Consider the following 72089-nt stretch of genomic DNA (forward strand, 5'->3'; position numbering starts at 1 on the left):
CAAAGGCAAACCGGGCGCTCACAAGAGTTGCAGTGCGTGGTCCTTTTTTGACACAGTTGCAGATGACATTTGCTTTGTCAAATGCAAGCTGTGTCATCAGAGAGTCAAAAGAGGGAGAAATGTCAGCAACCTCAATACCACAAATATGTGGAAACATGTGCGCACCAAGCACGAGTTGGAGTTGCATAGACACCCTCAAGACGTAGGCCAACGTACAGCACCACCTACCACCTCTTCAGTTCGTGTTGGGCCCTCTTCCTCCAGCTCACACACTGCTGGTTCGGCTTCCTCACAGGATCGCCAAGGAAGAACCTCTGCCACTGTTGTCCGGAGACCCTGTCAGATTCCACCCATAACAGCACGTTCCCATCCATCACAGCCATCGGTAGCACAGGCATGGGATAAAAGGCGCCCTTACTCGGCAAACCATCCCCGAGCACAGTCTCTGAATGCTGGCATTGCCAAACTTCTGGCAGTTGAAATGCTGTCATTCAGGCTGGTGGACACTGACACCTTCCGGGACTTAATGGCATTGGCAGTCCCCCAATACAACGTGCCCAGCCGCTTTTATTTCAGCAGGCGAGCCGTCCCTGCCCTGCAGAAACATGTTGAGGGCAAAATAAAACATGCGCTACTAAACGCCGTTAGTAGCAAGGTCCACCTGACCACCGATGCGTGGACCAGTAACCATGGACAGGGACGATACCTTTCCCTCACTGCCCACTGGGTCAATGTTGTGGAGCCGGGTACGGATCTGGAGAGTGGCGCTGTACGTGTTCTTCCAACGCCACGGATTGCAGGACTCCAGTCTGTACACATAGACTCCTCCTCCTACTCAAGTTCCTCAGAAACAGCAGAGCAGGAGCCTGTTACGACCGATATGAGCACAGCCGTGGCCAAACGTCAACAGGCTGTACTCAAATTAATTTCTTTGGGGAATCGAAGCCACACAGCGCAGGAGCTCTGGAATGCTATCAAGCTGGAGAGCGATGTGTGGTTTGGGCCAGCGAATCTCCAGCCGGGCTTGGTAGTGTGTGACAATGGCCGAAATCTGGTGGCAGCTCTTGGCCTAGGCAACCTCACACACATCCCATGTCTGGCACATGTTCTTAACTTGGTCGTGCAGAGCTTTCTGAGGGACTATCCGGATCTTGATGCACTGTTGCACAAGGTCCGCATAGAGTGCGCTCACTTGCGACGTTCCAGCACGGCAAGATCGCGCCTCGCTGCTCTGCAGCGACGATTTGGCCTTCCAGAACATCGCATCATATGTGACCTACCCACCCGGTGGAATTCAACGTTACATATGTTGGAGCGGTTGTGTGAGCAGCAGGCAGCAGTCATGGAGTACCAGCTGCATCAGGCGCAAACAAGTCGCACTGTGCGCCGTTCACACTTCAGCACCATTGAGTGGGCCTCTATGAAGGACATCTGCCTCGTTTTGCGTGCCTTAGATGAATCCACGCGGATGGCGAGTGCAGATGATGCACTAGTCAGCATGACTGTCCCCCTTATCTGCCTGCTTCAACAAACACTGCAAGCACTAAGGGATGAGGTTTCAGAAGAGGTGGAGGATGAGGAGTCCCAAATGCCATCTGCTTCTGGACAGTCTGCGCTACGTGTTTCCTCACAAAGGCCTAGGCAGGGGACACTTTGTGAGGAGGATGAGGAGGAGTTGATGGAGGAGGAAGACATCTCTCCAGAGGAGGGAGGTACACAAACCTCTACTCAGTATGTACAGCGAGGGTGGGGTGATGCAGAGCAGGTCGAGGTCACGCCTCAAACAGGGGACAGCGGTTCTTTGGCAGTTGGGAGTCTGCAGCACATGGTTGATTTCATGCTGCAGTGCCTGAGAAACGACCGCCGCATCGCCCACATTCTCGTCTCGGCTGATTATTGGGTGTACACCCTCCTAGATCCTCGCTACCGGGACAGCGTACAAAGGCTCATACCAACGTTGAACCGGGAGCGTAAAATGCGGGAGTACGAAGAGTCACTGGTGCAGTCCATAATGTTTTCCATTCCACCCGACAGCATTGTTGCAAGTGCTTTACAAAGCAGCTCTGTGCGTCGAGGCAGTGGAGGAAACTCTGCACAAAGAGGGAGCAGAGGCAGTGCCGCAGCACAAGGCAAGACCACTATGGCCCAAATGTGGCAAAGTTTTGTGTGTCCACCACAATTGTCTACACCATCAGCGACGCCTCGAGTCAGCAGGAGGCAACGCTTCCGTCAGATGGTGTCAGACTACATGTCTTGCCCTGTCGCTGTACTCCCAGATGGCTCTTCCCCCTTCAAGTTTTGGGTCTCTAAGCTGGATACATGGCCAGAGCTTAGCCAGTATGCATTGGAGGTGCTGGCTTGCCCTGCTGCCAGTGTATTATCGGAACGTGTCTTTAGTGCCGCAGGTGGTGTACTAACAGACCGTCGCACGCGACTATCTTCCGATAATGTTGACCGGCTGACTTTTCTGAAAATGAACAAGGCCTGGATCTCCAAAGACTTTGCCATTCCTCTTACAGACTAAATTAGTGGTTGGCAACTGTATCCAGGTCTGCTGGTGTGTTCATTTTTCTACCACCTGAACTATAATCCCTGTGCTTCAACACAGCCAGTTGTCGCTCAGATGTGTCGTCTGCACAGAGAAACACACTAGCTCCTGTGTTACTGGGGTTCAGTAATGCCAGCTGATCCCCTGCTGTGTGGACGGCAGAGTCACCAGCTCCATCAACATTCAAACCACTACTGATTTTTAACCGTGCCCAACTTAGGTCTCTGGCTCCACTGTCTCTACTATTTCCCCTGACCTCCAACCCCGCCATCTACATCTCTGAAGTGGCGTCAGCACAATCTACACTTGTTCCTGTGTTCCTGTGGCTCAGTCCCATCAGTTTATCCCCTGATGTGTGTCCGGCAAGGTCTCCTGCTCTGTCCACATTCCCATAACCAGTAGTGGGAATGAGGACAGAGCTGGCGAACTTGCCGGACAAACATCAGGGGATCAACTGATGGGACTGAGCACCAGTAACACAGGAACAAGTGTAGATTGTGCTGACGCCACTTCAGAGATGTAGCTGGCGGGGTTGGAGGCCAGGGTAAATAGTAGAGACAGTGGAGCCAGAGGCCTAAGTGGAGCATGGTTAGAATCAGTAGTAGTCCACAACCTCCATAAAAACCGCTGCCCATTGGCCTCTGCATGCGGCATGCGTAATCCTGGGCACCAACAGCGTCAGTTGGTGTTCAGAAGTGTCGTCTCCACAGAGCCAAACACATTCGTTCAAGTGTTAGTGGGGTTCAGCACTGCCAGCTGTTCCCCTGCTGTGGAGATGGCAAGTCTCCTGCTGCCTTCACCTGCCCAAATCCAGTAGGCCCCAGCCTGCTCCTCGCCTAATCCTGGGCTCCAACAGCGTCAGTTGGTGTTCAGAAGTGTCGTCTCCACAGAGCCAAACACATTCGTTCAAGTGTTAGTGGGGTTCAGCACTGCCAGCTGTTCCCCTGCTGTGGAGATGGCAAGTCTCCTGCTGCATTCACCTGCCAAAATCCAGTAGGCCCCAGCCTGCTCCTCGCCTAATCCTGGGCTCCAACAGCGTCAGTTGGTGTTCAGAAGTGTCGTCTCCACAGAGCCAAACACATTCGTTCAAGTGTTAGTGGGGTTCAGCACTGCCAGCTGTTCCCCTGCTGTGGAGATGGCAAGTCTCCTGCTGCCTTCACCTGCCAAAATCCAGTAGGCCCCAGCCTGCTCCTCGCCTAATCCTGGGCTCCAACAGCGTCAGTTGGTGTTCAGAAGTGTCGTCTCCACAGAACCAAACACATTCGTTCAAGTGTTAGTGGGGTTCAGCACTGCCAGCTGTTCCCCTGCTGTGGAGATGGCAAGTCTCCTGCTGCCTTCACCTGCCAAAATCCAGTAGGCCCCAGCCTGCTCCTCGCCTAATCCTGGGCTCCAACAGCGTCAGTTGGTGTTCAGAAGTGTCGTCTCCACAGAGCCAAACACATTCGTTCAAGTGTTAGTGGGGTTCAGCACTGCCAGCTGTTCCCCTGCTGTGGAGATGGCAGTCTCTCCTGCTGTCTCCGCATTACAAAGACAGTAGGCCTCTGCCTACACCCTCCTATTTCCTGGGCTTCAACACAGCCAGTTGTAGTTCGGAAGTGCCGTCCACACGGAAAGAGATACTTGCTCCCGTGTCTCAGTGGGGTTCAGTAACGTCAGCTGATCCCCTGCTGTGTGGATGGCAGTCTCTCCTGCTGTAAACTCATTCAAAATACAGTAGGCCTCTGCCTACACCCTCCTATTTCCTGGGCTTCAACACAGCCAGTTGTAGTTCGGAAGTGCCGTCCACACGGAAAGAGACACTTGCTCCCGTGTCTCAGTGGGGTTCAGTAACGTCAGCTGATCCCCTGCTGTGTGGATGGCAGTCTCTCCTGCTGTAAACTCATTCAAAATACAGTAGGCCTCTGCCTACACCCTCCTATTTCCTGGGCTTCAACACAGCCAGTTGTAGTTCGGAAGTGCCGTCCACACGGAAAGAGACACTTGCTCCCGTGTCTCAGTGGGGTTCAGTAACGTCAGCTGATCCCCTGCTGTGTGGATGGCAGTCTCTCCTGCTGTAAACTCATTCAAAATACAGTAGGCCTCTGCCTACACCCTCCTATTTCCTGGGCTTCAACACAGCCAGTTGTAGTTCGGAAGTGCCGTCCACACGGAAAGAGACACTTGCTCCCGTGTCTCAGTGGGGTTCAGTAACGTCAGCTGATCCCCTGCTGTGTGGATGGCAGTCTCTCCTGCTGTCACCTCATTCAAAATTCAGTAGGCCTCTGCCTACACCCTCCTATTTCCTGGGCTTCAACACAGCCAGTTGTAGTTCGGAAGTGCCGTCCACACGGAAAGAGATACTTGCTCCCGTGTCTCAGTGGGGTTCAGTAACGTCAGCTGATCCCCTGCTGTGTGGATGGCAGTCTCTCCTGCTGTCACCTCATTCAAAATTCAGTAGGCCTCTGCCTACACCCTCCTATTTCCTGGGCTTCAACACAGCCAGTTGTAGTTCGGAAGTGCCGTCCACACGGAAAGAGACACTTGCTCCCGTGTCTCAGTGGGGTTCAGTAACGTCAGCTGATCCCCTGCTGTGTGGATGGCAGTCTCTCCTGCTGTCACCTCATTCAAAATTCAGTAGGCCTCTGCCTACACCCTCCTATTTCCTGGGCTTCAACACAGCCAGTTGTAGTTCGGAAGTGCCGTCCACACGGAAAGAGATACTTGCTCCCGTGTCTCAGTGGGGTTCAGTAACGTCAGCTGATCCCCTGCTGTGTGGATGGCAGTCTCTCCTGCTGTAAACTCATTCAAAATACAGTAGGCCTCTGCCTACACCCTCCTATTTCCTGGGCTTCAACACAGCCAGTTGTAGTTCGGAAGTGCCGTCCACACGGAAAGAGATACTTGCTCCCGTGTCTCAGTGGGGTTCAGTAACGTCAGCTGATCCCCTGCTGTGTGGATGGCAGTCTCTCCTGCTGTCACCTCATTCAAAATTCAGTAGGCCTCTGCCTACACCCTCCTATTTCCTGGGCTTCAACACAGCCAGTTGTAGTTCGGAAGTGCCGTCCACACGGAAAGAGATACTTGCTCCCGTGTCTCAGTGGGGTTCAGTAACGTCAGCTGATCCCCTGCTGTGTGGATGGCAGTCTCTCCTGCTGTAAACTCATTCAAAATACAGTAGGCCTCTGCCTACACCCTCCTATTTCCTGGGCTTCAACACAGCCAGTTGTAGTTCGGAAGTGCCGTCCACACGGAAAGAGACACTTGCTCCCGTGTCTCAGTGGGGTTCAGTAACGTCAGCTGATCCCCTGCTGTGTGGATGGCAGTCTCTCCTGCTGTAAACTCATTCAAAATACAGTAGGCCTCTGCCTACACCCTCCTATTTCCTGGGCTTCAACACAGCCAGTTGTAGTTCGGAAGTGCCGTCCACACGGAAAGAGATACTTGCTCCCGTGTCTCAGTGGGGTTCAGTAACGTCAGCTGATCCCCTGCTGTGTGGATGGCAGTCTCTCCTGCTGTCACCTCATTCAAAATTCAGTAGGCCTCTGCCTACACCCTCCTATTTCCTGGGCTTCAACACAGCCAGTTGTAGTTCGGAAGTGCCGTCCACACGGAAAGAGATACTTGCTCCCGTGTCTCAGTGGGGTTCAGTAACGTCAGCTGATCCCCTGCTGTGTGGATGGCAGTCTCTCCTGCTGTCACCTCATTCAAAATTCAGTAGGCCTCTGCCTACACCCTCCTATTTCCTGGGCTTCAACACAGCCAGTTGTAGTTCGGAAGTGCCGTCCACACGGAAAGAGACACTTGCTCCCGTGTCTCAGTGGGGTTCAGTAACGTCAGCTGATCCCCTGCTGTGTGGATGGCAGTCTCTCCTGCTGTCACCTCATTCAAAATTCAGTAGGCCTCTGCCTACACCCTCCTATTTCCTGGGCTTCAACACAGCCAGTTGTAGTTCGGAAGTGCCGTCCACACGGAAAGAGATACTTGCTCCCGTGTCTCAGTGGGGTTCAGTAACGTCAGCTGATCCCCTGCTGTGTGGATGGCAGTCTCTCCTGCTGTCACCTCATTCAAAATTCAGTAGGCCTCTGCCTACACCCTCCTATTTCCTGGGCTTCAACACAGCCAGTTGTAGTTCGGAAGTGCCGTCCACACGGAAAGAGACACTTGCTCCCGTGTCTCAGTGGGGTTCAGTAACGTCAGCTGATCCCCTGCTGTGTGGATGGCAGTCTCTCCTGCTGTCACCTCATTCAAAATTCAGTAGGCCTCTGCCTACACCCTCCTATTTCCTGGGCTTCAACACAGCCAGTTGTAGTTCGGAAGTGCCGTCCACACGGAAAGAGATACTTGCTCCCGTGTCTCAGTGGGGTTCAGTAACGTCAGCTGATCCCCTGCTGTGTGGATGGCAGTCTCTCCTGCTGTAAACTCATTCAAAATACAGTAGGCCTCTGCCTACACCCTCCTATTTCCTGGGCTTCAACACAGCCAGTTGTAGTTCGGAAGTGCCGTCCACACGGAAAGAGATACTTGCTCCCGTGTCTCAGTGGGGTTCAGTAACGTCAGCTGATCCCCTGCTTTGTGGATGGCAGTCTCTCCTGCTGTAAACTCATTCAAAATACAGTAGGCCTCTGCCTACACCCTCCTATTTCCTGGGCTTCAACACAGCCAGTTGTAGTTCGGAAGTGCCGTCCACACGGAAAGAGATACTTGCTCCCGTGTCTCAGTGGGGTTCAGTAATGTCAGCTGATCCCCTGCTGTGTGGATGGCAAAGTCTCCTGCTGCCTACACAGTCGTACCACTACTGATTTTTAACCGTGCTCCAATTAGGCCTGTGGCTCCACTGTCTCTCGTATTTCCCCTGTCCTCCAACCCTGCCAGTTACAGCTCCGAAGTGGCGTCTGCACAATCCACACTTGTTCCTGTGTTACAGGTGTTCAGTCCGATCAGTTAATCCCCTGATGTGTGTCCGGCAATGTCGCCTGCTCTGTCCACATTCCCATTATCGGAATGTGGACAGAGCAGGCGACATTGCCGGACACACATCAGGGGATTAACTGACCGGACTGAACACCTGTAACACAGGAACAAGTGTGGATTGTGCAGACGCCACTTCGGAGCTGTAACTGGCGGGGTTGGAGGACAGGGGAAATACGAAAATCAGTGAATCCACAGGCCTAAGTGGAGCTTGGTTCAAATTAGTAGTCTACAACCGATCTTAAAATTTCTTCAATGCAGCCTAAGCCTGCTCCGTGCTTGTCCCTGGGCTTCAACACAGCCAGTTGTTGCTCGGAAGTGCCGTCTTCACAGAGTAAAACACTAGCTCCTGTGTTTGTGGGGTTCAGTAACGTCAGCTGTTCCCCTGCTGTTTTGATGGCAATCTGTCCTGCTGCCTCCCAATTGACAGCACATCAGGCCTCAGCCTGCTAAGTGCTTGTCCTGGGCTCCAACATCGCCAGTTGCTGCTCATAACTGACTTTGGCACGGGTACTCCCTCCTGCCCAGCTTGGTTCCAGCCCTGCCTGCTGTTTCCGGGAAGTGTCAATGTCAGTTTGCCACCCCAAGTTGCCATGTCGTGTTGCGGTTGGGTTAGCCGAGGCTAGGGTGCCAGCAGTTTAGGTGCTTCCTATGTGGACTGCGGGTTCTGGTAAGAAAGGTTTGTTCCATAGTGCCAGTAGGACAAGCACCCCCTGTAGGACTGTGTGATTCGGTAACTGCGGCCAGCTTGCGGCATGCCAACTTTGCTTTTCAGGGGTAACTTCTGATACCCCTCCGGGTTCCAGCACCGTCAGCTGGTTCTCATCAGAGCCTTTGGCCTAGGTGCCTCCATCTCGGTATCCGAGTTCCAGCAACGTCTGCTGGTCCTTGGTAGTGCTTTGTAGCACAGGTACCTCCTGCTTAGTAACCGGGTTCCAGCACCGTCAGCTGGTCCTCGGTTGTGCCATTGGCTCTTATTCCTTCTGCTGCCCCTCCGGGTGCCAGCACTGTCAGCTGGTCCTCGCTATTTCCATTTGCTCTTGCAGCTTATGCTACCCCTCCGGGTTCCAGCACCGTCAGCTGGTTCTCGTCAGAGCGTTTGGCCTAGGTGCCTCCATCTCGGTATCCGAGTTCCGGCAACGTCTGCTGGTCCTTGGTAGTGCTTTGTAGCACAGGTACCTCCTGCTTAGTAACCGGGTTCCAGCACCGTCAGCTGGTCCTCGGTTGTGCCATTGGCTCTTATTCCTTCTGCTGCCCCTCCGGGTGCCAGCACTGTCAGCTGGTCCTCGCTATTTCCATTTGCTCTTGCAGCTTATGCTACCCCTCCGGGTTCCAGCACCGTCAGCTGGTTCTCGTCAGAGCGTTTGGCCTAGGTGCCTCCATCTCGGTATCCGAGTTCCGGCAACGTCTGCTGGTCCTTGGTAGTGCTTTGTAGCACAGGTACCTCCTGCTTAGTAACCGGGTTCCAGCACCGTCAGCTGGTCCTCGGTAGTGCCATTGGCTCTTGTTCCTTCTGCTGCCCCTCCGGGTGCCAGTACCGTCAGCTGGTTCAAGAGGACAAAGAACAGGAAGACAACCACCAAGATGCAGAACAACAAGAGAGAGAAGACAAAGAAGCATAAAAAAAACAAAGCAGAAGAACATTAAGCATAAGACTAATACTCTGAGCAAATGATATTATCTTATTTATAAGCAGAAGAAGACTAAGCAGTGTATGGGGGTGAGTCCGTTCCTCCTCGTGGTGCCCCTGGAAAAGGCCTGCTTCTGCAGGCCAAACTGAACGCGGACAAATCCTGTTGTAAATCTTTTGTGACAGGCAGAACGGAAGGTGTAAACTTCTAACTTTTCTAGATAACAACTACAGGAATGCCTGACACAAACAAGAATATGATGAAGAAGAATAGGAAGAAGATGAAGAAGCTGAATATGTAGAATAATAATTGTTGAATAAGAAGAATATGAAGAATGTAAGAAAAGGAAGAAGAAGAAGAAGAAGAAGAAGAAGAAGAAGAAGAAGAAGAAGAAGAAGAAGAAGAAGAATGTAAAAAAAGGAAGTAGAAGAAGAAGAAGAAGAATGTAAAAAAAGGAATAAGAAGAAGAATGTAAAAAAAGGAAGTAGAAGAAGAAGAAGAAGAATGTAAAAAAAGGAAGTAGAAGAAGAAGAAGAAGAATGTAAAAAAAGGAAGTAGAAGAAGAAGACATACATGTCTGGCAAAATATAAATGAGGCTAACATAGTCAATATCTTTGTAACTCCTAACATCTTTAAAAAAAAAAGTTTAATTCCTGCTATTCCATTTGATTGGGCTAAACCTCTATGGCTTTAATGTCTCCTCCACCTCCCACAATACATTCTACATTATTCTTAGTTGTTTTTCTTCATGTAGAATTAACCTACAAGGAAAGAAAGGTTTTTTTTTAATTCCGATATTTTGGCCCCATTGACTTGCATTGGTTCCCGGTATCGGAATCGGCGATACCGATACTTTTTTTTAAGATCGGCCGATCCATTCCGATCCGATATTTTCAAGTATCGGCTGGTATCGCTCAACTCTAGTGGTGAGCACTTTGAACCCCAAAGTGCTGCACAAAAGTTTATAACGCCTGGGCGTGATAATAAAAAAAATCATTTTTTTCCACAGAAATGATATTTTTGCCCCCAATTTTTTATTTTCCTAAGGGTAACAGGAGAAATTGGAGCCCAAAAGTTGTTTTGCAATTTGTCCTGAGTATGCTGATACCCTATATGTGGGGGTAAAGCACTGTTTGGGCGCATGGCAGAGCTTGGAAGGGAAGGAGCACCATTTGACTTTTTCAACGCAGAATTGGCTGGAATTGAGATCAGTTATTGCCAACACCTGTTAGGTGCCAAAGGTACATTACAGGTGCTGTTAATTACACAAATTAGAGAAGCATCACATGATTTTTCGAACAGTGCCAATACTTTTGTCCACCCTCTTTTTTATGTTTGGTGTGGAATTATATCCAATTTGGCTTTAGGACAATTCTTTTTGTGTTTTTTCATTTAAGACAAATTAAATGAAGATAATAATACCAAAGACTTTGTGTTTGCAATCATTTTCAGGAAGAAACTGAGTATTATCTGACAGAATTGCAGGGGTGTCAATACTTTTGGCCACAACTGTACGTGTAATACCTAAATTCGCCAGTTGGAGGCGGCGTATCCAGCTGCACGTTTTATTATTTAAATTCGCCCCACTGGAGGCGGTGTATCCAGGGTCACGCGTGTCATGGGTTTGCCTTGCGGTAGTCGCTGCGTCCAGACACACACGTGACCGTGACAATTTAGCCATCAAAAAGTAGACATCGCACATATCAATATTACAGGCTGGAAACACAAATATGAAGCACCCTTGTTGAGACACAGCATTGTATCTTAATTAATCAGTCGACTATTTTTAGAAATTCAGAAAAAATAGGCTGTTATCTATATGTTGACTTTTTAATAATAATAATAATTAATAATAATAATAAATAACTTTTGAATGTAAGCATTTCTTTCTAGCTGGTCAAGAATACAGACTTTTGCTTGTGTAAACCTGTAATATTGACTTGTAAGCTAACATTTGATATAACATATTGTGCTCTTATCCTTGATGACTAGTGATGTTTACTGATATGCTAATTATGCATTGGGAAGATAATTTGGTGACTTGGAAAACAGAGGAGGAAAAACTATGCAAATAGATTAAATAATCAAGTAATGCTACTTAATCTCATCTCAATTCTTACCCTTTATGTCAATACTGAATGAAGGACACTTGTTAAGTGTAACAATAGGTTACATGCCTCTATAAAGAGAGACTGATAGTGACAGCCAGAGATTCAGCCAAGATCTCCAAACATCCAGGGAACCCTACAGAACTGCTGCTCATACATCATGGCTCCATCTCAAGGAACACTGATCTATCATTCTACATGAAACAACCTAGGGGACCCCTACCCTGGTTGTAAGAATATATACCATGGATACTTTTGGAGAAAGCCAGGATTGGGACCCGCCAGTCGCCTGGCTCCATGGAGATGTTTGGAGAAGCCAGGGTGGAACCCTCCGGTCAACTGGCCTTGTACCTGAATGGACTGTCATCTTCCTACGCTTGTCGTTACCTCCTCTCTGTGGGATAGTCCACCCTGGGAGCTCTGAAGTAACAGCTGCCATTATCCGGAGAGTCAGCGGAGGGTTGAGACTCTGTAATAGCACGATCGCTTCCAGGTGTCCACCGGGAGGGAAAGAGGGAGTTAATGGCACGGACACCTGGCTTTAACCCCTTTAGGTGTGGCCGTAGGAACCTTTCCCTTTAAGAACCATTGGCCGGCAGGGTAATCTCAATTAGTGCATCACCAAGGGGATTGATGCGAGGGGGGGACTGGGCACTGTCTGTATTTAATTGTTGTTGTTAGATGGGCTCCACAGTCAGAGGCGCAATCCTTATACAGTTCTGCGCCTACCAGACTGTGGAGACCTGTGTGTCGTAACCAGTGCCATCCCCCCTCCCTCCAATCCCGTAATGAAACACAGATAATCCTAGGTGGGTTGAACAGGTCGGTCACAGTTTATTAATTACATAATCAGAGAAAGGCAATTACACTTTGTAACGGGCGGCTCTCGCCGAGATCCTGTCTGCATTCGACAGGCAAGTTGGCCCAACGAGTGGTTACGAACCTTTGCCCTCCTCTGCTTCTACCGCCACGGAGGATCCTGTGTATAGCCTACACGGGACTCCGACCCCCACCCATCAGTGTTAGGGCCTGTTCAACCCCCTCCTGTAAACCAGTCAGAAAAATATCGAGGCCAATGTCTGTCAGGTGAACTCCGTCCGGTCTTAATAGTTTCGTGTTATCCTGTTGCAGGTGGTGGTGACGAATTACGATACCGTCTTTTCCTCTCACAAATTTTCCCATCCGGGCGTTGAATTGCCTCCTTGTGCGCTCTATGGCTTTTTTATCTCTTGCGCCTCGCCAGACGGCCCGTGGTATCATCTCTGACCACACCAGTATCATATTTGTGAATAAACATGGGAGCCGTTCTATATCCGTTGCCAACTTGCCTGTCGAATGCGGACAGGGTCTCGGCGCGAGCCGCCCGTTACGAAGTGTAATTGCCTTTCTCTGATTATGTAATTAATAAACTGTGACCGACCTGTTCAACCCACCTAGGATAGTCTGTGTTTCATTACGGGATTGGAGGGAGGGGGGAAGGCACTGGTTACGACACACAGGTCTCCACAGTCTGGTAGGCACAGAACTGTATAAGGATTGCGCCTCTGACTGTGGAGCCATCTAACAACAACAATAAAATACGGACAGTGCCCAGTCCCCCCCTCGCATCAATCCCCTTGGTGATGCACTAATTGAGATTACCCTGCCAGCCAATGGTTCTTAAAGTGGAAGGGTCCTACGGCAACACCTACAGGGGTTAAAGCCAGGTGTCCGTGCCATTAACTCCCTCTTTCCCTCCTGGCGGACACCTGGAAGCGATCGTGGTGTGTGCGATTGATTAGGTTAGTTGGCAGGACAGCAGGGTCTTATATTGCTAAAGGGGGGCTGCGACCACAGCATTGATAATTCCCTTACTGCGGTAGCCTAATTGTCCGTGCACAACAAGCAGCCCGTCCGGCGACTAAATATCCTAGGTGCAGTTCCCTGACTGACCTGAGGGTAAGGGGGGCGCCGGAGAGCTGCGAGTTCCAAAGTGGAACTGAGAAAGTGGGATATACATAAATCCCCGCAGTTCTTGGAAGGTTGTTAGCAGTGGTGGGGCATCCAAAATACCCCCCTGCAATAAATTGTTAGAGCAAGGTTAGCTTGCTGCATTTTTTGTCACATGGTGCCAGTGGTGGGATAACTAAGATAAGCCCCCACTGTGCCTGTGATAGCCATGTGTCGGCATTGTGTCGCGTCCCTCCGTCCGCTGATACCCCCTTGTCAGTGGTGGGATTGTGACATATCGGTGACACAGGGTCCGCTGTCCGTCGCGTTTTGGTGGCAGCGGGACCCCCGTTCGTCACATATTGGTGGCAGCGGTGGGATAACTAAGATAAGCCCCCACTGTGCCTGTGATAGCCATGTGCCAGCAGTGTGTCGCGTCCCTCTGTCCACTGATACACCCGTGTCAGTGGTGGGATTGTGACATATTGGTAACACAGGGTCCGCTGTCCGTCACGTTTTGGTGGCAGCGGGACCCCCGTTCGGACTTCTATAGCCCCATCCTGGATCTGCCCTCATCCCACTTCCCTATGCCATGGACTTCTATAGCCCCATCCTGGATCTGCCCCATCCACCTTTCCTACAGCCCCTACCCAACATCCCTACAGTCCCTATCCCTATTCCCTTTTGTACACTTGCTTTGGCAAAACTAATGTGTATTTAGTCCTGCCAATAAAGCTTCTTTGAATTTGAATTTTGAATTTGAATTTGTAATGTGCACCATCTTGGGGTATTTTGCTGGGACTGTTCTATATGTTATCAGCCTGTTTTGTGGTTCAATAAAGCATTGCCACACTGTTTTACCCTCACCTTGTGTTGTCTGAGTAGCGTTATGCTCACGTTAAAAGGAGAGAGGGCATTCAGTGGGACGATCAATGGTCCATTCGGTTACTGCTAGTGGACCTGGGCTTCCGCCGACCCCTCCGTGTCTCCACACTCCCTTTGGTAATTAGTAGAGTTGAGCGACTTTTGTTTTTTTATGGTCGAGTTTCGTTTCGTGAAACCCGACTTTCGAGCAAGATCGGCCGATTATAGGGAAAAGTCGGGGTCGTCCCGAAACACGAAACCCAATGTAAGTCAATGGGGAATAAAAGTCGGCAGTGAGAGGAGGACAGGAAACACACCTACAGTGCTCATTTGAATGCCAAAAGCATCAATTCTTCTTACTTAAGCTGGTCAACCTTAATTAACTTCATAATACAAGTTACGCACTGAAAAATGGGGGTTATTTGGCTAAAGTTGTGGGGGGGTAGGGCTGGCTCCAGGTTTTCATGTGCCCTGGGCGAAAGAGCGCCCCTTTAACACATAATACCACAACTCATCATGCTCCGATACGGCAGAGAAATAGCGGTATAGTACAATGAAAAATACTTCACTTTTTACATCTCATGACGAGGCCCATCTATTTCTCCATACAGAATCATTGGTCCCATATAATGTTTGAAACAGTATATGATGAGCTCCACATAATGCTACAGTATATGTTGGTCCCCATGGATGAAGCTCCACTGTCTTATGGGCCAAAATAATGCTCCAAACATAATGGGCCCCATTTCTAATGCTCTAGTGTATAATGGGCCCTGTAAATGCTGCTCCAGTGTCTGATGTCCACCTTTGGAATGTTCCAGTGTATGGTGGGCCCCATGTATCATTCTCCAGAGTATAGTGCTCCCCAAAAATTGCTGTCCCAACATTGAAAACAATCAAATAAGTCTCCTCGCTAGGGAATCCCTGTACTAGTCTGGACTCCTCGTCGTCCCCATCTTCCATCTCACTGCACAGTATTTCAACCTTGCAAGTGCTGTGATCCTGAGCAAGCAGGGGGGGCACACTCGTTGGCGACGGCACTGGCACAGGGCCCCTGATAGTACGGTGGTGTGTCTGATGGCGGGTGGGCCGAACCTGCACTTTCATCTGCAGCTTCCTCTTTGTCACCGTGTAAGATGGAACTGTATATGGGAAGGGTAACCTGAGTTTCATCAGGGTCAGATTCAGGCCGGGTAGCATGCGAGGGGAATGTAGTGGTCTGGGTCAATGTACCAGCAGATTCATCGAGCAGTGGCTGGGCATCAGTGCACTTGTGTCGCCCCCAGGAGTACGGTCGCCACAGTGGCATTACCTTCTTCCTAGGGAGTGTGATGTCATGCTTGGGAGCAACGAACGATCTCTCTAGCAGGTTAACTGATTGGGCGGCGTTATTCTCACGAGTCATGACCCTCCAAACAGCGTTCATGAAGGCAAAGTGTTTGTTTTACGTGGGCAGTATGGTTGCAAAGCTGAACCTTAAAGGAATGTCCAGAAGGGCACCACCAGGAGTGGAGCCTACGGCGTAATTTGACTCAACACGGGCAACCTCAACCATGCCAGCTACAGAACAGATGCACACATTGCAAGCTTAATTCCGTTAACGAACGAGACTCCGTCATGCCCCGCGGTCCGAGTCTGGCTTACTAGAGGGACACGTGAGGCTCTGGCACATGAGATTGGCCAATAACTGGTGTGTCATGCCCTTACATGTCCGTGGCTGCATGTGCGCTACACTGAAAAGGCCAGCGTTTGTCGCTTACAGGTGCAGATAACCCGCTGAACAACGTTAGTGATGGGGATCACTGATTACAATTATTACTCGCGAACGATGATTTCCCAGTAAGTGCAGGTCAACCGCAGTTCCGGAATTAGGCCTAACCGTCATTCCTGAAAAAAATGAAAAACTTACGTGTGCAAACCACAGGTGCTGTAGCTTGCTTAACAGCTCGCCAGCCGTTCTCACGCCCAGTATGGGTTACACGTGATTGCACAAAGGTGAGAAAGGGTACCGTATCCCCGGATAACATGTATGGATAGCATACACATTCAAAAGATATGTCTATACATCAGGAGGCAGGCTCAGATGGTGTTAGGCCCAGTATGGCTTGCACGTGATTGCACAAAGGTGAGAAAGGGTACCGTATCCCCGGATAACATGTATGGATAGCGTACACATTCAAAAGATATGTCTATACATCAGGAGGCAGGCTCAGACGGTGTTAGGCCCAGTATGGCTTGCACGTGATTGCACAAAGGTGAGAAAGGGTACCGTATCCCCGGATAACATGTATGGATAGCGTACACATTCAAAAGATATGTCTATACATCAGGAGGCAGGCTCAGACGGTGTAAGGCCCAGTATGGCTTACAAGTGATTGCACAAAGGTGAGAAAGGGTACCGTATCCCCGGATAACATGTATGGATAGCGTACACATTCAAAAGATATGTCTATACAACAGGAGGCAGGCTCAGACGGTGTTAGGCCCAGTATGGCTTGCACGTGATTGCACAAAGGTGAGAAAGGGTACCGTATCCCCGGATAACATGTATGGATAGCGTACATATTCAAAAGATATGTCTATACATCAGGAGGCAGGCTCAGACGGTGTCAGGCACAGTATGGATTTGACGGCCCAGACTACACAGAGGAGGAGCAGGGAGAGGTAAAGATTGCAAATGCTGGGGCCCTGCCCAAGCAAGGGGAGCCCACTCGTGGGCGTCGGTACTGGCACTGGGCCCCTCATAGTACGGCGGTGTGTCTGACGGCGGGTGTGCACCACCACCGTCAGAGACACTTAATTGCACTATGAGGGACCCTGTGCCAGTGCCCGTGCCCAAGAGTCGGCCTACCCACCTGTCCAGGGCAACGGCACTCGCACGGTGTCGTGCGCTAGGTGGTGACCCCAGCCATGGGGGGGGGAGGCAGCACAGTTAGGGAGTTTTAGAAAGTGGCATATGTTGATGTTGGACATTCAGCTGATGCAAAAGGCGAAATAGGTCAAGTCCCAGGAAGAGGTGGACCAAAGCAAGCCATTTTTCTGTCACCCTATGTGTCATCAGGGGAAGGTGGGACAAAATCCTTGGAAACCCATGCATGGTTCATTTTAATGAAGGTTAGATCATCCACATTTTGGGTTGACAGACGGGTCCTATTTTCTGTCAGGATTGATCCAGCTGCACTGAAGACTCTTTCCGATAGCACACTTGCAGCTGGGCAAGCGAGCTCCTGTAAGGCATATTGTGCCAATTCAGGCCAGGTGTCCAGTTTAACAGCCCAATAGTCAAAGGGGAATGACCTGTGTGGGAGAACATCGATATGGGAGGAAAAGTAGTTTGTAACCATAGTTGACAACTGCTGTCTCCTGTCACTTTCCATCGATGCAGTACTACCAGTTGTGTGAGCGGTACTTGAAAAATCAGTCCACAACATTGTCATGAAACCCCTGTCTCCAACGCCACTTCTGCTGTGTGCACCATGAACACCTCTGCCAAGCTGCCCCCGGCCCGTACGGCTCGTGTGAGAACCATCACCGCTGCTGTGTGCTGGGAATGCCTCAAGCAACCGATTTACCAGAGTTGCTTGTTTATTAGCTAATATTAGGTCAAGGTTCTCCTGTGGCATGATGTTTTGTAATTTGCCTTTATAGCGTGGATCCAGGATGCTGGCCAACCAGTAGTCGTCATCGTTCATCATTTTGGCAATGCGTGGGTCCCTTTTTAGGATCTGCAAGGCATAATCTGACATGTGGGCCAATGTTCCCGGTGTCAATGATGCACTGCGAGTGCTGGTTGGAGGAGCACTTTCTGGCAAATCCACATCCCTCCAGTCACGCACAAACCCTGTACCAGACCTTGCCACGCCAACATTTTCACTTGCCCCACGAGATGCATCCTCCTCCCCTAAGTAATCATCCCCATCATCATCCTCCTCCTCCTCTTCTTCCTCCAACTCGTCCAGGAGAGGTCCCTGAGCAGACAATGGCTGAATGTCATCAAGGATTCCCTCCACCTCTTCCTCCTCGTCAACATTGGCTGCAGACGCCTGCTCCTTAAGGTGCGTCAAAGTTTGCATGAGCAGACGCATAAGTGGGATGCTCATGCTTAGGATGGCGTCGTCTGCGCTTACCAGCCGTGTGCATTCCTCAAACACTGAAGGACTTTACAGAGGTCTTTCAGCTTCGACCACTGCACACCTGTCAACTCCATGTCTGCTCTCAAAGTGCCTGGCCGTGTATCCTCCCACAAATGCATTATGGCCTGCCTCTACTCGCACAGCCGCTCCACCATGTGCAGGGTGGAGTTCCACCTTGTTGCAATGTCGATAATGAGGCGGTGGTTGGGAAGGTGGAGCAATCGCTGCAGCTTCTGCATACGAACGGAGTGTACAGGCGACCGGCGGATGTGCGCGCACAGTCTTCGCACCTTATGGAGCAGGGAAGTTAACTCCGGATAATTTTTGAGGAAGCACTGCACCACCAGGTTCAAGGTGTGAGCCAAGCAAGGTATGTGGCTGAGTTTTGAAAGGGCTATGGCTGCCACAAAATTACGGCCGTTATCACTAACTACCTTGCCTGCCTCAAGATGTACACTGCCCAGCCATGACTCAGTTTGTCGCTTCAAGTACTCGGCCAGCACCTCGGCGGTGTGTCTGTCGCCCAAACACATCATCTGCAACACAGCCTGCTGACGCTTTCCACTAGCTGCTCGATAGGGGGACACCTCGTGTGCAACAGTGGCAGCTGCAGATGGAGTGCTCGTACGACTGCGCTCTGTGGACGAGCTTTCGCTTCTGGAGGAGGAGGGTGGAACGCCTACAGCCAACTGTTTCCTATACCGTGGGCTAGGCAGCACTGTCCCACCACCGCTGTCCCCTGTGGACCCTGCATCCACCACATTAACCCAGTGCGCAGTGATGGACACGTAACGGCCCTGGCCATGCCGACTGGACCATGCATCAGTTGTGAGGTGCACCTTTCCACTCACTGACTGCTTGAGTGCATGGACAATGCGGTCTTTCACATGATGGTGGAGGGCTGGGATGGCTTTGCGAGAGAAGAAGTGGCGACTGGGTAGGTCATAGCGTGGTACTGCATAGGCCATGATTTCGCGGAAAGCTGCGCTTTCCACCAACCGATAGGGCATCATCTCAAACGAGATTAGTTTGGCAATGTGGGCGTTCAAACCCAGTGTACGCGGATGAGAGACTGAGTACTTTCTTGACCTACTCATAGTGTCTGGGAGGGTGAGCTGGACTTGAGAGCTGCATATGGTGGAAGTAGCGGTGGACAGGGCGGACTGAGAGAGGGTTGATGATGGTGATGGAGTTGGTGTTCTTTCTGATGGCCTAGATTCAGTATTTCATTGATATAACAGTGGGATTCCCTGACTGCTGTGGCCTTGCAACGACACCTCAACATTTGCTGCTGTGCTAACCGGTGGGCTTACAGTGGGGGAAACAATGTAGCGTTGCTGACTACCTTCTTTGTGATCAGTTGCACATGTGGCACTTGAGGTTTGGTGTTGTGTCCACGCTTGCAAGTGCATGCTGGTTAAATGTCTAAGCATGCAACTGGTATTCAAATTTTTCAGATTTTTCCCTCGGCTAAAGGTCTTTGCGCACTTCTTACAGATAACCTTGGCCTGATCATGAGGATTTTGTTCAAAAAAGTGCCACACTGCACTCTTCCTACTTTGGCAGACATTTTGCGGCCTAGCACGCTGTGATGTTTTGACCCTCTGGACAAGCTGTCCAGCAACTCTTTTGATGTTTGGAACCTGTCTTTGGAGTGCTCCCGGCCTGCCAGATAACAGCTGTTGCGATGTCGATGTCTGCTGTGGATGCTCCTCATCTGAGCTATTGGAAGCAGCACCCTCTTCCACCAATGGATGCCAATCTGGGTCAACAACTGGGTCATCCATCACCTCCTCTTCAATGTCATGTGCACCTTCCTCTGTGTCACCGTGTATGGTGGTATAGTGTGCGGGAAGGGGCACCTGAGTCTCATCAGGGTCAGAATCTGGCTCTGTACACTGCGAGGACAATGTAGTGCTCTGAGTGAATGTACCAGCAGAATCATCTATCAGCGGCTGTGCATCAGTGCACTCCATGTCAGATTCATCTTGGCCTGGGTAATTCACCATTTCACTTGATAATCCAGGCATGGTATGTGAAAACAGCTCCATGGAGTAATCAGTAGTATGGCCTGCGTCATCCTTCAATCTTGGTTGTGGTGAAGGACACAAGGAAAGGTGTGGTTCATGAACATGAGCCTCCAATGACGACTCAGTGCTTTTACTTTTTACAACTGAAGAAGAGGAGGCGATAGAGCTGGAGGCTGAGTCAGCAATGTAAGACAAAACTTTTTCCTGATGCTCTGGCGTTAAAAGCGGTTTGCCAACTCCTAGAAAACTAAGCCTTCAAAGCCTTATGGAGCCAGACGATGACGCAGGCTCAACACCTCCTGCATTCGGTCCTATTTTGCTTTTGCCACTACCATCAGATCCACCACCAACACCATCATTACCAGCTGCCAAACCCCGCCCAATTCCACGGCCTCTTCCACCAGCCTTCCTCATTTTTGGTAGAAATGTAGACAAAATCCTACAAACTATATAATAATGTAAAACAAGGTACAAGGTGTCTATAGGACAGGGGAGATTTAGATTTTCTGCAGACACTTGTGGACACTGGACACTTGGATTGTGTGAGGCCCACTGAATATCACAGTGCTATGTCACAGGCTCTATGGCACAGGTGTGAAAAAAGTGACTACAGGATAAGGGAGATTTTGAATTTCTGCAGACACTTGTGGACACTGGACACTTGGATTGTGTGAGGCCCACTGAATATCACAGCGCTATGTCACAGGCTCGATGGCACAGGTGTGAAAAAAGTGACTACAGGATAAGGGAGATTTTGAATTTCTGGGAGATTTTGAATTTCTGCAGACACTTGTGGTCACTGGACACTTGGATTGTGTGAGGCCCACTGAATATCACAGTGCTATGTCACAGGCTCGATGGCACAGGTGTGAAAAAAGTGACTACAGGATAAGGGAGATTTTGAATTTCTGGGAGATTTTGAATTTCTGCAGACACTTGTGGACACTGGACACTTGGATTGTGTGAGGCCCACTGAATATCACAGCGCTATGTCACAGGCTCGATGGCACAGGTGTGAAAAAAGTGACTACAGGATAAGGGAGATTTTGAATTTCTGGGAGATTTTGAATTTCTGCAGACACTTGTGGACACTGGACACTTGGATTGTGTGAGGCCCACTGAATATCACAGCGCTATGTCACAGGCTCGATGGCACAGGTGTGAAAAAAGTGACTACAGGATAAGGGAGATTTTGAATTTCTGGGAGATTTTGAATTTCTGCAGACACTTGTGGACACTGGACACTTGGATTGTGTGAGGCCCACTGAATATCACAGCGCTGTGTCACAGGCTCGATGGCACAGGTGTGAAAAAAGTGACTACAGGATAAGGGAGATTTTGAATTTCTGGGAGATTTTGAATTTCTGCAGACACTTGTGGACACTGGACACTTGGATTGTGTGAGGCCCACTGAATATCACAGCGCTATGTCACAGGCTCGATGGCATAGGTGTGAAAAAAGTGACTACAGGATAAGGGAGATTTTGAATTTCTGCAGACACTTGTGGACACTGGACACTTGGATTGTGTGAGGCCCACTGAATATCACAGTGCTATGTCACAGGCTCGATGGCACAGGTGTGAAAAAAGTGACTACAGGATAAGGGAGATTTTGAATTTCTGGGAGATTTTGAATTTCTGCAGACACTTGTGGACAATGGACACTTGGATTGTGTGAGGCCCACTGAATATCACAGCGCTATGTCACAGGCTCGATGGCACAGGTGTGAAAAAAGTGACTACAGGATAAGGGAGATTTTGAATTTCTGGGAGATTTTGAATTTCTGCAGACACTTGTGGACACTGGACACTTGGATTGTGTGAGGCCCACTGAATATCACAGTGCTATGTCACAGGCTCGATGGCACAGGTGTGAAAAAAGTGACTACAGGATAAGGGAGATTTTGAATTTCTGCAGACACTTGTGGACACTGGACACTTGGATTGTGTGAGGCCCACTGAATATCACAGTGCTATGTCACAGGCTCGATGGCACAGGTGTGAAAAAAGTGACTACAGGATAAGGGAGATTTTGAATTTCTGGGAGATTTTGAATTTCTGCAGACACTTGTGGACACTGGACACTTGGATTGTGTGAGGCCCACTGAATATCACAGCGCTATGTCACAGGCTCGATGGCATAGGTGTGAAAAAAGTGACTACAGGATAAGGGAGATTTTAAATTTCTGCAGACACTTGTGGACACTGGACACTTGGATTGTGTGAGGCCCACTGAATATCACAGCGCTATGTCACAGGCTCGATGGCACAGGTGTGAAAAAAGTGACTACAGGATAAGGGAGATTTTAAATTTCTGCAGACACTTGTGGACACTGGACACTTGGATTGTGTGAGGCCCACTGAATATCACAGCGCTATGCCACAGGCTCGATGGCACAGGTGTGAAAAAAGTGACTACAGGATAAGGGAGATTTTAAATTTCTGCAGACACTTGTGGACACTGGACACTTGGATTGTGTGAGGCCCACTGAATATCACAGCGCTATGTCACAGGCTCGATGGCACAGGTGTGAAAAGTGACTAAAGGATAAGGGAGATTTTGTATTTCTGCAGACACTTGTGGACACTGGACACTTTTGGATTGTGTGAGGCCCAATGAATATCAGAGCGCTATGTCACAGGCTCGATGCAGCAGGTGTGAAAAAAGTGACTACAGGATAAGGGAGATTTTGAATTTCTGCAGGCGCTGGACACTTTTGGATTGTGTGAGGCCCAATGAATATCAGAGCGCTATGTCACAGGCTCGATGCAGCAGGTGTGAAAAAAGTGACTACAGGATAAGGGAGATTTTGAATTTCTGCAGACACTTGTGGACACTGGACACTTTTGGATTGTGTGAGGCCCACTGAATATCAGAGCGCTATGTCACAGGCTCGATGGCACAGGTGTGAAAAAAGTGAATTGTAGAATTGGGCAGAATAGGAATCTCCCTAGAGTGTAGGTCTGTAAGAACGGAACAAGTCCTCCACTTATCCTTCCACAGTGACACACAGATAGCTTCACTGTGGCTGTGATAACAGCCGTTACACGGTACTGTGTGAGGAGCGTACACCGCTGTATGGTGTGAATAAATGCACGCTCAGTACCTTAGCAGGACAAAAAAAAAATTGGGATTGCTTTTAAAAAAGCAGTTTGCAGAGCAGTGGGGAAACAGCAATGCAGCTGTCAGGAAGCCTTAGAAGGCAGCCTAACAACCAACACCGCTGATCCACCACAATATAGCCTCCCCTTGCACTGCACACACAGTGACTGGTGTGTTGCACAGGCAAAATCGCTAGCAGCAGAAGCAGTTTTTTTGTCTTCTTCCCTGCCTAACGCTCTCCCTACAGAATCAGCAACCTCTCCCTATGCTAAGATCGGCAGAAGTAAGATGGCGGTCGGCGTGCACGCCCTTTTATAACCCCTGTGACGCCCACCAAAGCAAGCCAATCACTTGCATGCCCTTCTGAAAGATGGTGGCGACCCCTGCCTATGTCATCACGTTGCCCACAGTATCCGTGGATCCTGATTGGCTGAAAAAGAGCGCTTAACAAACTTTTGAAACGCGACTTTGGCGCGTAAGTCGCCGACCTCGTGGCCGACCTCATCCTAGGGTCGGGTTTCGTTTCATGAAACCCGACTTTGCCAAAAGTCGGCGACTTTTGAAATTGTTCGACCCGTTTCGCTCAACTCTAGTAATTAGTAAAGTAACAAGGTGAAGTTCTCAGATACCAAGGAGACTGCACACAACAGAACAGCACACACACAGCCCCCCGAAGAAGCCCTTAGAGCGAAATGCGTAGGGACGGAGCCAGCGCCACTCGACCCCCCGATATGGGTAAGAAATATATATCTCTCTTGCACTTACACCGGTGGTGTGACCATTTGGCATAGTGGAAATAGATTGGGTAGTTAGTGAGGTTACTTGTTTATAGCCTACTGAGGGATGCTTTCCCAGTCTGTTTGATATGACACTTTTATACTATTTGATGTGACTAAAGGCACTTTAAGTGCACAGGTGTCTTTTTAGGATTTAGGGATTATTCCTAAATTCTTGTACCCTAATCCCCAAGCTAGACTTTGCCTCTTGGTTATTTTACCACAGTTGCTGTCACTGATTTTGTTGAGTGGCTTCGCTACTAAGTTTTCTACCTTATATGTACTCATTTGTTTTGTATTTATACATGTTTTAATGAAATTATTAATGAATAAAAATATTTACACATTTTTTGCACAAAAAAACTGTTTTTGTGTGATTCATACAATGAGTGTTTTCTAAATGTAGGCATTTTTAAACTTATGTGGCTTTTTTATAGGTTCGACACAGCAGAACAAGTAACAAAAAATCACCCAACAGATAATAGGTTTCATTGAAAAATAATTTAAATTGAGTTAATAAAAAGAGAAATTACAAGATGAGGAGGAATATAAATTGTATGACAAAATCCAAAAGAGGAGTGTCCTATTACAGTCACATGTAAAAGTTTGGGCACCCCTGGTCAAAATTACAGTTATTGTGAACAGTTAAACAAGTTGAAGATTAAATGGTTTCTACAAGGCCTAAAGTTACAGATGACATGTTTTTTTTTTGTATTTTAGGCAATATATATGTAGTGTTTTTACATTTTAAAATTTCACAAAGGAAAATGGGCCAATGCAAAACTTTGGGCCCCTTTGGGGATTTGTCTGCTCATATAACCTTGAAAAAGATTTCAGACCTTAATTAGTCTGTTAGCATTATGGCCTGTTCACTATCATCGTTAAGAAAGACTAGGTGATGCAAATTTTCCAGCTTTATAAAAAAAACAGCCTCCTCTAACCTTGTGCCAAAAAACAGCAACCATGGGATCTTCTAAGCAGCTGCCAAGCACTCTGAAAATGAAAATAGTGGGGGCCTACAAAGCAGGAGAACGCTTTAAGAAGATAGACAAAAGTTTTCAAGTTGCCCTTTCCTCGGCTCAAAATGTAATTAAGAAATGGTAGTTAACAGGAACAGTGGAGGTCAAGATAAATTCTGGAACACCAAGCAACATTTCAGTGAGAGTTGCTCGTAAGATTGCTAGCAAGGCAAATCAGAACCCTCAGCTTGACTGCAAAAGACCTTCAGAAATATTTAGCAGACTCTGGAGTTGTGGTACATTGTCCTACTGTTCAGAGACGCCTGCACAAATATGGCTGTCATGAACAAGGCATCAGAAGAAAACCTCTCCTACGTCCTCACCATAAAATTTAGCATCAGTTTGTAAAGGAACATGTAAACAAACCTGATGTATTTTGGAAACAAGTCCTGTGGACCAATCAGGATAAAGTAAAAATCTGTAGCCATAATGATCACAGGTAAGTGTGGATACAAAAAGGGCATACAATGTCAGGAAAAGAACATCTCACCAACCATTAAGCATGGGGGTGAATCAATCATGCTTTGGGGTTGTGTTGCAGCCAATGATACGGGAAACGTTTCATGGGTAGAGGGAAGAGTGGATTCAATTAAATTTCACCAAATTCTTGATGGAAACATATCACCATCTGTAAAAAAGCTTAAGGTGAGAAGAGGAAAAGGATGGTTTCTACAAATGGATAATGATCCTAAACACACATCACAATCCACAACAGACGATCTAAAAAGGTGTAAGCTGAAGGTTTTACAATGGCCCTCACAGTCCCCTGATCTGAACATCATTGATAATCTGTGATGAGACCTCAAAATAGCAGAGGATGCAAAATGACCCAGGAATCTCACAGAACTGAAGGAATTCTCCAAGGAAGAATGGATGAAAATCCCTCCAACAAGAACTGAAAGATTCTTGTCTGGCTACAAAAGCATTTACAAGCTGTGATACCTGCAAAGGGGCAATACTAGGTACTAACTATGCAGGGTGCCCAAACTTTTGCATCAACCCAGTTTCCTTTTTGAAATTTCTAAAATGTAAAATATGACTATTTTTTTACTTAAAATACAAAGGAAATGTGTGATCTGTAACTTTAAGGCTTTTAGATAATTTCATCTTCAACTTGTTTCACTTATCACAATAACAGTAGTTCTGACCAGGGGTGTACAGTGTAAAGGCCACTGTAGATCCATTCTGCTAACTTTTATACCCATTTAAGATAGGGGTTCTTTGCCCTCACTACACTCTGCACCATCTGGCACCTTCAGCCCTGATAACACACCGGTCTCCTATTGTAAGGAGGTGATTGGGGTTCACATTTCTGGAGATGCCATTCTGTGCAATGTTGCACCACCAGTCCTGGTACAATCGTCGTGGTCAGAACATTCCCAGTAGGGAGAGCAGAACACCATCGTGTGACTGATTTGCTGCAGAACATCTAATGATGCACACCACGTACCCCATGTCCTGCACCCGTCAGGGCGGATATGGGGCACAGTTTAGTATGTGGGCGCTCTATATCGCAGCTTTGGAAGCCAATAGACTGATGGGGTGATGGTTTACTCCTGTAACATGAAGCATCCAGGTCATCCCCTCCTCCAGGGTCTTTGGACTTGCAATCACTCAGTTTCCAGATTGCGGCAGATGGTCCTTGATCACCACATGTGTCAGCTGTGACCAGGGATAAACAGTCGGGATTAACCCTTCCCGGCACAGACCTCACTACTCACTGAAGTCATTAATAAACCCTTTATATGCTTTTCGTGAATATCAGGATAAGTCAGTGACGTTCATGATTGTAGCAGGGCCCCTAAATAAGTAGGGGATCACCATCCTGAGAGGGGGCCCCGTTGTTCCTGGCATTACTCCAGTGTCCTAATGATGTCACTGCTGCACAAATCCAAGTGTGGGGGGGCACTAATCTGCTGTCGGGGGTTGGATATTAAGCCGAGCATCCTGACTCTGACTAACACTAGCAACAAGCAAAGAAGTGACTGCAATGCGGGCAACAAGTCCTTAGGCTCCAGATCCTCAGGAAGTGATGTCCACAATCTAGAACCAAAAGTCTAGAGAATCAATAGTCTGAATCTCCATGGAGGAATCCACAGCCAAAAACTGAGTCTGAGACTGACACTGGGTCCACAGAGGTAAGTGTGCACTAATCACAGGGTCTATGGGTTACCCAGAACTCATTGCCTATCATCTGGTTTGGTGGCTTCTGATGGATGATGTGAATCTGTGGCAGCAGGAGCTAAGTGTGCACTAATTACAAGCACTATGGGTTCCCAGAACTCATTGCCTATCATCTGATTTGGTAGCTCCTGATGGATGATGTGAAATTCTGTGGCAGCATAGTCATTGAACTAAAACCATCTGCAGCTTCTGTTCCTGGTGGGCACTCTGTCTAGTGGTGACCTGCAATGTCCTATAAGGTGAAGAAGACATATCTGCTGGGGGGAGGGGGGTTGTATATATACAGTATGATGAGTGAATGTGATGACCACCGTTGCTCCCTATAGTGTTTCTCTTCTTTCTCCACAGATCACATTGGAGGAGCCTGGCTGATGCGGAACGCTGGTCACTATAGCGGGGATGGATGGACTGCCAATCCAGGTAAGGAAGAGACAAGGATTCAAAGGGGTGGTCATCATCTCTAAAAACTAGATACTTCTGGGTCTCAGGTCTTCACCTCTGAGGTTGGTAAAGTTCATCTCTTGTCATTAGCAAGTGGAATTTCTACCGTGTTAATCAAGAGATTATGTCCCAGCAGTAAATGGGCCCTCTGGGGGCCCCACTGAAGTGTCAAATCCTGACGAGTGGCAAAAGGTCCCGGTGCACTGAATATTACGCACATCTCTATAGCAGCGGAATAACTGGGGCAAATTGGATCATAGATTCCACAAATTAAATCTTGTACAACCAGTCTGAGATCCCCCCACACCCCACACCCCGAGTCCTGCAAGAGACACCCCACTGTCTGTGTGAACAGAGGACTAGGAGTGTGGAGATGCTACTACACTGGTGATGTTTGAGTTAATCCACAACCTCGTAAATCTGCCCAGTGAATGAGGTCTGAGGATTACAGATTACGCAGAAAATCCCCAGTACTGCATCTCCAAGAGCACATGGCTGTGAGGAGCCATCACTAAAACGGGGGGGGACCGGACGTTATACCTGACTGTCTCCAGGAGCACATGACTGTGAGGAGCCATTGCTACAAGGGAGGGGGAATCGGGTGTTATACCTGACCGTCTCCAGGAGTACATGGCAGTGAGGAGCCATCATTATAGAGTAGAGACCAGACATTATACCTGACTGTCTCTAGGAGCACAGGGCTGTGAGGAGCCATCACTCGAGAGGGGAGGCCAGACGTTATACCTGACCTTCTCCAGGAGTACATGGCTGTGAGGAGCCATCACTATAGAGTGGTACCGGGTGTTATACCAATCCGTCTCAGGAGTACATGGATGTGAAGAGCTATCACTACACCAGGGGACCAGGCATTATACCTGATCGTCTCCAGGAGTACATCGCTGTGAGGATCCATCTCTACAGGGGGGGACCGGACGCTACACCTGACCGCCTCCAGGAGTACATGGCTGTGATGAGCCATCACTACAAAGGGTGACTGGGAGTTATACCTGACCCAGGGGCAGACACTGACAGCTTGGGGCCCCTGTGCAAGAAATGTGTCTGGGCCCCCCTCATCAGGTCACCGGCTACTCCATCAGCAGTCATGTTATATCTAAGAGAGCGTACTATGTAATAAAAGAAAGCGCTGTGAATAATAAGAATACACTATGTAAGAGACAGTGCTGTACATTACAGCAGAGGAAGCTATATAATAAGGGACGGCACCATATATAACTATAGAGGAAGGTACGTAATAAGGGAAGTTGTTATACATAATAAAAGAGGAAACTATATAACTAAGGACAGCGCTATACTTAATAAGTGAGTACACTATATACAAAGGGACTGTGCTATACATAAGTAAGTACACTATATACTAAGGGACTGTGCTATACATATTAAGTGAGTATACTATATACTAAGGGACTGTATTATACATAATAAGTGAGCACACTATATACTAAGGAACTATGCTATATATAATAAGTGAGTACACTATATACTAAGGGACTGTTCTATAAATAATAAGGCTACATTCCTGTATCCGTGTGCAGTGTTGGTGTGCTGCACGCTTTTACAGATGCATTGAGCATGTGTTACGGCGGCGGAACACGCTTAAAAAAATGTAAATAAGCATGTTCGCCGCCCGGGGTCCACCGTGCGGCAGATGGAAAGACCGCTGCTAACCGAGGCAGAGCACTACGGCGGTAGTGTGCACTGGGTATAACTGCACCCAATATGCACTGAGGCAAGCTCTGTTCACACACAGAGCTGCACGCACAGAGTATATAATAACGCTGGGTCTGTTCTATGTCACAGACTGACAGCAACACAGATACGGTATTTAAGGTCACAGGAGTAGCCTTAAACCGCAGGACTACTCTGTCTAGACCTACCGTAACAAAAGATGTGGAACGTCGCAACTGCGAACGTCCGACAGACTGCAACCGCAGCGCGGTGTGCACGGAGCAACAGAGGAGACACCGCAAACTCGCTGGCGTGATGCAGGACGCTAGCTGCTGGAAAAGTATAGCTGGAGTGCGCTGACGCTAGCGCTGCTACTGGCAGCTGCCCAATCACTCACACAATCGTAATATCAGAGGAAAGGGGTTTCATAATAAGTCAGTCACCAGTCCAAGCATCCATCACCATATATACAACAGCAGTATGAAAATACTAGCGCATGGCATAGCGGCCATGCGCACTTTTTATAGCGTACGGGACCTGCCGGAAATCTCCAGAGCCCTGAGCATAACCAATCAAATCAGGAGCAGGACCTGAGCACCTGACTCCTGAATTCCAATGAGAGCTAGTCCCGTGAGCATGCTCAGAAGCTAGGACAAAGGACTTAGCCTCTGGAGACAAATGTGTGAATCTGGATTCCCGCATAGGCATTATAGAACCCAGATTCCTAACAGCATGTCCTATGCTGATCGTCAAAATCGGATTAGAACAAAACATTCTCAGATCTGTGACCTATAAAACTCTATGAGTCTGTGTGCCGTCCGATAAAAAAATATGGAAGCACACGGACATTTCACACACATATGAGAACGTAGAATAAGGGATTTTACAGGTAACATTATTATTCCAAATCGCACAGTGCAGATGTGAGGGTAGGCCAAGGTGGTTGTCGTGTCTGAGATTATTTGCTTTAACACACCCTGGCCTCCCATCACATGCAAGCACTGTCCATCATTATGCATACCTGTGGCTCCATCACCTGCACCGTCAGGGCCTTCACAATGTTGTTGGAAGCTTCCTCTCTCCGGTTTTGCATAAAATGAGCTACTGTCCATTTTAACTTTCAAATAAACAACTTTATTGATCTTCTCACACAGCACATCCATGTTTAGTATAGCATCAACATCAGAATTCACTCAATGCAACTCTTCCTCTTTCCCTGTCCTTCTCTATCACTTAGCATGTTCCTGGGTCGGACCCTATCTTTCGGTTCCTCAGCATCCTCCCTTTCCAGACTTACTTAGTTTGGGAGTTCCCTCAGTCATTTCACCCTGGTTCTCAGGGCATAAGCCCACGCAATAAGCTGCCACATGATGAGCGACCTTCCCTCAATGCTGTGACTTCTCTTGTAGCTACAGTTCCCACTGCTGCTGCACTGCTATCACTGATGTCACTGCTGTTACTGTCGATGTTTGGACCCACTGGTACTGGATGGCTGGGCTTCACTCTTAATAACATTACGTGTTCCAATGCTGCCCAGGCTATATAGCCCACCCAAGCTAAATGGGCGCCCTGGTCCCAACTGACTAAACTCAGGAAATCCTTCTGAATTGTGCACAGTGACCCCTCCTAAATTAACTATTAACTATTAATTTACTTGTTGTTAATTTTAGGTACTACATTGTCCCTATAAACATCTTCTTATACAAAGCAGAAACATACACAATAGTAGTAGTCACAGGTAAAACATTTCCTTATACATAAATATACACTAAATCCCAAAAACATATAGGAAGCTTAAATGCCATAAAATGCAATTTTATTTAAACAATATTAAAATCGATGATAGAAAAATATATATAATACATTGGTATGCTTCAAATGAGGGCAAACATATGCAAGAAAACAGGCTTGGATAAAGGTACATATGGGTTTCAAATATATTTATATGCTTGGATCCTATCGGTTTATACACAAAAAGATGCTGCAGGAGTATTTAGAGAAAAGTGTCTCATATTAGTGAATGGAGGCTGATAATCAAAGCTTCATATGTGAAAATCTCCTTGAATGCCTCCATGTGCAGACAAACGAAAAAGGTCCTAAATCAATAAAACTCCTAGGTTTACACTATAATATACGTTTATACAAATATAGACAAAGGGAGTATTTACACGGTCCTAGTTCATACCTCACACAGATACAAAATATTATCTGTATCCAGGCACTTACCGCTGACGTCTCGTCTGATTAGAGCCTCTTTCTCCTGTTTCTTTTTCATCTGGTCAGACCTTCATGTCAACATCTTCCAGCCATGACTCGCCTTGTCACGATAATCTTTGCAGCACTGAAAATAAGGTCACATATATTGTATACATACTTGTGTATCTCACCTCAATACAGATATGTACCCCACCTTTAGTATACTATTAGCCACACATCATTAAAAATATAAAGTGACCCCCATTAACTATAATCTCTGCCACTCAATAATATAAATTATTCAGTCTGTGACTCTCCCCAATTACCTGTAAGGCTATGTGCACAAAGAATATATGCAAGGTTTTACAGTATATGCAAAGTGAATGAGATCCCTGAAGCCTCATGCACACGCTGCTTATTGTTTCCTTGCAGATTTGCAGCAAATTCAAATCTTTATAATGTCAATTCTTGCAGCATATTTCATCCGTACTAATCATTGTTCTCCCCTACCACCCCATTATTGCCCTTTCCACCTCCATCATTGCCTTCTCCCTCACCAGCCCCATCATTGCCCTTTCCACCACCTTGATCATTACCTTCTACCCCCCATCATTGCCCTCTCCACCACCTCCATCATTTCCTCTCCACCACCCCAATCATTGTTCTCTCACACCACCTCCATCATTGTTCTCTCCCACCACTTCCATCATTTCCCTCTGCAACACCCCAATCATTGCTCTCCTTACCACTCGCATAATTATCCTCCCCACCACCCCATCATTGTCCTTTCCATCAACTCCATCATTGTTTTCTCCCCCACCATCCTCATCATTGCCAGCTCACCCACCACCCCCATCATTGACCTTTCCGCCATCCACACACACACAGAGAGAGAGCATCACTCACCTCTCTGCACATTTCCGACACACACACGGTCAAGATTGCCCTCATTATTAGCACCCCCCTACGGGGGCCCCCTCCACCGCACCAGCTGCACACGCGGTATATTCACTCCTTAACTGATGGTCTCCAGAAGCACATGGCTGTGAGGAGCCATCCCTACAGAGGGGGACCGGGGGTTATACCTGACCGTCTCCAGGACTACATGGCTGTGAGGAGCAATCGCTACAGAGGGGGATCGGACGTTATACTTGACCATCTCCAGGGGCACAAGGCTGTGAAGAGCCAACACTACAGGGATGGATGGGGCGTTATACCTTACCATCTCAAGGAGTACATGGCTGTGAGGAGCCATCACTACAGAGAGGGAATGGACATTATACCTGACCATCTCCAGGGGCACATGGCTTTGAGGAGCCATCACTGGAGAGAGGGACCAGGTGTCAGGAAAATATGACGTATTTCCTATTTCCCTAAGGTACACATACAGAGCTCCTGCTGCCCCATCCCATTTGTCTTTTGCAGTGTAACACTGAGCTTCACAGGAGCTCACAAGCAATTCTCCCCCTCGCAGCAGCAGCCCCCCTCTCTCTGTTTCTGTGAAATTCTATCCACTCCCCCCTTCCCTCAGCACATGGTCACTGTTACTGCATCTGGCCAGTTAAAGCCGTTTTTTTTCAGCCAAAATCTCCTTTGTCTATTCCAGGTCGAATTTATTAACACACAAAAATCATAGAGACAGGAAAAATATGTTTTTCAGAATTAGTATAATTAAAGCTACGTATGGCAGTGTTTTGCAGCTTCCAGGGTCCGCAGAAAACAGAGAAATAGTTTCTGCACCCCAGTAGCCTGCAGACATGGCATATTTGGTCTCAAAAGAAAGATAATTTTGTAAAAGAAAATATAATGCCCCTGTCGTCACTCTGTGAGCCCCCCCCAGCCAAAAATATGGCAAGTAGAAGTTTTTAATAACTTTCCAAAAAAGTTGTACATCCTCTAACACAGCCCAACAAGTGAGGTGAGCTAGAGTGGAGTCCCTAAGTATATGGGCAAACTATGAAACAGGAACAGCCATTATGTAGGGTGTTCAGACCTTGGGACAACAGCGAACATCCATGCTGTGGACTGGCTCTTTTCTTTTCTTTGGGAACACCCCTCTCCTCATCGACACATCATACCAGTGACTGAGATGTAGTAAGTTTATTTTAATCCCTTTTATTTGTAACTTTTTGTGCATACTGTATTTTGTCAACGCTACATATATTTTCCGGAGTAAACGTATAAATTTACTAGTTTCGTTCTTTTGCTCTACAATCAAACAAACATGTACTCCGTGCCAAAACATGCTACCTTTTGGGTTGGTTCCTTGTCTGATATAGGTTTTAGTATCAAATGAGAAACTGGGGCACCAGAGAGCTGTAAGTTCCAAACCGGGACTAAAAGTGATTAAGTTGGGTTATATTCCTCAAACTCGGACACCGGGTGTGATACCTGACATCTCCAAGAGTATATGGCTGTGAAGAGCCATCACTACAGAGCGGGACCGGACGTTATACCTGACCGTCTCCAGGAGCACATGGCTGTGAGGAGCCATCACTGCAGGGGGGGACCGGGCGTTATACCTGACCATCTCCAGGAGCACATGGATGGCTATGAGGAGCCATCATTATAGAAGGGAGACCGAGCAAGAGTGGGCATCACAATACAGGTACAGGAGCATCTGGGACGCAATCAATTTACTACCGGTGAAGCAGGTGACCTTCAGCTGCACATGTAAGGCAGCAGCTTCCATTTTCCACTCTTGCCCTCTTTCATGTCAGTCCTTGGATACAGGTGTCATTACTTTCCATATCATTTCTCAGTAAAGATTAGCGTCATCTGTGCTGCCGAGTGGTCAACTCCATCATCTGGAGCCACCAGGAGATGCGCTAGAAGGAAATGTGTGAAATCTGGTATAATCTGTAATAAATGCATCCTCTGTGAAGTGCAGCCATGGCGGCAAGTTGTAACCGGTGACTAGGTCTGTAGTAAGTGCTTCTTTTACCTGCAGCCATCGAGAAGGAGAGGCCTCAGCCGGACGACTCCTGTGCAGTGGAAATGGACGCACCTGGGGCTCATCCTCTCCTTCCTCATTTCCATCACAATGACGGGCTGCTTCATCTGGCAATTTAAGCTGCCCAAACAGGATATGGGTACGTCCCTCACCTGCCCTCACGCGCGTGTCCCTCGCGGAGCGTCACGTGCGTGAGGGTGAGCGGGGCGCGGAGGGTTACACGAGTGAGGGCGGGGCGTCGAGGTTCACGCACGTGAGGGTGGGCGGGGCGCGGAGGGTCATGCGCGTGACCCTCCGCACCTCGCCCACCCTCACACAAGTTAACCTCCGTGCCCCACCCGCCCTCAGGTGCGTAACCCTCCGTGCCCCGACTGCCCTCACGCGCATAACTCTCTGCACCCCGCCTGCCCTCACGCGCGTGACTCTCCGCTCCCCACCTGCCCTCACGCGCAGGCCGCTCCACTTGTCCTCATGTGCAGGCCACTCCGTGCCCCCTTGCCCTCAACGTGTGTGCCCCTCTTCACCCTGCCTGCCCTCACACGCGGGCCCCTCCGCGCCCCACCTGCCCTCACGCTCATGATCCTCTGCGCCCCGCCTGACCTCATGCACGTGAACCTCCATGCCCCGCCTGCCCTCACATGCGTGACCCTCTGCGCCCCGCCTGCCCTCACGCGCTGGCCCCTATGCACTCCACCTGCCTTCATGTACCCCATTCCTCTGTTATACATATACAATAGTTATGGTTTCTGATTCTCTCTAACCTCCAGCTCCAGTGGAGGAGAAGGTCATGAAAGACTTGGTAAAGATGTGCCCCCGATTCCCAGAACCAGTGTCTTTAGACCACCCTGTGCCGGTCCTGAAGGAAGCTCTGGAGAAGGTCAGTTCTGTCCTAGATACATCAGGACAACATCAAAACGATTGTGTGACCTCTTCTTCCCCACCTCATTATATCTCTACAGGTGGACAAATTTCTCAGGAGTAAGATCCGCACGCCAGGGCTGCCTGCCATGTCTGCCATAGTCACCTACAATGACACCGTACTGTGGACCGGGAACTTCGGAAAGAAAAACGGATCTGATCCCTTCTCAACTGCTCCCAACGAATACACCATTTACCGGTGAGGGTCTGCACAAACGACCCGCACAGAGGTCAGAAGAGCGCTCTGCATTCTCACAAGTAATGTGTGACATTCCTCTTCATATATCCCATACATCTCTCCCATCATGTCCCCATGCACATCCCCATCTAATGTCCCACATACACATCCACATCTCATATTCCCCATACACATCCCCATCTCATGTTCCCCCATACAAATCCCCATCTCATGTTCCCCCATACACATCCCCATCTCATGTTGTTCCCCATATACATCCCCATCTCATATTCCCCAATACACATCCCCATCTCATATTCCCCAATACACATCCCCATCTCATATTCCCCATACACATCCCCATCTCATGTTCTCCATACACATCCCCATCTCATGTTCCCCCCAATCATGTTCCCATACACATCTCCATCTCATGTTCCCCCATACACATCCCCATCTCATGTTCCCCCAAACACATCCTCATCTCATGTTCCCCCAAACACATCCTCATCTCATGTTCCCCATACACATCACCATCTCACACCTCCCCCATCATCTTCCCCATACATAACCTCATTCTTACCCCCATCATGTCCCCCATACACATCCCCATCATGTCTCCCATCCACATCGCCTTCTCATACCTACCCGCTACATGTCTCGCCATACACATTCCCATGTCATACATACCCCCATCATGTGCCCCCATACACATCCCCATTTCATACCTCCCCATCATTTTCCCCCATACACATCCCCACCTCATGCCTCCCCCATCATGTTGCCCCATGCACTTTCTGATTTCATACCTACCCCCATCATGTTACCCCATACACATCCCCATCTCATACCTACCACCATCATGTCTCCCAATACACAACCCCATTTCATACCTACCCCCATGCACATCCCCATCTCAGACTTCCCCCATCATCTTCCCCCATACACATCCCCATCATGTTCCCCATACACATTCCCATCTCATTCCTTCCCCCATCATGTCCCCCATAAACATCCACGTGTCCTACCTCCCCAACATCTCCCCCATGCACATCCCCATATCCTACCTCCCCCATCAAGCATCCCTATACACATCCCCATCTCTTACCTACCCCATCATGTCACCCATACACATACCTATCTCATACCTACCCTATCATGTCCTCCATACACATTTCAATCTCCTACCATCCCCCAGCATGTTCCCACATACACATCCCCATCTTATACCTATCCCCTATCATGTCCCCTCATACACATCCCCATCTCATGCCTATCCCCCGTCATGTCCCCTCATACACATTCCTATCTCCTACCTACCCCCATCATGATCTCCCATGCACATCCCCATCTTTTTCCTACCCCCATCATCTCCCCCCATGCATATCCGCATCTCATTCCTACCCCCCATCAGGTCACCCCATGCACATCCTCATCTCATTTCTACCCTATCATGTCCCCCCTTACACATTCCATCTCATTCCTATCCCCGTCATGTCCCCCCTTACACATCCCCTTCTGATACCTCCCCCCCTTGATGGCCCCCCATACACATCCCCTTTTCATACCTACCCCCTTTATGTCCCCATACACATCCCCATCTCATACCTTCCCACCATCATGTACCTTTATACACATCACCATCTCATACCCTGCTCCCATCATGTCCCCCCATGCACATAACCATCTTATTCCTACTACTATCATGTTCCCATACATATCCCCATCTCTTACCTCCCCCCATCATGTTCTCCTATACGCATACATATCTTATTCCTACCCGCATCATGTCCCTCATGCACATCCCATCTCATTTCTACCCCCATCATGTACCCCATACACATTCTAATCTCATGCCTACCCCTCATCATGTCCTCCATACACATGCCCATCATGTCTCCCCATATACAGTGAGGAAAAAAGTATTTTGTCAGCCACCAATTGTGCAAGTTCTCCCACATAAAAAGATGAGAGAGGTCTGTAATTGACATCATAGGTCACAACTATGAGAGTCAAAATGACAAAACAAATCCAGAAAAATCACCTTGTCTGATTTGGCAAGATGCATTTTTAAAATTATGGCAGAAAATATGTATTTGGTCATTAACAAAATCTCATCTCAATATTTTGTTATTTATCCTTTGTTGGCAATGACAGAGGTCAAACGTTTTCTGTAAATCTTCAGAAGGTTGGCACACACTGTTGGTCCATTCCTCCATGCAGATCTCTTCTAAAGCAGTGATGTTTTGGGTGTGTTGCTGGGCAACACATACTTTCAAATCCCTCCAATGTTTTTCTATGGGGTTGAGATCTGGAGACTGGCTAGTCCACTCCAGGACCTTAATATGTTTCTTACAAAGCCATTCCTTCGTTGCCCTGGTTGGGATCATTATCATGCTGAAAGGCTCATCCAAGTTTCATCTTCAATGCCCTTCCTGATGGAAGGAGGTTTGCTCTCAAAATCTCTCAATACATGGCCCCATTCATTCACATTGATCTGTCGTCCTGGTCCCTTTGCAGCGAAACAGCCCCAATGTTAGGCGTCAGGTTCCTGTAGCTGCACAGCAGGAATCCAGAGCCTTGCATCCTGCAGTCTCCCATTCTTCTCCAACCGCTCAGGAGCCTGCACAGCAATCTCAGCATTGTAGTCGCTCTGCTCAGACCAGCTCTGTGGGACTGGTTGTTGCTGCCACCTCTGGGTCGGCAATAGCAGCGCAAGCTGTCCTGCAGCAAACCACTCTAGTGGCTATGTCCTCTCGTCACGGTACTGGGCATGCTCACGAGACGATCTCCCATTGGAGATCGGGAGTCACGTGCTCAGGTCCTTCTCCTGATCTGATTGGTCCATCCCAGAGATCTGGAAGGTCCTGCACGGCTATAAAAGGTCCGCATGGCCGCTCGGCCATGCGCTAGTGTAGTCTCTAATTGCTACTGTGTGAATGATGATGGATGCATGAACCTGCGAATGACTCATTAAGATCCCCTACCTCTCTGATATTACGTGTGTGGATAGGGACTTTGCCTTAGAGTCAGCGCCAGTCAGTGGCATGCTACAAGCCACAGTGCTCATCTCCACAGAGCTAGCATCCGACAGTGCGCCCCTCCTGGGCATTGTCGTATAGCGGCTGAGTCAGTTGTGGGTGTCCGCGGTAGCGACGCCGCACGCACGGTAGGTCTAGACGGACACCGACCCTGTGTCTTGGGCCCGAGTCCTGTGACCATATACCGTGGGTGCACACCGCTGAGACCTGTGAGGTCAACAGGCTCGGCATTTAAGCTTATGCCTTAAGGTGACTCTGTGAATATAACAGAGTACGCCCAGTGCACATCGGGTGACGTTCAACCCGTGTGCGATATACCGCCATATTGTGCATCTGCCATTATATAGCAGCAGTTTAAGGCTAAGTGCACACGTACCGGAACTCTCGCGGAAATTACCGCGAGAATTCCGGAATTCCATTCCGCGGGAAAATCGCATTTTAAATTCCCGCTATTTTCCCGCGGAAAAACTAGCATTTTGCAAGCGTATTTAGCTTGCAAAATGCTAGCGTTTTCCAAGCGATCTGTAGCATCGCTTGGAGAACTGATTGACAGGTTGGTCACACTCGTCAAACATAGTGTTTGACAAGTGTGACCAACTTTTTACAACTGAGGCCGCCTATGCAGCATCAGTAGTAAAAGATAGAATGTAAAAAAAAATAAAAAATAGTGTTATTCTTACCTTCCGACGTCCTGCGCATCCGTTCCCAGTAATCCTTTGCGAAAATGCCGGCGATGACGTCCGTTCTCGCGGGATGGCGATGTCTCGCGGTAATTTGCGATGACGTCGCGCGAATTACCGTGAGACTTCGCGATCCCGCGAGAACGGACGTCATCGCGGGCATTTTCGCAAAGGATTACTGGTAACGGATGCGTGGAGAGAGGCGGGAATACTGCGCGGGACGTCGGAAGGTGAGAATAACAATATTTTTTATTTTAAATTCTATTTTTTACAGGGATATGATACCCAGAGCCCAGAGGACAGTCTCCTCTCCTCCGGACCGTGGGTACCATCCGCAATTGTTCTGCTTACTTTCCCCATGGTGTGCACAGGCACATGCGGGAAGTAAGCGGAACAATGCATTCCTATGGGTGCGGGATCGCCGCGATTCCGCAAATTAATGAGCATGCTGCGTTTTTTACCGCGAAGCGATTCCGCCGCGGTAAAAACCGCAGCATTAGCACAGCTTTGCGGAATCCCGTAGGAATGCATGGAAAGCTTATTTTTCGCGTTTTCGCGGCAAAATCGCGTGGTTAAAACCGCAGCGGAAACGCGAAAAAAACGCTACGTGTGAACTCAGCCTAACACCTCTGCACGGTGGACCCCGGGCGGCGAACACGCTTTCTATTATTTTATATTTAGTGCGTTCCGCCGTCCCTAACATTACACAAGGACCAGGGTCTGGCTACTAATGGCGGACCTGCAGCAGCTACAACGGTACATTCGGCAGCTGGAGAGCAGGTTGGCGGCTATTGAGAGCTCCACCTCAGCTGCGAATGCTACAGTGGCCGCTGCTCAGGCAGTCGCAGAGGCTGTCTCTCTCGTGTCCACACCCACGCCTATGCTGACAATAACCCGCCTCCCGTTGCCCGATAAGTTTTCCGGTGACAGCACCGCCTGCAGGGGTTTCGTGAGCAAGTGCTCTATTCAGCTGGAGTTACTGGCCACACGATTTCCCACAGAGCGGGCAAAGGTGGGGTTTATTGTTTCTCTCCTATCAGGCAGGGCGTTAGAGTGGGCTACGCCATTGTGGGAGCGTGATGACCCTGTGGTTCAGGGTGCTGCTCAGTTCCTCACGGCTCTGAAGCAGGTCTTTTTGGGACCACGGATCACGCATGACACCTCTCTCCAATTATTGGCCCTAACTCAGGGGTCTCTCTCGGTCAGCCATTATGCCGTCCAATTCCGGACATTGGCTTCCGAACTGGAGTGGCCTGATAAAGCACTCGTCCCGGTGTTTTGGAGAGCGTTAGCGGAGCATGTCAAAGATGCTCTAGCAACCAGAGAGGTCCCCACAAGTTTGGAGGAGTTGATTGCCATCTCCACCCGCATTGATCTCCGGTTTACAGAGCGCGGGCTGGAAAGTGCGCAATCCAGACGAAGGGTTAATTTGGCTCCCACCTACTCCGAGCCACTAAGATTTCCCACTCAGGAGCTTACACCTTCTGAACCTATGGAGGTGCCTCGCACCGGCCCCAATCCACGTCCGGTGCGAAACTTCGCACGCTGTTACCAGTGCCGGCACTTTGGTCACTCGGCTAGCACATGTCCTCTGCGGTCGAAAAAACGATCACGTCCAGTGGTCATAGGTGGTGGTTTAACTAATATGCAAACCTTTTCCCCAAAACGAGTGTTCCGAGGGACATTAGATAGCGGTGCTTCCACCTGAGAGGTAGAGGTCACGGTGGACTCCGGGGCAGAAGGAAACTTCATGTCCTCATCCTTTGCCCAAAAGCATGCTATTCCGCTGGAACTACTGCCTCGTCCCTTGACCATCAGGGTGGTTGACGATGCGCCTTTACCATCCCAAGTTACACACCAGACAGCACCTCTTGGTTTCTCAATCTCACCCTCTCACCACGAGACGTTGTCCCTGTTCATTTTGCCAGATGGCATCGACCAGGTGCTTCTCGGACTTCGTGGCTCCATTACCATTCCCTTCATATAGATTGGTCTTCGGGGAGTATACTGGGTTGGAGCAAGGACTGTGAGGGAAGGTGCATGAGGGGCAGTGTTCAAGTAGCATCCACGGAGGTGCCCGCGGATCTTTCCGCGCTCCCTGGACACTACCGGCAGTACGCGGACGTCTTCTCCAAAAAATCAGCGGAGACGCTTCCGCCGCACCCTCCTTATGATTGCCCGATAGACCTATTGCCAGGCGCGGAGCCTCCTAGAGGCCGCATGTACCCTCTATCTCTTCCGGAGACAGAGGCAATGTCACAATATATCGGGGAGAACCTGGCAGGAGGGTTTATCAGAAAATCGGTGTCGCCTGCTGGTGCAGGGTTCTTCTTCGTGCAGAAGAAGAGTGGGGAGTTGCGCCCCTGCATTGACTACAGAGGTCTCAACGCCATTACTGTAAAAAACAAATACCCTCTTCCTTTGATCTCTGAGTTGTTTGACATGTTGTGAGGGGCCCGGATCTTTACGAAATTAGATCTACGGGGGGCATACAACCTGATCCGCATACGCGAAGGAGACGAGTAGAAGACAGCCTTTAATACCAGGGATGGCCAATATGAGTACCTGGTCATGCCCTTCGGCCTCTGTAATGCACCTGCTGTCTTCCAGGACTTCGTAAATGACGTCTTTCGCGATATGCTTTCCACCTCGGTGGTGGTCTATCTGGATGACATTCTCATCTTTTCTCCAGACTTGACCTCTCACCGGAGACGTCTGCAAGGTCTTCGACCGTTTGCGGGAGAATTCTCTCTTTGCCAAGCTGGAGAAGTGCCAGTTTGAGCAGGAGTCCTTGCCGTTCCTGGGCTATATCATCTCGGCCCAGGGGTTGGCTATGGATCCTGCCAAATTGCAAGCGGTAATGGACTGGTAGGATCCCCATTCTTTAAAAGCAGTGCAGCGCTTATTGGGGTTCGTTAACTATTACCGCCAGTTCATTCCCCACTTCTCCACACTGGTAGCTCCTTTGGTCGCTCTCACCAAGAAAGGAGCCAATCCAAAGGTTTGGTCAGAGCAGGTCTCCACGGCCTTTTTGTCCCTGAAAACCCATTTTGCTGGCGCTCCCATCCTCCACCGTCCCGATGTGGATAAACCCTTTATCCTAGAGGTAGATGCCTCATCCGTTGGTGCAGGAGCAGTTCTTTTCCAGAAGGATGCTCAAGGTCGGAAGCATCCCTGCTTCTTCTTCTCAAAGACCTTCTCACCGGCGGAGAGAAACTACTCCATCGAGGACAGGGAGTTGCTGGCCATGAAATTGGCCTTTTCTGAGTGGAGACATCTCCTGGAGGGAGCCCAGTTTCCCTTCCAGGTGTACACTGACCATAAAAATCTGGTCTATTTGCAAACAGCCCAGCGCTTGAACTCTCGTCAAGCTAGGTGGTCGCTCTTCTTCTCCCGCTTCCGCTTCACCTTGCATTACCTGTCTGGAGAGAAGAACGTCCGTGCGGATGCTCTTTCTCACTCGGTGGTCTCAGCGGAGGAAGAGGAGGCTGAACCTTGGTTAATTGTCCCCATGGAGAGCCTGAGGACCGTGGCTCCGGTTGCTCTTGAGGCAGTTCCGCCGGGCAAGACCCTTGTCCCTCCTCGCCTGCGGCCGGAGGTCCTCGCGTGGGCACACGCGTCCAGGGGGGGTGGTCACTTTGGCATTAAGCGGACCACAGAACTCCTGACAAGGTCTTATTGGTGGCCGCACATGGCTCGGAAAACTAAAGAGTACATTCAAGCATGCATCTCTTGTGCTCGGAACAGGTCCTCTAGGCAGAGGCCGGCTGGGTTACTGTATCCCTTGCCGGTGGCAGACAGACCCTGGGAGATGGTCTGCATGGACATTGTGGTCAGCCTGCCCAAATCTGGTGGCAGCACGGTCATCTGGGTGGTCACCGATCATTTCTCTAAAATGGTGCATCTGGTGCCACTTGCGCGGCTGCCTTCCACTCGTGGTCTCGCCGCACTGTTCATAAAGCACATATTACGTTTGCACGATATGCCAGACAAAATAGTCAGTGACCGAGGTCCCCAGTTTGCTTCTCGATTTTGGAGGGAGCTCTGCAGTCTACTCAGTATCGAGCTCAATTTGTCCTCCGCATATCATCCCGAGACGAACGGGTTGGTTGAGAGAGCCAATCAAACATACCTGCGACATTTTGTCTCTGCCAGGCAGGATGTCTGGGCATCCTTACTACCGTGGGCTGAATTTGCCCTGAATAACGCAGTGGCTGATTCCACTGGTTAGACGCCGTTCCTTCTCAATTACGGCCAGCATCCACGCGTCCCTGTTCCGTTGCCAGTGTCTTCCACTGATTCCAGGGTGGCAGACTGGGCAGTGGAGGCTCGCGACATTTGGGATCGCACCCAGGATGCTATTCGAGCCTCTAAAGAGAGAATGAGAGTGTCAGCCGACACATATCAGCGCCCCGCTCCAACTTTTGCCCCTGGCAACTTGGTGTGGCTCTCTGCGCGTAATATCAAGCTGCGGGCTGAGTCCTCCAAGTTCTCTCCGCGATACATTGGTCCCTTCAAGGTCCTCGAGCGCATCAGCTCAGTGGTCTACCTTCTGACTCTTCCACCACACTTGGCCATCTCTGACGTCTTCCACGTGTCCCTTCTCAAGCCTGTTCACATGGCTTGGTTTTCCGAGTCATCTGCCGGGACATCAGACCTGTCCTCGGATGAGTTTGAGGTCAATGCCATTGTGGGATGCAGGATTGTGCGTGGTAAAAAATTTTATTTGGTGGACTGGAAGGGTCATGGTCCAGAGGCCCGGACCTGGGAGCCAGTGGAGAACATCCACGCCCCGCTCCTGATTGCAGCTTTTGAGCGTGCCAAGGCTCAGAGGGGAGGGGGGGTAATGTTAGGCGTCGGGTTCCTGTAGCTGCACAGCAGGAATCCAGAGCCTTGCATCCTGCGGTCTCTCATTCTTCTCCGACCGCTCAGGAGCCTGCACAGCAATCTTGGCGTCGCAGGCGCTCTGCTCAGACCAGCTCTGTGGGACTGGTTGTTGCTGCCACCTCTGGGTCGGCAATAGCAGCGCAGGCTGTCCTGCAGCAAACCACTCTAGTGGCTAAGTCCTCTCGTCACGCTACTGGGCATGCTCACGAGACGATCTCCCATTGGAGATCGGGAGTCACGTGCTCAGGTCCTTCTCCTGATCTGATTGGTCCATCCCAGAGATCTGGAAGGTCCCGCACGGCTATAAAAGGTCCGCATGGCCGCTCGGCCATGCGCTAGTGTAGTCTCTAATTGTGAATGATGATGGATGCATGAACCTGTGAATGACTCATTAAGATCCCCTCCCTCTGATATTACGTGTGTGGATAGGGACTTAAGGGCCTGTCACATTAAGCGATATCGCTAGCAATATTGCTATAACGTCACTGGTTTTTGTGACGTTATAGCAATATCACTAGCGATATCGCTATGTCTGATACTTACCTCCGACCGCTCCCCCGCTGGTTATCGCTGATCGCGCGAGAACGTCCTGGACCAGTTCTCGTCGTCAGCTTCCTGCTGGGCTTCCTGCTGGGACGATGAGCGACGCATGGACGCAGGCGGGAGGATGTCAGGATCACCTTGTCTGACAGGTAAGTAGCGACCCCTGACCCTTGCAATGTCGCTGGTGAGATCTGCCTGTGTGGCAGCTCACTAGCGACCACTTAGCGATGTACCAGCGATCCTGACCGCGTCATATTGCTGGTCGGGATCGCTGGTACATCGCTAAATGTGACAGTACCTTTAGCCTTAGAGTCAGTGCCAGTCAGTGGCATGCTACAAGCCACAGTGCTCATCTCCACAGAGCTAGCGTCCGACAGTGCGCCCCTCCTGGGCATTGGCATATAGCGGCTGAGTCAGTTGCCGCACTGCAGTCAGCAGCACTTGTGGGCATCCGCGGTAGCGGCACCGCATGCACGGTAGGTCTAGACGGACACCGACCCTGTGTCTTTGGCCTGAGTCCTGTGACCATATACCGTGCGTGCACACCACTGAGACCTGTGAGGTCAACAGGCTCGGCATTTATGTTTATGCCTTAAGGCGACTCTGTGAATATAACAGAGTATGCCCAGTGCACACCGGGTGACGTTCAACCCGTGTGCTATATACCACCATATTGTGCGTCTACCATTATATAGCAGCAGTTTAACACCTCTGCACGGTGGACCCGGGTGGCGAACGCACTTTCTATTATTTTATATTTAGTGCGTTCCACCATCCCTAACACCCAAAGCATGATGTTGCCACCCCCATGCTTCACAGTAGGTATGGTGTTCTTTGGATGCAACTCAGCATTCTGCCTTCTTCAAACACAACGAGTTTTGTTTCTACCAAACAGTTCTACTTTGGTTTCATCAGACCATATCCAAATGCTCTCTAGCAAGCTTCAGACGGACCCGGACATGTACTGGCTTAATTAAAACAAAAACCAATGGATTTGGAGGGTATTATAAGTCCGGCAGGGTTAAGTAAAAAATACTACTAAATAAATTGAGTTAAAAAGATTTTATTTTATTGGAACATAACACAAAAAATAATTTTACATGTGCATAATGACAGGCTAAAAACCGTGCCAAAAATAATAAATAAGTACATAGGACGCCAAAACTTTTTTTATGTACAATTCAAATAAATATAAGGTGACCCAAGCAAATATAATGCAGGCTGAATTAATAACACCAGGTAAAAACAATGTCCCCAATATACCTCATAAATGTAAAAGTGTAATATAAAAAGTGTATTAAAATTATTAACACTATGTGTATGTAATTCACAATAATAAAGTGCAAATAGCTGTATGGCCTAGTACCTCTGTTATACACTCACCTGTCCAACTGTGTGTTAAGACTTAATTTCTAATCAGCCAATCACATGGCGGCAACTCAGTGCATTTAGGCATGTAGACATGGTCAAGACAATCTCCTGCAGTTCAAACCGAGCATCAGTATGGGGAAGAAAGGTGATTTGAGTGCCTTTGAACGTGGCATGATTGTTGGTGCCAGAAGGGCTGGTCTGAGTATTTCCGAAACTGCTGATCTACTGGGATTTTCACGCACAACCATCTCTAGGGTTTACAGAGAATGGTCCGAAAAAGAAAAAAAATCCAGTGAGCGGCAGTTCTGTGGCCGGAAATGCCTTGTTGATGCCAGAGGTCAGAGGAGAATGGGCAGACTGGTTCGAGCTGATAGAAAGGCAACAGTGACTCAAATTGCCACCCGTTACAACCAAGGTAGGCAGAAGAGCATCTCTGAACGCACAGTGCGTCGAACTTTGAGGCAGATGGGCTACAGCAGCAGAAGACCACACTGGGTACCACTCCTCTCAGCTAAGAACAGGCATCTGATGGCTACTTTCAGCAGGATAATGCGCCATGTCATAAAGCTCGAATCATCTCAGATTGGTTTCTTGAACATGACAATGAGTTCACTGTACTCAAATGGCCTCCTCAGTCACCAGATCTCAATCCAATAGAGCATCTTTGGGATGTGGTGGAACGGGAGATTCGCATCAGGGATGTGCAGCCGACAAATCTGCGCCAACTGTGTGATGCCATCATGTCAATATGGTCCAAAATCTCTGAGGAATGCTTCCAGCACCTTGTTGAATCTCTGCCACGAAGAATTGAGGCAGTTCTGAAGGCAAAAGGGGGTCCAACCCGTTACTAGCATGGTGTACCTAATAAAGTGGCCAGTGAGTGTATATGACCATACAATTGCCAAAAGGCCATAAAGTGCGAAAAAATGCAATAAACCATACACTGCATTGCTAATAAAAAATGGGAAAACAATATGAGTGTAAAATCACATAAAGGTTAAAAAGGTGCTCAATTAATTGAAAATGAAAATTGTGCTGAACTGACCAAAAAACTGGTGTGTAAAACAACAGGTGTGTACAGATAACAGCGACAAAATCAGTGACTAAGTGGCCACAATGAAAGAGTATGGGCCGTGGAACATAAATAACAATACCTGGTAGCCAAATTGAATGCGGTATGCCTGTGAAAACACGCCCCATAGGCATACCGCATACAGTCACTGATTTTGGCGCTGTTATCTGTACACACCTGTTGTTTTATACACATGTTTTTAGGTGACCAAATACTTATTTTCCACCATAATTTTACAAACAAATCGTACAAAATCAGAAAAGGTGATTTTCTGAATTTGTTTTATCATTTTGACTCTCATAGTTGTGGTCTACATATGATGTCAGTTACAGGCCTCTCTCATCTTTTTATGTGGAAGAACTTGCACAATTGGTGGCTGACTAAATACTTTTTTCCCCACTCTACATCCCCTTCTCATACCTACCCCCATCATGTCCCACATACAGATCCCCTTCTCATACTTACCCCATAATATCTCTCCATACACATCCCCATTTCATACCTACCTCCAACAAGTCCCTCATCTCCACCATGTCCCCCATACACATCCCCACCTCATACCTCCCCCATCTTGTTCCCCCATACACATCCCCACCTCATACCTCCCCCCTCTTGTTCCCCCATACACATACCCATCTAATATCTATCTCCAGGGCTTTTTTTGTAAAAAAAAATATTTGCCGGTACGCATTTCTGATTAATTTCTCATTATTCACTACTGTAGTCTGTACGCTAATTTCAATAAAAAACTATGTAATTCAAATTGTAAAAGAAAAATAAAAAATGACTAATACTGTATAAATGTTTTTTTTAACTAGCAAAATATGGTTTTCATATTCCTTAACCGATTTACCTAAGCTGTATTCTATAAGAAACGCCGAATTTCAACCAAATTTTCATCAGCCACGACGTCTCGAGTTCGTTCTTTACTGTTTGTCAATGGCTGATCGCCATGTTCTGCTCTATCATCTGATTTGTTTCTGTCTCCACATCTGTTCGGAGTCTTTTGCGTGCCAGAGCCGCATCGCCCGAGAAATAGTGCGTTATTTTATCCATCTAAGACAAGTTTCACGAAACAAAACTCAATGAACTCGTACAAAACTTCATAAAACACTAATATAAATGACGATTTAAACAAATCAAACCAAAACAGACCGGCCCCCCATCAGTGGTATACAGCCCCCCATCAGTGGTATATAGCCCCCCATCACAGGTTACAGCCCCCCATGCTGCCGCACACCTTAAAATAATGAACCATTCATTCTTACCCTCCGCCACCGCTGCCAGTCCCTGCTTCTTCCTGCTTTTGCTGGCGTCATGTGACAGGCGCAGCAGCGATGACATCATTGCTGCTGCGCCGGTCATAGCCGGGTACAAGCAGGAAGAAGCAGGGACTGGAGGACGGCAGCGGTGACAGAGCGACAGAGGGTGAGAATGAATGCTTTATTATTTTAAGGTGTGCGGCAGCACCTTCAGATTTTCCGGTACGCTGTACCGTAGCAAAAAATGCAATGCCTATCTCCCATCATGTCCTCCCATACACCTCCCCATCTCATATCTACCCCCATCATGTTTCCCCATACACATCCCCATCTCATTCCTACCACCCATTATGTCCCCCCAATACACATCCCCTTCTCATACCTACCCCCATCATGTTCCCCATTCCCTTCTCCCTCTCATACCTACCCCCATACACATCCCCATCTCATGTCCCCATACACATCCCCATTTAATACCTCGCCTCCATCATGTCCTCTCGTACACATCGCCATCCCATACCCACCCCCCATCATGTCCCCCCATGCACATCCCCATCTCATGTCCCCATACACATATACACATCCCCATTTCATTCCTACCCCCATCATGTCCCCAACCACAACTCCATACCCTACCTCCTCCATCATGTCCCCCATACACATCTCCATCTCTTACCTCCCTCTATCATGTCCTCCCATACACATCCCCAACTCATACCTTCACCCCATCATGTCCCCCATACACATCTCCATCTCCTTCCTCCCCAATCATGTTTCCATGTTCCCCATACACATCTACATCTCATACCTACCCCCATAATGTTATCCCATACACATCACCAACTCATACCTACCCCCAAATAATGTCCACCATACACATCCCCATCTCATATCTACCCCCATAATGTCCCCCCATACACATCCCTTTCTCATACCTACCCCCATCTTGTCCCCCCATACACATCCCCATCTCATTCCTACCCCCATCATGTCCCCCATACACATCCCCATCTCATACTCACCCCAATCATGTTCCCCCATACACTTCCCTATTCATACCTACCACATCATGCTCCCCCATACACATCCCCATCTCATATCTCACCCCATAATGTTCCCCATACACATCCCCATCTCATACCTACCCCCATAATGTCCCCCATACACATCCCCTTCTCATATCTACCCCCATCATGTCCCCCATACACATCCCCTTCTGATACCAACCCCCATCATTTCCCCCATACACATCCCCTTCTCATACCTACCCCCATAATGTCCCCCATACACATCCCCTTCTCATATCTACCCCCATCATGTCCCCATACACATCCCCTTCTGATAACAACCCCCATCATTTCCCCCCAATACACATCCCCCTCTCATACGTACCCCCATCAAATCCTCCATACAGATCCCCATCTCATTCCTACCCCCCATCATGTTCCCCCATACACATCCCCATCTCGTATCTACCCCCTATCATGTTCCCCCATACACATCCCCATCTCATACCTACCCCCATAATGTCCCCCAATACACATACCCTTCTCATACCTGCCGCACTTCATGCCCCATATACACATCCTTTTCTCACACCTACCCCATCATGTTCCCCATACACATCCCCATCTCATACTTACCCCCATACATATTCCCATCTCATGTCCCCATACACATCCACATTTCATACCTTCCTCCCATCATGTCCCCTCATACACATCGCCATCTCATATCTTCCCCCATCATGTCCCCCATACACATCCCCATCTCATTTCTACCCCCATCATGTCTCCCAACGACAACCCCGTATCCTACCTCCCCCATCATGTTTCCCCATACACATCCCCATCTCTTACCTCACCCATCATGTTCCCCCATACACATCTCCATTTCATTCCTACTCTCCATCATGTTCCCCCATACACATCTCCACCTCCTACCTACCCCCATCATGTCCTCCATACACATCCCCATCTGATTCCTACCCCCATCTTGTCCCCCATACACATCCCCATCTCACACTTCCCCATCATGTTCCCCCATAAACATCTCCATCTCATTCCTACCTTTCCCCCATACACGTTCCCAACTTATACCTAACCCCATCATGTTCCCCATACACATTCCCATCTCCTACCTTCTCCCATCATGTCCCCCGTACACATCCCCATTTGATACCTCCCCCATCATTTCCCCCATTCACATCCCCATCTCCTACCTCTCCCCGTCATGTCCCACATACACATCTCCATCTCCTACCTCCCCCATCGTGTTTCCATGTTCCCCCATACACATCTCCATCTCATACCTACCCCATAATGTCCCCCCATACACATCCCCATCTTTTACCCACACCCATCATGTCCACCATAGACATCTCCATCTCATACCTACCCCCATCATGTCCCCATATACACTTCCCCATCTCATACCTATCCCCATCATGCCCTGCCATACACATCCCCAACTCATACCTACCCCCATCATGTCCCCAAATACAGCGCCCCTCACATCTCCCCAGCAATGAGATGATCAATCAGCAGTTTTGCCCATATGTTGCCGGCATTATGAAATGCTCCGCAGGCAGCCGTTAGCAGGCAAAGTGATAACAATTTTGCCTGCAGCTCTGACATTCCTATCTTTTGTGCCTTCAGCATCGCCAGCATTTCCAAGCTTTTCCCAGTCCTTATGTTGTACAAGTTATGGGAGGAAGGAGAACTCAACTCGCTGGATGACCCCCTGGAGCGATATGTCACCAACTTCTCCATCAAGAACCCCCTGGGTAGAAGGCGCCACCTGGAGCACAAATACATGGCAGAAGGACTAGCATTTATGGAAAAGAGCACACAACCTGTGAAAGCCACGGCTGTGACACTGCGCAGAATGGCAAGCCAGCTATCGGGTAAGGCAGTAGGATGCAGGGGTAAAGGGGTGACTGGCAGAGAATGGGCTGAGACATGCACCGCTTATCTTACCCCCAAACCTGAATTATTAGAGGTGTAATCTCTGAGCAGGGGCACGGAAGCAGTCAGGATGGGCAGTCAGGATGGACCGTCAGGATGGGCCGCCAGGATGGGCAGTCAGAATGGGCTGCCAGGATGGGCTGTCAGGATGTGCTGTCAGATATATTGGGACTTCTGCTATTCTGTTGCCGCTCCTCTCAAGATATCACTGCACAAAGCCGGTGACAGCATCCCCAGGCACAGTTGTGCCTCTGATATCAGCTTCTCTATTACATGCTGCACCCACAGAGGACATCACTGATTGATAACCTCCTAGAGTGCCAGTGACCGCTGTGTGAACAACACACAAGCGCCTACGACATAGCTGCTGAATGACCAGCCAGTAGCCCACCGTCTACACCCGGGGTCCCATACATCAGTCCATGCCAGGAGTGTTTGAGGCTTAAAATTGCACTTCCTCTTGTAGGATCGGTCATCAATTAATGATCTGATAGATTCCCAGGTTTGTAGGGGGTCTCAGATGTTGGACCACTATGAATATCAGTTCTGTATTTTTAGGTCTTCCGCGACGGCTGCGATCCACAAATTTACTGTGGAGAGGAACCACCCAGGAGGCCATTGAGCTTCTCCGTGATGACGTGTTGGTGGCTGATCCTGGCACCAGGTAAGTGAGATCCATCATATTTGCCATGGGTATGGCAGGCTCAGTCGCTCCTCGGCCTCTTGGATACACTTGACTTTATTGCTACATTGTTACCCATCACATAATTCCCCTTCCTGGAAGTGTCTAGTGGTATCTTCCAAGACTGATGACATCATCAAGCAGGCCCCTTGGCAGTGACATCATATGAGACAGACATACAAGGTAGTAAGTCAGCATCTTGTGCTTACTGTGAAGAGCAAAACCAGAGAGCAAGCCATCAATAACTGGCATAATGCCAGCAGTACCCAGAGCTGGAGCCAGGACTCCTGCCATGACATATGATACCCATTATGCTATAATGCCCATAATGTATGGTGCTTCTATTTCAGGTGCCACTACAGTAACCTGGCATTTTCCTTGCTTGCCCACATTTTGGCTGAACACACGTCTGAAGGAGAGTACCAGCGCTGGGTGGCAGACAACATCTTAGATCGTCTTGGCATGGAGGACACCGGCTTTGACTTTACTCCTCCAATTCTTTCTCAAATGGCTGTTGGTTTCTATGGCAGTGGTCAAGTGGCACCGCTCTATGATTTGGGCTGGTATCGCCCATCGGGTCAGATGTTTTCTACAGCAGCGGATCTGGCAAAGTTGGCAATGGTGCTTCTGGGAACATACCACCGGTGGATTCTGGAGCCAGATACACTGAAGATGATGCTGACTCCGCTTTTCAAATGTTCCACTGATTACTTCGCCAATAGAACGGGGACCCCCTGGGAGGTGAACGAGCAGCTTGGTTATGACATCATCCGCAAGGATGGAGACTTGGATGGATACTCTGCCACCTTCTCCATAATTCCTAAGCTCCACATGAGCTTCACTGTCCTCATGTCTGGTACGCGGCCTCAAGATGAGAACATCATCACTAAGACCTATAACTATTTAATTCCAGCTATGGAAAAAGCGTTCAGAGAGGCAGAAAAGAGACTCCGTCCAGCCCCCGATCCCACGCCTTACATTGGATTTTACACCTACGCAAATCTTACATTTTATGAGATCAAGGTTGGACCTGGTGGAGTACTAGACATGCAGCAATTTGGACCTCACATCGAAGAGCTGATCCCAGAGGTCTATCGGACGATACGGCTCCACTACTTGGAGGATAGGGTCCTACAGGTGGTCTTTGACAAAGAGTTCCCATGTACTCTCCTCCTGGGCACTGCATCCGTATCACTGGAGACCCAGGACAGACAACTCTTCAACTTTTACCCATACGATGCTCAGGGTTTGTCTCCTGGATTTGATGCTCCGGGTCTGAACACTTACAAAGTCCTCCGCATCCACCATAAGCCTGTCTTCTACAACTAGCCAACATGCCGTCATGTGCAGAGACTGAGGAACTCAAAGCCTTCTTTACTGCTAGGTTTGACAGGGGGCGACATAAAGCGAGGGGGCCCATGACATGTGGACGATCGCCGCATCGGGACTGCAGTAAAGTGTTAATGGAGGGGGGCAAGAGATGTTCCATGCACAATATGTAAAACTATCTCCTATAATAAAGATGTTAGTTACCCCAATGTCTGGACTGCTTTGCTTCATCACATGTGGCACTGAGGATGACCCCGATGGAAGCCATGTTCTCATTTGTTATATAGGGGTCGTGTATGGCAAATTCACAAAGTGAAGACATCTACCACCAGGTCCCATGTTTATTTCTGAAGGTAACAAGTTGATAGGAGAGGGACCTCATTAATAAAATGCAGGAAGCTGAAACTACAAGACAACATCGGGACCTGAAAGATTCACAACATTCAGGATAGGTGAGAACTTGCTGACCAGTGGGTGTCCGTCCCCTGGGACCCACAACGTCATAGTAGCAGAGAATTAATTATTCCCATCAAGAAATTTGTGTCCCTATTACAACATGAAGTGGCACGTGGAACACCTGAAGTATAGGGAATGAATGAAGAGGTGGTCAAATGGCCTCAGCGCAGCGTCACTAACAAAGATAAAAGTGGCCTGCTCTTCCCATCCCTGCAGATCCCGGTGGTCAGACCAGCCCTGATCATGGACAGATGTATTCACTACAGAATCACTTCAATGATGGGCAATTAATCACCTGTCCCTGTGGTACCAAAATGTCTCCTCTATCCTAAAATATCCTTATGAATATAATATCCCTGATTATCCTACACCAGAAGAGATATTACACTATGTGGAACTGCAAATACTATATACTGTACATAGCCAGTTATCTGTTCACTATGTCATACTGTGTATATTATATAATGTATATGTCCAGTTATCTGGTCACTGTGGTACTGTGTATACTATATACTGTATATAATCAGTAATCTGGTCACTATGTGGTAGTGTTCATATTATATACTGTATATAATCAGTTATCTGGTCACTATGTGGTAGTGTGCATACTATATACCGTATATAACCAGTTATTTGATCACTATGTGGTATTGTGTATACTATACATAACTAGTTATCTGGCCACTATGTGGTACTGTGTATACTATATACTGTATATAACCAGTTATCTGGCCACTATGTGGTACTGTGTATACTATATACTGTATATAACCAGTTATCTGGTCACTATGTGGTACTGTGTATACGTGTATATTATATTATTTATTTATTTATATAGCACCATTGATTCCATGGTGCTGTACATGAGAAGGGGTTATATACAAATTACAGCTATCACTTACAGTAAACAAACAATAACAGACTGATACAGAGGGGAGAGGACCCTGCCCTTGCGGGCTTACATTTGACAGGATGGTGGGGAAGGAGACAGTAGGTTGTGGGGTTGCAGCAGCTCTGTTGTTGGTGAGGCGGTAGCTCCTGTAGTGGTGAGGAGGCAGCGGGGTCATTGCAGGCTATGCTTTCTTGAAAAGGTGTGTTTTCAGATTCCGTCTGAAGGATCCGAATGGGGTTGATAGTCACACGTGTTGGGGCACAGAATTCCAGAGGATGGGGGCTATTCGGTAGAAGTCTTGGAGGCGGTTAAGTAAAGAGTGAATAAGTGTGGAGGAGAGAAGGAGGTCTTGGGAGGACTGGAGATTACGTGAAGGAAGATATAGGGAGTTTAGTTCAAAGATATATGGAGAAGACAGGTTATAAATGGTTTTGTAGGTTAGTATTAGTAATTTGAACTGGATACGCTAAGGGAATGGGAGCCAGTGAAGAGATTTGCAGAGGAGAGAAGCAGAGGAGTACCGAGGAGAGAGATGAATTAGTCGGGCATTAGAGTTATGGATGGACTGGAGAAGTGTAAGAGTGTTAGCAGGGAGTTCACAGAAAAGGGTGTTGCAGTTGTCGAGGAGGGAGATGATGAGGGCACCCGCTGTGTGTCTGGCAGAGGGGGCAGCTCCTGACACTGAAGCCGGCTGCCGGAATCAGCGTGGGAGCGAGGAGGAGAGGCGAGTATTGTGTTTTGTTTTTTTATATCTCTCTATCTCTATATCTATCTATCTCTCTCGCTATCTATATATCTCTATATCTATCTCTATATTTATCTATCTGTTTCTATATCTATCTATCTATCTATCTATATGTCTATATCTATCTATTTCTGTTTATCTCTATCTATCCCTATCTATTTACAGTGGGGAAAAAAAGTATTTAGTCAGTCAGCAATAGTGCAAGTTCCACCACTTAAAAAGATGAGAGGCGTCTGTAATTTACATCATAGGTAGACCTCAACTATGGGAGACAAAATGAGAAAAAAAAATCCAGAAAATCACATTGTCTGTTTTTTTTTCATTTTATTTGCATATTATGGTGGAAAATAAGTATTTGGTCAGAAATAAGCAATCAAGATTTCTGGCTCTCACAGACCTGTAACTTCTTCTTTAAGAGTCTCCTCTTTCCTCCACTCATTACCTGTAGTAATGGCACCTGTTTAAACTTGTTATCAGTATAAAAAGACACCTGTGCACACCCTCAAACAGTCTGACTCCAAACTCCACTATGGTGAAGACCAAAGAGCTGTCAAAGGACACCAGAAACAAAATTGTAGCCCTGCACCAGGCTGGGAAGACTGAATCTGCAATAGCCAACCAGCTTGGAGTGAAGAAATCAACTGTGGGAGCAATAATTAGAAAATGGAAGACATACAAGACCACTGATAATCTCCCTCGATCTGGTGCTCCACGCAAAATCCCACCCCGTGGGTTCAGAATGATCACAAGAACGGTGAGCAAAAATCCCAGAACCACGCAGGGGGACCTAGTGAATGAACTGCAGAGAGCTGGGACCAATGTAACAAGGCCTACCATAAGTAACACACTACGCCACCATGGACTCAGATCCTACAGTGCCAGACGTGTCCCACTGCTTAAGCCTGTACATGTCCGGGCCCGTCTGAAGTTTGTTAGAGAGCATTTGGATGATCCAGAGGAGTTTTGGGAGAATGTCCTATGGTCTGATGAAACCAAACTGGAACTGTTTGGTAGAAACACAACTTGTCGTGTTTGGAGGAAAAAGAATACTGAGTTGCATCCATCAAACACCATACCTACTGTAAAGCATGGTGGTGGAAACATCATGCTTTGGGGCTGTTTCTCTGCAAAGGGGCCAGGACGACTGATCCGGGTACATGAAAGAATGAATGGGGCCATGTATCGTGAGATTTTGAGTGCAAACCTCCTTCCATCAGCAAGGGCATTGAAGATGAAACGTGGCTGGGTCTTTCAACATGACAATGATCCAAAGCACACCGCCAGGGCAACGAAGGAGTGGCTTCGTAAGAAGCATTTCAAGGTCCTGGAGTGGCCTAGCCAGTCTCCAGATCTCAACCCTATAGAAAACCTTTGGAGGGAGTTGAAAGTCCGTGTTGCCAAGCGAAAAGCCAAAAACATCACTGCTCTAGAGGAGATCTGCATGGAGGAATGGGCCAACATACCAACAACAGTGTGTGGCAACCTTGTGAAGACTTACAGAAAACGTTTGACCTCTTGTCATTGCCAACAAAGGATATATCACAAAGTATTGAGATGAAATTTTGTTTCTGACCAAATACTTATTTTCCACCATAATATGCAAATAAAATGAAAAAAAAACAGACAATGTGATTTTCTGGATTTTTTTTTCTCAGTTTGTCTCCCATAGTTGAGGTCTACCTATGATGTAAATTACAGACGCCTCTCATCTTTTTAAGTGGTGGAACTTGCACTATTGCTGACTGACTAAATACTTTTTTTCCCCACTGTATCTATGTCTATATTTATCTATCTCTATATCTATCTATCTATCTATCTATCTCTATCAATCCCTACAGTATATCTCTATCTATATCTCTATCTATCCATCTATCTATTTATCTATTCTTTCTATCTATCTCTATATCGATCTATCCTTTCTATCTCTATATCTATCTATCTCTATATCTATCTATCTATCTATCTATCTATCTATCTATCTATCTATCTATCTCTCTAGCTATCTCTATAGCCATCTATCTATCTCTATATATTTATCCATCTCTATCTATCTATCTATCTATCTCTATCTATCCCTATATCTATCTATCTATCTCTAAATCTATCTATTCTATTCTTTCTATCTATCTATATATATATATCTATCTATTCTTTCTATATATCTATCTATCTCTCTGTCTCTATAACCATCTATCTATCTATCTCAATATATCTATCTATCTCTATATATAATAATAATAATAATAATAATCTTTATATAGCGCCAATATATTCCACAGCGCTTTACAGTTTAACAGTTTCAAAACACAAGTCATAAGTAACAACGTTAACAATACAATAATTAAAGCAAAATAAGACGAAATAAGATGACCCTGCTCGTGAGAGCTTACAAACTACAATGAGGTGAGGGAGATACAAAGTACATGTGTGTATTTACAATGATGTAGATGGGTCGCCCTCCCAGGGCCGTAGGGTACTCGGTACTGGGCCAGTGTCAACGGGATGTGTCACAGCAGCGGTGACCCGGTCCGTGGCCCTTGGCGCCCAAGCAGTGGGGAGATATTTGTATTGTAGTTAGTTTGAATGAATAGTTTGTGGCGCCACCTGTGGTGTTCGGCAAGTGAGGTGTTAGGCCGACGCTGCTTGCAGATCCTCTGGGGCTGGTGGTGTGTGGCAGCCAAGATAGTGAAGCTCCCCACAGGTGGCGAGGTAGCCCCAGGGCAGTGTAGGTGTAATGGATGAGTAGAAGCGCAGGCAGTGTAGGAGCTGGTACCCAGATGTAGTGGTGCTGAGGGTGTAAGCGCGATAATGAATGGAGGACGCCGGGGCTTGTAGTTCCAAAGCTTTACTCACAGTCTGTAGTGCACACAGGTGCCTGCCTCCGGGCCGTGTCCTCCGGGTCAGAGACTCAGTCAACCTCCAGGCAAGATGATAGGCTCCCCTCCAACATTCCGCCAACATGTACCTTTCTGAACGTCTCCTCTATGGCGCCTTAAAGTGTGAAGATCTCCTAGTACTGAATTACACTGGAGTTCCTCTCATCAGATGTTCCCAAGAACTCTACTTGTACGGCAGACAGCTGTAGCCTGCTTCGGGGACTCCCTTCTCCTGAGTCCCGGCTCTCTATCCAAATGCTGTTGTGCCCCAAGTCTTAGATGGGAGTAGTGCATTTACAGCCAACTACTCCACCGGTGTCTGCTGCAGAGCCATAAGTGTCCATACAACCTCGGGGACCGGGCCCCGGCCTTGCGCTTAGAACCTATAGGCAGGGTGCTTCCTTCCAACCCACATCCTCTCTGTTCTATTCTCCTTCGTTCCGTACTATTCTCTCTTTCTTATGGATGCTTAGGTTACAGATCAGTGTGCTTCTTCCTTCCTTCCTTTCCCGTGCCAGCTGGCTCAGGTCACAGAGCGCAGCGATCGGCTAAGCCGATAGACAGAAATGAGGGAGGAGATGTAGGGGGGTGCCGCACCGTGGAGAGATTTGTGGGTGAGGACAAGTACTTTGAATTGGATCCTATAATGAATGGGCAGCCAGTGTAATGACTGACAAAGAGTGGACACATCCGAGTACCGATTAGCCAGATGGACGACCCTGGCTGCTGCATTAAGTATGGACTGGAGAGGGGATAGTCCAGTGACGGGGGGGCCAATTAATAGTGCGTTGCAGTAATCCAGGCGGGAGTGGATCAATGCTACAGTGAGGGTTTTTGTTATTTCCATGGTGAGAAAAGGGCAGATTCTAGAGATGTTCTTTAGGTGTAAGCGGCAAGAGCGGGCAAGAGATTGTATATGGGATATGAAGGAGAGATTGGTGTCAAACATAACACCCAGACAGCGCGCCTGCTGTCGGGGTGTTATTGTGGTACCACCCATGGAGAGGGAAATGTCAGATTTAGGGAGGTTAGTAGATGGCGGGAGCAGAAGAAGTTCAGTTTTGGAGAGGTTGAGTTTCAGATAGAGAGTGGACATGATATTGGAGTCTGCGGATAGACAGTCACTGGCGTTCTGTAGTACAGAGGGGGTAAGGTCGGGGGAAGACGTATATAGTTGTGTGTCATCAGCATAAAGATGGTACCGAAAGCCAAATCTGCTAATGGTCTGTCCAATTGGGGCTGTGTAGAGAGAGAAGAGAAGGGGGCCAAGGACTGAGCCCTGAGGTACCCCGACAGCAAGAGGAAGAGGAGATAAAGTGGAGCCAGAGAACAAAACACTGAAGAAGCGGTCAGAGAGATAGGAAGAGAACCAGGAGAGTGCAGTGTCCTTAATGCCTAGTGACTGGAGCCTAGAGAGTAGGAGATGGTGGTCAACAGTATCGAAAGCAGCAGATAGGTCATGAAGAATGAGCAGAGAGTGGTCACCACTATGTTTTGTTGTAAACCAGAAAAGAGGCATGTAAATAGGAGGGATCACCAATAAAATATAATGAAATGCAAGATAATAAACTTTTTATTAATCATCCAAAACAAATAACATGCAGTGCAAATATAAAAACAATTAAAACCGCACAATTGCGTTCATATACCCTCTGCACACACCCTTCATAATTCTTACAATACACCTAGTGTAGGTATATACAGTCTATCAACAAATAATGAAAAAACCATACACTCCACCTTCCACCTAATATGGTGATAGATGCAAACTGCCTGGTAAATCTAATTCAAAAGAGCACAAATGCTGGTAGTCAAATTGCCCCTAGCAGATAAAAAATGCTGAATCCCAAATAAGGACATAGGGGTTGATAAAGGTATAATGCTGCTGATGCAATATGAACAGGCCAATGATCAAGGGTCCCAATTGCAAATGGCCCCCTCTATACAACCTGTTAAGAGCAAAATAATGCTGGCAGGTAAAACCCTGGTCCAGTAACCAGTGAAGGTAGGAGTGAGGAGTGGTGAGGCAGAGGCAGAAGAAACGCCCGACGCGTTACGCCAGAACAACTGGCTTCATCAACTGTTGTCAGAAGGTCATTGGTCACTTTGATGAGTGCAGTTTCAGTCGAATGAAGGGGGCGGAAACCGGACTGTGAAGGGTCCAGAAGGGAGTGAGTGGAGAGGTAACGGGTAAGGTGGGAGTAAACTAGGCGCTCCAAAAGTTTAGAGATGAAGGGGAGATTGGAGACTGGTCTGTAGTTGTTTGTGCAGGATAGGTCGAGAGCAGGTTTCTTTAGTAATGGAGTAACGATGGTGTGTTTGAAGGAGGATGGGAAAATAACCGAGGAGAGGGAGAGATTAAAGATTGTAGTTAGGTGGGTTGTGACGACTGGAGAGAAAGACTGGAGGAGATGTGAGGGAATGGGGTCGGTAGTGCATGTAGTCGGACAAGAAGAATAGAGGAGTCTGGAGACTTCGTCTTCTGTGGTAGGATCAAATGTGGAAAGTGAGCCAGGGGAGATGCAGGAAGGGATGGGAGTCATTGCACTTGGTTGGGAGCAGATTTCCTGACGGATATTATCTATTTTTTCTGTAAAGTGGGAGGCCAGGTCATCAGCACAAATGTCTGTGATAGGGGCTTGTGCTTTTGGCCTGAGGAGGGAGTGAAAAGTGTCAAAAAGTTTCTTGGGGTTGTTGGCTAGTGAGGAGATCAGGGTGGTGAAGTAGGTCTGTTTGGCGAGGTGAAGGGCAGCGTTATAAGTTCTTAACATAAATTTGAAGTGGATGAAGTCTTCTGGTGTGCGGGTTTTTCTCCATAGGCGTTCAGCACTCCTGGAGCATTGCTGGAGAAGTTGAGTTTGCGATGTGAGCCAGGGCTGTTTTACTCTGTACTTGGAGGTTCTGAGGGTGAGGGGCGCTACTTGGTCAAGGGTGCTTCTAAGAGTGTCATTGTAGTGATGAACAGCCAGATTATCTAGCTCTATATATCTATCTATCTCTATATCTATCTGTCTATCTATCTATCTGTAGCTATCTATATCTATTATCTATATATCTATCTATCCATCTATCCATAGATCTATCTATTTATCCCATAACTATCTGTCTATCTCTATATCTATCTATCTACCTATCTATCTATATCTATTCTGACTATTATCTATATATCTCTATATCTATCATCTATCTTTCTATCTATAGCTACCTATCTCTATATCTATCTATTTATCCATTATCTATCTATCTATCTATCTCTATATAAAAGCATTATATCCTATGAGGGGGGGGCAGCATTATACCCTATGGGGGGTGCAGCATTATACCCTATGAGGGGGTGTATTATACCCTATGAGGGGGTGTATTATACCCTATGAGGGGGTGCATTATACCCTATGAGGGGGGCAGCATTATACCCTATGAGGGGGGCAGCATTATACCCTATGAGGGGGGCAACATTATACCCTATGAGGGGGCGCATTATATTCTATGAGGGGTGCATTATACTCTATGAGGGGGCAGCATTATACCCTATGAGGGGGCAGCGTTATACCCTATGAGGGGGGCAGCATTATACCCTATGAGGGGGGCAGCGTTATACCCTATGAGGGGGGCAGCATTATACCCTATGAGGGGGGCAGCATTATACCCTATGAGGGGGCAGCGTTATACCTTATGAGGGGGTGCATTATACCCTATGAGGGGGGCAGCATTATACCCTATGAGGGGGCAGCGTTATACCCTATGAGGGGGTGCATTATACCCTATGAGGGGGGCAGCATTATACCCTATGAGGGGGGCAGCATTATACCCTATGAGGGGGGCAGCATTATACCCTATGAGATGGCTGCATAATATTCTATGAGGATGCTGCATTATACTATATGAGGCGGCTGCTTTATATTCTATGAGGGGGCTACCCCAACTCCTGCTACATATTTAAGATTTGTGCTACCTTGTATTATACCTGGATATTAGCGCATTTTACCGCACAGTTGGTGGTCTTGTATTTATCTCTATGTAGCTACATAGTGGGCCCAAGAATGATTTTCTCTGGTGGGCCGAAGGTGTTCCAGTCCGAGTCGACGCTGGACAGAAGGTCGGGGGTGCAGCAGCTCTGATGGTGGTTATGCAGCAGAATGGTTATTGCAGGTTGTAAGCTTTCCTGAAGAGATAGGTTTTCAGGCTCCATCTAAAGGATGCAAGGGTGGTGAATAATCGGACGTATTGAGACACAGAATTCCAGAGGATAGGGGATATTTGGAAAAAATCTTGGAGGCGGTTGTGTGAGGAACGAATAAGTGTGGAGGAGAGTAGTAGGTCTTGGGAGGATCGAAGATTACGTGAGGGGAGATATTGGGAGATTAGATCAGAAATATAGGGAGGGGACAGGTTGTGGATGGCTTTGTAGGTCAGGGTTAGTAATTTGAACTGGATGTGTTGGGGAACTGGGAGCCAGTGGAGGGATTTGCAGAGGGGAGAAACAGGGGATTAGCGAGGAGAGAGGTGGATTAGTCGGGTAGCAGATTTGAGGACAGACTGGTGTAGTGCTAGAGAGTTGATGGGGAGGCCACAGAGGAGGGTATTGCAGTTATCAAGGCAGGCGATGATGAGGGCATGCACCAGAGTATTAGTAGATTGAGGGCTGAGGAAGGGACGGATTCTGGAAATGCTTTTGATTTGGAGGCGACAGGAGGTGGCAAGAGTTTGGACGTGTGGTTTGAAGGACAGGGCAGAGGAGAGAGTTACTCCGAGGCAGCGGATTTCAGGTGCAGGAGAGAGCGTGATGCTGTTTACCATAATAGATAGATTGGGTAGGGAAGATACATGAGATGGAGGAAAGATGATGAGTTTGGTTTTGTCTACATTGAGTTTTTGGAAGCGAGAGGTGAAGAAGGAGGATATGACTGATAAGCACTCCGGGATTCAGGACAGCAGAGAGGTGATATCTGGGCCAGAGAGGTAGATCTGAGTGTCGTCCGCATACAGGTGGTACTGGAAGCTATAGGACTTTATGAGTTGTCCTAGGCCAAGGGTATAGATGGAAAAAAGTAGGGGCCCCAGGACAGAGGGACTTGAGGGACTCCAACAGAGAAAGGGCAGGATGAGGAGGTAGTTTGGGTGTGGGAAACGCTAAATAATAATAATAATAAATCTTTATATAGCGCTAACATATTCCGCAGCGCTTTACAGTTTAAAAGTTTCAAAACACAAGTCATAAGTAACAACGTTAACAATACAATAATTAAAGCAAAATAAGACGAAATAAGACGACCCTGCTCATGAGAGCTTACAATCTGCAATGAGGTGGGGGAGATACAAGGTACAGGTGTTTATTTACAATGATGTATTTACATTGATGGTCCAGCCATCTTGAGTGAGTGAGGAATAGATTGAGATAGTGAATGGGTTACACACGCACACTTAAGCCCCTGTTACATTTAGCGATGCACCAGCGATCCCGACCACGATAGGACCCGGTCAGGATCGCTGGTGCATCGCTAAATGGTCGCTAGTGAGCTGCCAAATAGGCAGATCTCATCAGCAACGCAGCGATGCTCGGCGGTCGTTACTCACCTGTCAGACGCAGTGATGATGACCGTCTTCCGCCCGTGTCCATGGCTCGACGCCAGCAGGAAGCCAACGACGAGAAATGGACCAGACGGATCTCGCGCGATCAGCAATAGCCTGCGGGGGGGGCCGGTCGGAAGTGAGTGTCACATGTAGCGATATCGCTAGAGATATCGCTGCTGCATCACAAAATTGGTGACGCTTTAGCGATATCGCTAGCGATATCGCTATGTGTAAGGCCCCCTTTACACATAAAATGACTGATACGCTAAATGTGCGGTCAGAAAGGTAAGAGGCAATCCAGGACAGGGCAAGGTCTTTGATGCCTAGGGAAGAAAGAATCTTTAGCAGTAGGCAGTGGTCAACTGTGTCGAAGGCAGAGGACAGGTCGAGAAGGAGGAGGCTGGAGAACTGTCTGTTAGCTTTGGCTGTGTGTAAGTCATTAGTAATTTTGGTCAGGGAAGTTTCGGTGGAGTGGTGGGGGGCGGAAGACAGATTGGAGGTTATCAAGGAGAGAGTTAGATGAGAGGTGGGAGGAAAGTTGAGCATGGACATGCTGCTCAAAGAGTTTGGAAGCAAACAGGAGCAGTGATATAGGGTGATAGCTGGGCATAGCAGTTGGGTCAAGGTTTGTTTTTTGAGGATGGGTGTGATGGTGGCATGTTTGAAGGCAGAGGGGAAGGTACCAGAAGATAGCTGTGAGGAGGTTGAGCTGGGTACGGTTCTGTCTGTGATAGGAAACAGAGAGTTTGACAGCAGGTGTCATGTGGCAGTCTGCCCATCAGAGGTCACTGGAGAGCGCCGATGGCAGTGATTATGTAACTGTCATTTGAGTGTTACATAACTGCCAGAGGTCAAAGTGACTCTGATTGGGCAGAGGTGACTGTCAGGTGGCAGAGAGTGGGGCTACCTGGTCTGTCTGAATAAATACTGAGATAAGCTTCCAGAAGCTTCAGTCAGCCAGGGGAGCTCACAGGTTAGGAGAGTCTGTCACACAAAGGAGACCCCTCAGAGACTTTGGACAGTGGAAACGGTCACGGGGGTGACCCTATAGGACATTGGTCACAGGCAGAGACGGCCTGTGAGGACCTGGATTATTGGTGGACTTTGTAAGGTGAAACGCCATGGTGGATTGGCCTAGGGCAGCCACGGCGGAGAGAGCCACGAAGTATGCCTGACGGAGAAAGTGTACAAATGAAGGTACCCGGGCCTGTCTGCAGGAGGATAACAGTGTGAACAGTGTGAAACATCTGTCGTGTTTTGCTCTGGTCGTCGTGAGGGCGGCCAATAAAAGCAAACCTGTTGAATACAATTCCTGCCTCTGTCTCGTGCCTGTCGACGTCAAGAAGCGGGTCACCCCCCATTCCTGTGAGAACAGCACACCTCCGCCGCCTACCAGCCACACCACCTAAATGCCACAGCACACTACTGGGTCGCCCTCCCAGGGCTGTGGGGTACTCGGTACCGGGCCGGTGTCAGCGGGATGTGTCACAGTGGCGGTGACCCGGTCCGTGGCCCTGGGCGCCCAAGTAATGGGGGGAATTCGTATTGTAGTTAGTTTGAATGAATAGTTCGTGACGCCATCTGTGGTGTTCGGCCAGTGAGGTGTTAAGCCGACGCTGCCTGCAGATCCTCTGGGGCTGGTGGTGTGTGGCAGCCAAGATGGTGAAGCTCCCCACAGGTGGAGCTGTAGCTCCAGGGCAGTGTAGGTGTAATGGATGAGGAGAAGCGCAGGCAGTGTAGGAGCTGGTACCCAGATGTAGTGGTGCTGAGGATGTAGGCGCGATAATGAATGGAGGACACCGGGGCTTGTAGTTCCAAAGCTTTACTCACAGTCTGTAGTGCACACAGGTGCCTGCCTCTGGGCCGTGTCCTCCGGGTCAGAGACTCAGTCAACCTCCAGGCAAGATGGTAGGCTCCCCTCCAACACTCCACCAACATGAACCTTTCTGAACATCTCCTCTATAGCGCCTTAAAGTGTGAAGATCTCCTAGTACTGAGTTACACTGGAGTTCCTCTCATCAGATATTCCTAAGAACTCTGCTTGTATGACAGACAGCTGTAGCCTGCTTCGGGGACTCCCTTCTCCTGAGTCCCGGCTCTCTATCCAAATGCTGTTGTGCCCCAAGTCTTAGATGGGAGTAGTGCATTTACAGCCAACTACTCCACCGGTGTCTGCTGCAGAACCATAAGTGTCCATACAACCTCGGGGACTGGGCCCCGGCCTTGCACTTAGAACCTATAGGCAGGGTGCTTCCTTCCAACCCACGTCCTCTCTGTTCTATTCTCCTTTGTTCCGTACTATTCTCTCTTTCTTATGGATGCTTAGGTTACAGATCAGTGTCCTTCTTCTTTCCTTCCTTTCCTGTGCCAGCTGGCTCAGGTCACTGAGGCAGCTGCAGCACTCCTTCCTCCATCCCTTCTTCCAGGGATCCCCACTCCTCTCCGAGTGGCTTCCTTCCTCTCTCCTGGACTCCCCTAAGGGACTGCCTTCGCAGACTGACCCCTAATTCTAAACCTTCCCAGTCTTTTATGTATTCTAACTCCACCCACCTCCCAGCACATCCAGTGTCCAAGCAGGGAACCACCAAAGGTGCTCTGCTACTCTCTAAGCACTGAGCCGCAATGTGGTTGTGCAGAACTACCCTGGTATGTGGGGTGCGAGTGTTGGAGTGTGGAAAGGAGTTCCCACCTTACCTGGATGGTGGGGCACTACACCTTAGGAGAAGGTGCAGTACCTCTGTGGCGACTGAGCCTCAGGGGCGCCACACTACCCTCCGCCCCAGTCTGCCACCAGTCTCTACATAGCGATAGGTTGAAGAGATGGGTTAGGGCTGGAATGAGCGTGTTAGTGAGGTTGGGGAGCAGGTGGGAAGGGATGGGGTCAAGTGCACAGGTGGTGAGGTGTGATTTGGAAAGGAGATGAGTAAGTTCTCCTTCAGTGATGTTGGAGAGGGAGATTATTAGGGAAGGGCAGAGGTCTGGTATATGGAGTGGTTGGGGTGGTGGAGCAGTAAAGGTTTGCCTTGTTTGGTCGGTCTTATTTTTGAAGTAGGTGGCAAAGTCCTTGACAGAGATGAGGGGAGTTGGAGGTGACAGTGGTGGGTGGAGGAGTGAGTTGAATTTGCTGAACAGTTGTTTTGGGTTGTAGGATAATGAAGATACAAGGTTTGTGAAATAGGTCTGTTTAGCAGAGGTGAGGGCTAATTTGAAGGCAAGTGTAGCTTTTTTGAAAGCAGTGAAGTCGTCTAGCAGGTGTGTTTTCTTCCAACGCCGCTCCGTGACCCTGGATGATTGTCGAAGTTTTTTGGTGAGATTGTTGTGCCAGGGTTGCCTATTGATTCGTCGCACTTTACCATGCGTGAGAGGGGTGACTGAGTCTATGACTGATGTGAGGGTGGCGTTATAGAAAGCAGTGGCGCTGTCCGTGTTGTGGAGTGAAGATATGGAGGACAGAGGTAGAAGAGAGTCTGAGCATCTGTGAATGTCTAGGTGTGTGAGATTTCTGCAAGGATGTGCTAGTGACTGGACATGGGGGGCAGGAGAGGAGGACAGGGATGAGAAGGTGAGTAGGTGGTGGTCAGATAGGGGGGAGGGGAGAGGTTGTGAGATTAGATAGGGAACAGAGGCCAGTGAAGATGAGGTCTAATGCATGTTCATCTGTGTGGGTGGCTGTGGAGGACCATTGAGTAAGTCCAAAGGATGAAGTAAGTGACAGGAGTTTGGAGGCTGCTGGCTGGCGGGTGTCAGTAGGGATATTAAAGTTACCCATGATGATGGTGGGGATGTCAGCAGAGAGAAAGTGAAGAAGTCAGGTGGAGAATTGGTTGATGAAGGCAGTGGTTGAGCCCGGTGGTCGTTATATGACAGCCATTTGGAGATTAGAGGGAGAGTAGATACCGACAGAGTGGACCTCGAAAGAAGGGAGGATAATGGAGGGTGGGGGTTGGATAGGGTTGAAGGAGCAGTTTTTAGAAAGAAGGAAACCCACTCCTCCGCCATGTCTGTTGCCAGAGCGAGGAGTGTGGGTAAAGTGACCAGTTATCTGGTCACTGTGATACTGAGCATTCTATATACTGTGTATAACCTGTTGTCTGGTTACTATGTGGTGCTGTGTGTACAATATACTGTATATAATCAGTTATCTGGTCACTATGTTGTACTGTGTATACTGTATATAACCAGTTATCTGGTCACTGTTATACTGTGCATACTATATACTGTATATAACCAGTTATCTGGTCACTATGTACTATATAGGGCAGCACAGTGGCTCAGTCCTGGGTTCAAATCCGACCAAGGACAACATCTGCAAGTAGTTTGTATGTTCTTGTGTCGCCCCCAGGGGTATGGTCGCCACACTGGCTTTGCCTTCCTCCAGGGGAGGGTAATGCCAGGCTTGGAGGAAATGATGGGTCTCTCTCACAGTCAATCCATACATGCAACACAGTTCCACTCCTGGCCAGCAGGGGGAGCTCTGACCCAGGATTGAGGGGAGAAGTGCTCTCTGTGGGCCAGGAGGAAGTAGGAGTTAGTTAGTCTGCGGAGGGTGAAGTGTACAGACGTGGAATGAGTCGCTGGAGGTTGAGCTGCAGAAGGCGAGCTCCCTCAGCTTGAGAGCGCAGAGAACTGGAGTCGGGTCTCCACGGTGGTACGGATACTATCGGTCCTGCCACAGATACCTGAGGAGTAGGAGGCTGTAAATGCCCTGCTCCCATCTAAGACTTGAGGCACAACAGCAGAACCGATAGAGAGCCGGGGATTCAGAGAGAGAGGAGTCCCAGAGAGAGAGGCTACAGCTGTCTGCCGTGCAAGGGGAGTTCTAGGAATATCTGACAGGAGGAACTTCAGAGTAACTGAGTACTGGAGTGCTTCACACCACACAAGCGCTAGGAAGGAGACTGCACAGCCCGTCTGTGAGAGAGAAACCCTGAGTTGCTTCCAGGCTAGCCTGCTCCAATACCATCTGTAATCAGGACCCTGGACTGCAGTTATCAAGTAAAGTTACAGAAATTGCACCCCGCTGTGTCGTGTCTGCTTCCTACCCTGTCGGCACTGCTACATCTCCGTGCCAACCACCTATACACTGCCCTGGGACTACAGCTCTACCTGTGGGGAGCTATACCACCTTTGCTGCATCACACCATCAATCCCAGTGGATCTGCACGCAGCGTTGGCTTACCATCTTACTTGCCAAACACCACGGGTGGCGTCACAAACTTTTCATATAAACTACACTACAAACATCTCCGCCATTGATATTGGGGCCAAGGGCCACGGACCGGGTCACTGCTGCTGTGACACATCATCCCCCTGACACCGGCCCGGTACCGAGTACCCCACAGCCCTGGGAGAAGCCAGCGAGGGCGACCCAATTTTTGGCGTCACGAACAGGAATACGGAGCCCGGTATCCCCGGGTCCTGTGTGGCATAGACTGTGATTGTGAACTGTATGTAATTGGCGCCAGTTGCCACCATTGCAGCGCTGCTTGGCGTACGCGGGAAGAAAGAGGCAGGCCTTCGTGGGCAGAGCTTGCCACAGAGCGCGAAGCGGTGAAGTGCCGCGCGGGAAGAGAGAAGAGAGTGCGAGAGGAAGAGGAGCTGAGGCCTACAGCCCGGAGCGTCGGGCCTGTGAAGCGGCCGCCGGTGAGCTCGTAAAACCCCCGGCCCTGGCTAACGTTAACTAGGGGGGGAGACTATGTCCGCGCCACAAAGCGATGCAGCGGCGGACACCGCCGCCAACCCCGCAGCACCGCAAGGAGGAGCGTCAGCAGCAGTGCTGTCTATGCCCTACATACCGGGAGCGGCCTGGCTACCACAGTACTCGGTGAGTCACATACCCTGAGTGAATTTAAAGAGAGACTGTGAAGCTTGTTTAAAGTTTACCCCCTGTCTGAAAGCCAGAAAGTAAATATCCTGATTGGACAGCTCACGCGTGCAGCGCTGAGAGAAGTGAAAGCCTGGCAGGACACCGATATAGAAACTGTTGTAAAGGTCCTGGCCAAGCTGAAGAGCACTTTTGACACCCGCACTGCCGCTGAAATCAAGATTAGGTTCTTTGGCTGTATGCAGAGGGCACAGGACAGTATCAGGGACTATGCTCTCAACCTGCAGGAGGCGCAGTGAGCAGTTAAACAAGTTGATCCTGACAGCGTAAAGGAAGAAGATAAACTGTTGAAGGAGCAGTTCATTGAAGGACTCCTGTCCAGTACCCACCGAGGACAGTTGCGTATAATAACCCTGCAAAACCCTGATCTGGACTTTGCTGAATTTAAGGACAGGGCTATCCGGGTACTGCAGGAATCCACTGACAGCCGACCAGCGCCCCCTAGATGCTCAGCGATTACCTATCATCAGGAAGCAACATCCTTTCCTTCCATCCCGGTGGAGGCTGATGCACAGACTCTGGACAAAGATCCAACTGAGGGGCTACGTCTACAGGTCCAGGAGTTGACCAAAGGAATGGCTGCACTCACTAAAACCGTGCAGTCCCTGCAGGTGTCCTCCAAAGACAAGATCCAGCTTGCTTCCAGTCCAGAGGATGTCCCGTGGCTCCGGAGGAGGAGAGCCCCGCCACTTCGAGGAAGGAACAACGATCGCTATGACCAGAACGGACGTCCCATCTGTCGTCGCTGTCACAAGGCAGGTCATCTTGCAAGGTACTGTCCTTTAAGCGAGCAACCCCTGGGGCAGAGGGCCAACCCCCAGGAGTAGAATCCCCAGGCCCAAGGAACTGGAGAGCCAAGTAAGTGGGAGGGAGACCAATCCTTCCTGTGGTGATTGATGGTATCCCCATGAACGCTTTGCTGGACACTGGCTCCCAGGTGACCACCATGCCCTATATTCTGTATAAAAGATATTGGGCTGGTTCTGAACTCACCCATGGTCCCACTGATGAACTGACAGTAGTTGCTAGTAATGGTCAGACCTTACCGCAGATTGGATGTAAGGAGATTACTGTTAAAGAGGGGAGGGTGGAATTAAAGTCTCAAGGTCTGATAATTGTTGATATTGATAGACGTGAATGTAACCCTATGATGACTCTTGGTACCAATGTAATTGAAAACTGTCTGTCCGAGGTTATTGTCTTGTTGCAACAGGTGGCTGAGACTGCTGGTTCCGGAGAACAAAGAGTCCTGCAGAAGGAGATCCGAGCCCTGATGCAAAGACAAAAGGTGGAACTCACTGGCGGCGAGATTGGCAGCATCAGAGTGAGTGATGCCTTCCCCATTGCAATACCCCCCAGATGTGAAATGTTGGTAAGGTGTCGGGCAGCTATAGGTCTTAGAGGTAGAGATTACCAGGCATTGGTAGAACCAGTATACTCCGAAAGTAGGCCCACTGTCCTGACAGCTAGAGGGGTGGTTGATGTCAAGAAAGGGAGAGTACCTGTACGTCTTCTGAATTGTGGGGAAGAGGAAGCCATGATACCTCGGTACGCCACAGTTGCTAAGCTGCTCACCGTTAACAACTATTTGCAGGCAGCAGAGCCTTTGGTCTCATCCGATCAGGGGGAGGACAATGGTTCTGTGAAACAGCCAGAGGAGTGGTGTCAGCAACTGCAGGTGGGAACTGAGTCTACACCTTCATACCAGAGAAATGGGGTCTACAGAGTGACACAAGAGTATGAGCGGGTATTCAGCAAACACCCACTAGATTTTGGGCAGGCAAAAGGGGTCCAACATCATATCCCCACGGGGGACCATCCTCCCATAAAGGAGAGGTACCGACCTATACCCCCCAACACAGTACCAGTGTGCTAAGAGTATGTTGAGGGAGATGAAGGAGGCTTGGGTTATCAGAGACAGTTGTAGCCCCTGGGCAGCTCCAATAGTTTTTGTAAAGAAAAAGGATGGTACCATAAGAATGTGTGTTGATTACAGGAAAATTAACAGCATTACACATAAAGACGCCTACCCACTACCTAGAATTGAGGAATCATTAGCTGCACTTAAAACTGCTAACTACTTTTCCACCTTAGATCTCACTAGTGGGTATTGGTAGGTTCCCGTGGCAGAGGCAGATAAGGAGAAAACTGCATTTACCACTCCAATGGGTCTCTGTGAGTTCAATT

General features: G+C 48.5%; 1 protein-coding gene across 1 annotated transcript; it reads left to right on the plus strand.

Moving 5' to 3' along the window:
• The first annotated feature begins 27616 nt into the window (after window positions 1-27616).
• LACTBL1 (lactamase beta like 1) lies at window positions 27617-53617 on the plus strand. The gene is made up of 7 exons (XM_073569826.1): window positions 27617-27693; window positions 34547-34688; window positions 35317-35426; window positions 35509-35666; window positions 51159-51406; window positions 52026-52131; window positions 52500-53617. Exons 1-7 carry the CDS (start codon window positions 27673-27675, stop codon window positions 53476-53478), a joined length of 1764 nt encoding a protein of 587 aa, XP_073425927.1. The 5' UTR covers window positions 27617-27672; the 3' UTR covers window positions 53479-53617.
• Window positions 53618-72089: the final 18472 nt, after the last annotated feature.

Source organism: Dendrobates tinctorius, unplaced genomic scaffold, assembly GCF_039654945.1.
Source record: "Dendrobates tinctorius isolate UK_male_01 unplaced genomic scaffold, ASM3965494v1 ptg000028l, whole genome shotgun sequence".
Lineage (NCBI taxonomy): Eukaryota > Metazoa > Chordata > Amphibia > Anura > Dendrobatidae > Dendrobates > Dendrobates tinctorius.

Bases quoted from the DNA above. Each gene is read 5' to 3' on its own strand.
- LACTBL1 (XM_073569826.1), top strand. From the start codon at position 27,673: ATGGATGGACTGCCAATCCAG. The intron at 35,427-35,508 runs GTCAGTTCTGTC...ATATCTCTACAG, and splicing joins TGAAGGAAGCTCTGGAGAAG to GTGGACAAATTTCTCAGGAG. The intron at 35,667-51,158 runs GTGAGGGTCTGC...TTGTGCCTTCAG, and splicing joins AACGAATACACCATTTACCG to CATCGCCAGCATTTCCAAGC.